The 72,089-nt window shown below is 38.1% G+C and overlaps 1 protein-coding gene across 1 annotated transcript; it reads right to left on the bottom strand.

Annotated features, from left to right (window-relative positions):
* Positions 1-41,692: 41,692 nt before the first annotated feature.
* SLC5A7 (solute carrier family 5 member 7) lies at positions 41,693-66,262 on the bottom strand. Its single transcript, XM_075200255.1, has 9 exons — positions 66,123-66,262; positions 65,378-65,625; positions 64,508-64,621; positions 62,670-62,825; positions 55,693-55,841; positions 50,302-50,445; positions 48,773-48,926; positions 47,816-48,033; positions 41,693-46,685 (listed from the first exon to the last, which is right to left on the bottom strand). The coding sequence occupies exons 2-9, from the start codon at positions 65,553-65,555 to the stop codon at positions 46,056-46,058; spliced, it is 1,743 nt and encodes a 580-aa protein (XP_075056356.1). The 5' UTR covers positions 65,556-65,625; positions 66,123-66,262; the 3' UTR covers positions 41,693-46,055.
* Between the last annotated feature and the right edge of the window lie 5,827 nt (positions 66,263-72,089).

The following is a 72,089-nucleotide window of genomic DNA, read 5'->3' as shown; positions in this document are numbered from 1 at the left end:
AAGGGGAGTCTTACCCAGTACTAGAAAAGTATACCTAATGAAGTTGCCACTGAGCGTATATTCAGCTGAATTATTTTTTATAGTGTGCAGGATTCCATTAAATTTTTATATAGCGTGATAACTATACTCTGTTTTTTGTTGTTGACAAACCCCTGGTAGTACCCATTTAAGTATTTACTCATATTATTTCAATTTCTCTCTGCATGCTTGATGTTTAGCTTGGATGGATATGGCTTTTAAAAGTTATACAATCGACAACTTTCTAAAAGGGTTGATTTTAGAAGCAGAAACTTATTTTACTGAACACACAATGAGGAGAAATGGTGTGGATTGTAGGTTGACTAAAGACACACTGGAACAAATGCATGCAGTGCTTAAACTGACTGGGGGCATAAAAGTGCATGGGACATAGAAATGATCCTGGAGCAAACAGTCCCATTATGCCCATTTTATTATTTTATGCAAAGCAATGAGGTTACTGTTGGACTGTCCCAGGCCCATTCTTCCAGTGTTTTAAGATGACCACTGGGACTCTTTGCGTCATGTTCTTAGAGACACTTTGTAAGTGCAAGTTATTCCCAAATTAATGTATTTTAGAATACAAGTCATCAGGTTTGTTCTTTGCTTTATTTGAAGTATAACACTATATAGCTATAAAATCATAACAATAAGAGCAACAAATAACAGCTATGTCTGCCCCATCATCACACTGTTCTCCCTTCATCATACTGCTATCCCCTGTATCACACTGCTATCCCCTTCATCACACTGCTGCTGTCCCCTTATTACACTGTGCCCCTGTGGCCAGGTCCCTCTCATCTCCCACATGGCCAAGATGACTGCTGCAACATCAAATGGGTTAATACCTGATGTTGCTGTGCCAAATGGGTTAAACGTCAGCACTAAGAGATGAAAGATGTATTAAAGAGTATATTTATTAATTTAAATGTAAATATTTAATGTATGGGCGCTGTGACACCTGTTAGTAATTGGCGCACTGCTCCAGAAAGGGCTAAGTCCCTGTGGTCTGCGCTGGGAATGTAAATGTATTGATTTTGATATTCATGTATTGATTTATGAAGTAATATGCCATGTTGGAGGAATCTTGTTATTTGTAACTTTTCTAAAGTAAGTCCCCCATACTAATTAGGCCTTTTATTTACATCCTTTAGCCTGAATGCACGGCAGGGGGTCATTAGACTTGCTGTTAGGTTTCCTATCTCTTTAAGGCACAGGATACAAGTAAGATAGGAAATGTCTGAATAGCAAGTGATTTGGGAAATCACAGATTTATGTAAATTTTGTTAAGTTTAAATTGCAGTTACATCCAAGATTAAAGAATATATTACATATAAATATTGAAAGTAATTTCTCAGACATTGTGGTGCCAGCTAGGATCAGTGGGCTGGACTACACCCTGCAGACATGTTTGTCACAAAGAGTATATAAAGAGCTATCTTTTACCATGTAAATTATTATTCCATCTGGAATTTTTGGAGCTCACTAGTACCTCAAACTAGTGTGTAACTGACCTTGTATGGATTACTTGAACTAATAAAGCATCACTGCTTCAAGTTCCTGTGTTGATGCCTTCTTACCTGCTGTGATTCCTGTGACCTACAGATTAGATCAATCTAATCCATTATCTGGCTGTTCTGAGGTTGGGACCCAGCGTCTAGTAACAATGCTCTGTCCACTACCCTGCTGCTCTGGCCACTGTGAGAGGCCAGGGGGAACCATCCACAGCAACCCCGTTCTAAAGGAAGAGGTCAAGTGGTACATCGCTTTCTGCTGGGTAAGTCTTGCTGCTAGTTCAGACCCTTTCTGGTCACCTGGGCTGGTACAGCAAATTTTCAGATGTCTCATTCCTTCTAAAATATATTCTTTTCAGACCTGAAGGTATACATTATATGTGGTAGGAAAGTTTATGCTTGGATTCCATTGAATGCTAGATGAGTGTTCTATTTCTGTTTTTTTTTTTTTTAAATCCAATATTTTTATTGAAATTTTTTAAGATATAAACATACTAAACAACAAAAAGAAAAGAAAAACAATCGCATATATATCGGAATTAAATGACGGAATTTACAAGATTACATTAAAGCATAATAATAATAAATGTGCTATATTCATTCAGGATCATACATCGTAAATGCTTACACATGCAGGGTTTATTACATGGACTCAGATACTTATTATAAGAACTGCGGTAGCCATACATTTAAGTAGATAGAGCATCTGTACTAGATGACATAGGATAGAATGGAGCCTCTAACCATCTGCACCATATATTCTCAAATTCCTTCAGAGCCTGTCTGCTAGTATAAACAAATCTCTCGTGCCTTATGGTGCTATTGACCAGTGCCTTCCAATTTTTAACCGTGGGACTCGTCGGGGCCAACCACAGCCTCGCTATACAGACCTTAGCCAACATCAATAACTGTGAAATGTACATTTTTGTCAGTTTATTAACTTTCCCCTTCAATCGGAGCCCAAAGAGACAAGTGGCCGGTGAACTAAGAGACACTTCAATTCCAGTAACCTGAATACATCTCCTGATCCTTCGGCAGAAGATTTGTATACATGAACACTCCCATAAAAGGTGCCAAAAGTTAGCATTGATCGAATTGCATTTCGGACAGTTAGGGGTAGCATCCGGGCGAAATTTTGCCAATCTAATTGGGGTAAAGTAGGCCCTGTGTAAGATAAACACCTGTATTTGTTGAAATTTTAATGATGAAGTATAACCTTTAGTACTGTCTGTAACCATTTCCCACTCCTTGTTTGATAAAGGGCCAATAACTATTTCCCACTGATTCCTCAAACCATCTAAATCATCTGCAGGGGATTCATACAGAAGACATGAATACATTCGAGAGATCAGACCTCTATAACCCAAGGCCTGTAATTGTTTCCTCAGTGGATCCACCCCAAACACCAAAGTCTCCCCTTTAAATTGTGTGTTTAGGTCGTGTCGTAACTGAAAGTAAGAATAAAACATTGTTCTGGGTACAGAGAATTCCCCAACCAACTGTTCGAAGGATTTAAATACATTTGTATCATAAAGCTGACCTACCGACACCACACCCAACCAAGACCACTCCCTGGCCCTCTTCACTGTATTCAACTTCTCAAATTTCTTTGCCCCCAGATAGTAGTATATGGATCAATGTCAGTTTGTTTCATAATTTTATTACAGATTGTCCAAATCTTAACTGCCTGAATCAGGAGCGGAGGAGCCTGCATATCAAGCCGCCCCGCCAGCAGTGACGGTAAGGGAGTGTGATTAGAATTAAATTGGTGTACGAACACCCAATGTAGCTCATGGTAATCGGGGTCCGAAACCCATGCCTTAAGGTGGACCAATTGAGAGGCAAAATAATATAATTTTAAGTTAGGAAGTGCAAATCCACCAGAAGATCTGGATCTATACAGCGAGCTGAGCTTGACCTTAGCCCTTCCCCCTCCCCAAACCAATGAAATCAAATAGCTATCAATGCATCGGAAAATGGAGGGTGGAATATATACAGGTGACTGCTGGAGTATATATAAAAACTTTGGCTGCACCATCATCTTAATTAAATTTATCCTACTGGAGACAGAAAGTGGGAGCTTCTTCCATACATGAGTTTTTTCTTTAATGTGTTTGATCTGGGGCCGCAAATTAAATTCTACATATTCAGCGGGGGTATTAGAGATCCATATTCCCAAGTATTTGAATTTCGTTGCCCATTTTAACTGTAAGCCTTCTAGCATTGTCACGGGACACTCCCATCCCAGAGGGAACACGCTAGATTTATCCCAATTAATTTTTAGGCCGGAAAAAAAACCAAATCCATCAACCACCCGCAGCAAATGTTTTAGGGAAGTGTCGTGATCTGAAAGGAACAACAGCATATCATCTGCATATAATGCCACCTTATCCTCTCTGTGCTCTGATCTAAGTCCCACAATTTCTCTATCATGCCGTATCTTACAGGCCAGCGGCTCTATTGCTAATGCAAACAGGGCCGGAGACAACGGGCATCCCTGTCTAGTACCTCGCTCTAATTGAAATTGTTGAGAAAGATGGCCATTGACACAGACCCGCGCCACTGGATGTGAATACAAAAGTTTAACCCATTTTATAAATTCCGGGCCCACTCCAAATCGGGACAATACCTCCCACAGGTATGGCCACTCCACCGAGTCAAACGCCTTGGCTGCGTCCAAGGACACCACAACTTCGCTCTCAGAAGAGGATGACCGCACCTGCAGGAGAGTATACAACCTTCTAAGATTGATAGACGTGGACTTGCCCGGCATAAATCCCGTCTGAACCGGATGAATTAATTCCAGCACCCCTCTACTTAACCTCAAAGCCAGTAATTTTGCTAGAATCTTAACATCATTTGACAAAAATGAAATCGGGCGGTAGGACTCAGGGTACAACAAATCTTTCCCTGACTTAGGCAGCACCACCACTATTGCCTCTGCCATTGAAGGGGAAAGAGCGCCAGTCTCACCCAGCTCGCTGAATGTATCCAACAACCTAGACACAAAAAAGGGCCGGTGTTTTTTATATAATTCAATTGGGATTCCATCTACTCCAGGGGCTTTACCATTAGGGAATGACATAATAGCTATATCAATCTCTTCAAGAGTAAAGGGTGAGTCCAAAAACTCCCTACTATCATCGGAGAGGACAGGAAGGGAGATACCATTCAAATACCATACCATACCATTGCCATACCATACAATACCATTCAATACCGCTGTAACGTATTATGTCATTTCTGTTTGTTTAGTTCCTGCAACCATAAATGGATTCACGCATAGGAAATAATACATTGATGTGTGGAAGAGAAATGGTGCTGTTTTCCATCTTATAATGTAAATCTGTATTCTTAGAAACCTGCCTTAATTAAAATTTTGGATAAAATAGTTAATGAGGCAAACGTGATCTCTTCTTTAAATAAAGAGATCAGACAGATGAAAGTAGTGTTGCAAAATAGTATAACTCTGCATTTTGACCTAGCAAGTTGTGGTGCTGTGTATGCTTTATTTGGACATCAGTGTTGTTCCTTTACTAGTGATTGACAGAGCAGGAAAAACTGTATAGACTTTCTGATCCTTGATTATTTTCTTGGCTAGGAACTATGAGCAAATATTGCATTGAATTATTATGTTTATAGCTATAGTTGTGTTGCTTTTTTCTATTATGTTTTTATAGTATTGAATAATTAATTGTATTACTAAAAAGGGGGAATCTCCATTTTCTTTTTCACTTTCAATTTTATTCTGTATTTGATTAAGTCAGTAGAACACATGTAAGAAGAAGGTCTCAGAAATGCTTCTTTTGTGTTTTGTGGGATTTAGAGAAGGAGACATGTTTAGTAGTTGTCAAATAAAGGAAATAGTCCATTGAATTGAAATATAGGATAAACTAGGAAATAATAAAATCTTACAAGGTTGACAGACATGTGTGACTCTTATAGATAATTACTTAGGATTAGCAAATATACATTCCATAGATAGTAGTTTAACCAACCATATCATGCCACAATGGCTCATAATGACCCACACAATTACTGTAGAGTTACATAAGTTCAGATTTTTCCATCAACCAACTTGTATGATTGCCTCATGCAGATTTAATTTCCTGTTATACTTTGCTGTTTGCTGTGCCTGTTGAAGAATTAAAGCTTAATGAAAATTCCCATTCAAATTTTGATATAGTTGAAGTTTCCAACAGTAATTTTTTTTAATTATTTATTTTTGCACAGTGCGCTGTACATGGGAGCTGTTTAATTACAGGTGGTATGTATGTCTACAAATGAGTTATTTTGCTGAACAGATCTGGTTTAAAGCATAGACCTTTTAATTATTATAATTTTTAACTTAAATAGTACTAGCCCTGGTGTTGTGGTCAAGGAGAGGATGCGGTCATTTTGCTTTTTGTTTTATTTTAAAACCTGAGTGAAATTCACTTTGGATAACGGATTTTTGGGTCTTCATACAACCCTGGAATTGGGCAGAGAAATGACAGATGAGTTTCAATCTAGTAAAATAATACATTAGGCTGTGGTAATAATTATGCTACGTATGCTACCAATTGTGGGAATCTCAGATGGAGAGATAGGTGTAGTATCAGACAATAAACTTAGTGGCAACACCCTGTGTCAGGCAGCTGCTGCAAGAGTTAATACAATCCTGGGATGCATAACATGAGGCATAGAAGCATGAACAGCAAATTTAATTGTACAATTATATAATTCACTTGTTAAACCACACTTTGAATATTGAATATAGAGTGCAGTTCGGGGCATCTGTGTATAAGAATGACATTCATTTACACTGAGTGTAGATCAAATATGTGATTCAATGCCAAGGAGGGTAGCAATCACAGCATTAAAGTTGGACTGATTGATCCAGGGAATTATCTGTGCTAAATTGATGCTAATTTTTAAAATATTGAACTTGAAGTGTCTTTTTTTAAACCTTACTATCTGTCTATGTCATTTTGGTAAAATAAAAGCCACCACCACAAAAATTGGCTTCACATAATTATGAGCAATTGATTATATTTTAGTTTCCTTGTCCATTATTATTGTTTTTTATTTTTATAAAACACAAATGTTTGAAATATACAAAACACATATATTTGATAGATTTGATATGTTTGATACATTTTAGATCCCTCTCCCTAAAAAAACATGTTTCTTTGCATTTTTAATATTATATTATATATAATATTATTTACGAGGAAAAGAAGATTGAAAGAAGCCTATGTAAGGCTGTAACCTGTAAATTATTAATAACTAGCTGAAGTACCCAGCATTTCCTGGGTTTAAGTTATTAAAGTTATCAATGATTTGGATGTAATTGTCAACCTTTTAAAAATAATTAGCAGCTTAGCCGCTCTTCCAACACACCCATGAGGTGGCTGCTCGTTGTCGTTTTTGTTTTTTTATTAAACGTCATCCAAATCCATTCAGTGGAAGGCCTAGAACAGGCTCCCAGGTCAAAGTTTTGTCCAGCATACACCAACAGGAGGTCCGACCAGGACCTCAACCCCCTAGTATGTTTTCTGGGACCAATGTTACCAGTCTATGAAGTTTTCATCCAAATCCATCCAGTGGACGTTTCAGAAACAGGCTCCCTTAGTCGAACGGGAGGTCCGACAGGACCCTATCCCCTAAAACCTGGCCAGGATCCAACTGGACCACCTCGCATTGATTTCATACCAATTGGTGCAAAGGTGTCCGAATGCATAACTGGACAGACAAACAGACCAATGATTTATATATATAAAATTTATTTACAGAAGCAATACATGACTCAGACATAATGTTAAAGCTGCTTTACCACCTTACATAGTGAACATTTTTGTTCATCGCTTTAATAAAGCTGTAGAATGGTGGCGGAGGAGAAATGAAAAGCTGCCACATCCATGCTGTAGACTCTTATTGGTCCTCCCGCTCACAAACTCCACCAAATCAGCACACAGCCACAGACACTAACCACAGAACCCGGGAGAAAGCAGCTGCATGGTGCAGCTCCCTGAGTTCCGGGGAGGGGTAGAGCTATAATTCTTTGCCCTGTCCTTAGGTGGTAATGCATCTAGTTTCTATATAGGTCTGTGCATTTCTGTACAACAAAGACACTTCTTACAGTTACAGTTAAAGCCTGTTAATCTGTCACAACTGTGGAATCTATTCTATATGTGTAGTTGAAAATTTAGATCGAAAAGCTTCCTGGTGTGTACAGGAGTCCTGTTACAAAATAGACTTGGTAAAAATAATGATATATAGGAATAATAGACTGCTCATCCAAGCTGACCACACCAAACACAGCTACACCTCATCGTTACACTTAGCCATGTATAGTTAAATATGGCAATAGAATTATAATACATGTGTAATGTGAACCTGTGTAAACAGCTGTACAAAATATTCCTATCCTTGTCAACCACTGATGTCACCAAAAATAATATTTTCCACTATTGAGGCCAAGATAGGAAATCTATGACAGAGTGACAAACATAGCTATACCACCAATGTTCTATACTTTATTCCATTTTGATGTAAACTTGTGTATTGTAACAGATATTGCACTTCTAAAGTCAATTATGACCAATATTAGAAGTCAATTCTGAGTTCCATGACTTGAAACCATGAATTCATGCTTTCTTAATGGATATGGAATGTCTTTGTGACTTCTAATGTCCTTATAAATTAGAGTAAAGGGTAAATTAGAGGATGTATAATCTCACCCACCATCACAACTTTGAACTTTCAATCTCTAGTAATGAATGATATCACCTCTCACTCTAGATCTCACTGACATTGCCAGTGGTGCCTTATCTGTGGGGATAGTTTTCTTATTTCTTAGAGTAGTGTACAGTTATAGTCAAAAGTTTTGAAAATGACACAAGTATTGGTTTTCACAAAGTTTGCTGCTTCAGTGTTTTTAGACATTTTTGTCAGATCTTGCTATGTCAAAAGGTTTTATTGACAATCACATTAAGTTTATGCAAAGATTCAATATCTGCAGTGCTGACCCTTCTTTTTGAAGATCTCTGCAATTCGCCCTGACATGCTGTCCATCAACTTCTGGGCCACATACTGACTGATGCCCGCCCATTCTTGCCTAATCAATGCTTGACATTTTTCAGAATTAATAGGTTTTTATTTGTTCACCCACCTCTTGAGGATTGACCACAAGTTCTTAATGGGATTACGGTTTGGAGAATTTCCTGGCCATGGACCCAAAATTTCAATGTTTTGATCCCCAAGTCCCTTATTTATCACTTTTGCCTTATTGCAAGGTGCCTCATCATGCTGGAAATGTCTTTATTCGTCACCAAACTGTTCTTGGATGGTTGGGAGAAGCTGCTCTTGAAGGATGTTTTGGTACCATTCTTTATTCATGGCTGTGTTCTTAGGCAAAGTTGTGAGTAAGCCCACTCCCTTGGCTGAGAAGCAACCCCACATATAAATGGTCTCAGGATGCTTTACTGTTGGCATAACACAATACTGATGGTACCATTCATCTTTCCTTCTCCGGACAAGCGTTTTTCCAGATGCCCCAAACAATCTGAAAGGGGATTCATCAGAGAAAATGACTTAACCCCAGTCTTTAGCAGTCCAATCCCTGTACCTTTTGCAGAATATCAGTCTGTCCCTGATGTTTTTCCTGGAGAGAAGTGGCTTCTTTGCTGGCCTTCTTGACACCAGGCCATCATCCAAAAGTCTTTGCCTCACTGTCCGTGCAGATGCATTCACACCTGCCTGCTGCTATTCCTGAGCAAGCTATGCACTGGTGGTGCCCTGATCCCGCAGGTGAATCAACTTTAGGAGATGGTCCTGGCTCTTGCTGGACGTTCTTGGACGCCCTGAAGCCTTCTCCAAAACGATTGAACCATCTCCTTGAAGTTCTTGATGATTCGACAAATGGATGATATAGGTGTAATTCTACTAGCAGCAATATCCTTGCCTGTGAAGCCCTTTTGTGCAAATGATGACTATGCAATGATGACTGCACGTGTTTCTTTGCAGATAACTATGGTTAACAGAGGAAGAACAATAATTTCAAGCACCACCCTCCTTTTAAAGCTTCCAGTCTGTTATTCTAACTCAATCAGCATGACAGAGTGATCTCCATACTTGTCCTCTCACACACACTCTCACCTGTGTTAACGATTGAATCACTGATCCTTTGTCAGCTGGTCCTTTTGGGCTGAAATGCAGTGGAAATTTTGTTTTTGGGATAATGTTTATTGTCATGGCAAAGAGGGACTTGAAATTAATTGCAATTCTTCTGATCACTCTTTATGACATTCTGGAGTACATGCAAATTGCCATCATAAAAACTGAGGCAGCAGACTTTGTGAAAAATAATATTTGTGTCATTCTCAAAACTTTTGGCCATGACTTAAATGTTAGATGTTATTCAATCTTTACTTCTTAATTCTTTCACAGTGAAGTATATTAAAATTGAATAGATACTTATCTTAAAGCTTAACTATAAATCACTCACACTATGATCACATTTAGTGAAAGTCTATTGCTTACAATTCAATGTTCAACACTATTTGCTGTTAAAGCAGCAATATCACATAGATTTTTTTTCTTTAAAGTTAAGTAACTTTTAAGCATACATCTGACAGTCACCTTTCTTAGCTATCCTCCTGCAACATAATATCTCATTTCATTTTCTTGTGCAGTTCTATATTTCTCTATTAACATATGAAATATATGTCACAAACAGCACTCTACTGAGCCTGCTTGATGTATATGTGACAAAGGGTTAATCACAGCAAACCCACCTGGTCTGCCTAGCAATGATTACAATTCCTTTTGTTTATCACACCCTCACTATTTTTCTCCAAAACTGCCAAGACCAAGCTAGAACTTTTAAAAGTTAGCACTTTGTAGGAGCTCTTAGGATTTCCCTAAAATTAAAATACCATCACAACTTATATCCCACTGCAATTCAATTTTATTTAACTAGAGTTGTCATTAACCAATTAATAGCAGTGGAGTGTTATAAATGACCAAACCTAATTAGCACATAAACTTGTTAATAACACAAGGCAGAATATTATTACATGGAATTTAATATAGTAAAATAGTCACAATGCTTAAGATAGAGAAATAAAAATAACACAACGATGTACAGTAATATTATGGAAACAGTTTCTTTAAAAAAAATAATATATATATCTATATATATATATAGATATATATATATATATATATATATATATATATATATATATATATATGTCCACAAGGGCTTCCTCCTTGTTCACTTTATGATGTGTATTGTGACCAAAGGGAGAGTAAATAGCTCCTATACACCTCCTGTCTATCACTGTGATCCTCACTTAAACTGTAGGGGAAGTGTACAGTGATACATATCATCATCAACATTTATTTATATAGCGTCAGTTAATTCTGTAATTCCGTAGCGCTTTAAAATTGGGGACAACCCACAGTGATAAACAATACTGGGTAAAACAGACAAAGAGGTAAGTGGCCCTGCTCGCAAGATTACAATTTATATGTCAATGGAAGTCGGATACATAGGGTTAAATCTACATACTGCATATTGGTCCATCCAGATTGCAAAGGTACAACGTGATTTGTATGCTATGTGATTCAGTCACACAGCAATGTTGGTCTGGGGTCAGAGGGTTGTTGTCTTGTGTGAATTGTTTAAAGAGTGGTAATAGGGTAACCTGGCAATTTTAAGAGGGTGATTGAAGAATATTATAAGCTTACTGAAGAGGTGGGTTTTCAGGGAACACTTATATATCACATGTGGAGGCAGTGATTGCTGCTGGGCACTGGAGAGGAAAGGGGTAAGGGGAGGTATGCAAGGGTTGGAATGCAACATGAGAAACTCATGTTTGTTTATAAACATAAACATCTTATGTTGCAGATAATCTGTTTTAAACATAATGGACCTGATTAATCAAGGAATGTAAATGCCAATACGTGCTGTATTTTGTATAAAATCGCTCTGCACATGTCCAGGACTGGACTATGCACCAGTGAGCACAGCATCATCCAATTCATCTTCTAGCGCAAAGAACACTTACAACAGCCTATGGTTTCATGGGCGTAACGGGGAGAGGAATGGGTGTATGTACATAATCAATGTACAGTAAGGGTGTTTTTCATGTAGCACACAAATACTTGATAGCTTATTTGTGCACTGAAATTTAAAGTTGATATTTGTGTGCTACATGAAAAAACAGTCAGTATTTCACTTATATGCAAAACAGAATGCTAATTTGCACCCCTTGTATTGTAACATGGTTTTGTCCAGGAGACTGAAATAAGAAGTTTCTTCAGTTAAGATCCTTAAAGAATCAGGCCCTATATTAGTAGCAAGTGACCAAATGTAATACTCTTTTTTCTGTGCGTTCTTTTGGGACTTTAGATTCAACATATGTATTGGATGTATCCTGCAGTGTTTTGTGTCTGTCAAAGCACAGCATTCCTAGACCCAGGGCCGATGCTAGGGTCCTTGTCCCTAGGCCCATTTTCAAAATCGGCGCCCCCCCGCCCCGTGCCCCCCACCCCATTTTCAAAATCGGCGCCCCCCCCCATCTTTTCTTACCTTATCTTGCCTCCTCTCTGCTCCGTCTGCTCCCCTCCACTCACTGACACTGTCGGGCCATGATAATGATGTCACGGCCCGACAGTGAGTGGAGGGGAGGAGACGTAGCAGAGAGGCGGCGGCGGTAATGATCAATAGTCCCTCCCCCCCTCCCTGTGGATGTATCTGAAGCTGTGCGGCGGCCGTGAAAGGTATGGTCAGCGGTCGCCGCACAGTTTTAATTTTTAATCTGTGGCGCCCTCCAGAGCCCGGCGCCCTAGGCAAGTGCCTAAGCTTGCCTAATGGGAGCGCCGGGCCTGCCTAGACCCGTATTCAACAAGTGAGGTTTCTTCAGATACGCTTGTAATTGAATACTGACGTGCATATGTTGGAATTACGCGCACTTTAAAAGATAAAAACGTTCATTTTGTGTGCCTTAATGAATCGAAACCAATCTGTCCAACTACTCCCATCAGATGTGATCATAAAAAACCCACAGAAATTGGTTATTTTCCACAAAAGTAAATGTGTGATGTCACAAGCAGCATTTGTACTGAACTTTTGCATGTTGCTTCTAATATTGCCCATTTCTTCAAACAATGTCATCATCTGAAGGACTGAAGTCAACTTGCTGTGATTTTATGTAAACTACATCTATGTAGATATGTTCTTCAGCTGTTGTTAAGCCTTGGCAGAAACTGGCCCAATATAATGAACTACCTTTGTATTTCTAGTCTGATAAAGTAATTGCTGGCGAAGCCTATGTGTGGTCTATGGTATCTTTGGGTGGAGACATTTTAAATTATAATAATATTATTTTATTTTTTACAGTAGGTGAGTATGAATTCAATATTGTCCTTGTTGTAAATAAGCATGTTTAAAGAGAGGCTCTTATTTGGATAAAGCAAACTCTACAAATAGTTTCTTAAAGGACTCCGTTTGTATGAACCAATAAGATTACAGATTTTAGGTACAATCTTCATCCCTTCTGGAAAATGCTATTCTTATACAGGCAAAGTTGGCTAAGTGCATCATTGCAACTGTCTGTCCAAACAAAGATGAAAACATGTAAAAAGTATAAGAGAAAACCTTTTTTATTCAAGAAAATATGATATTGCTTTACAGAAAGCAGGGATTAAACACCATCTTAAATTACACTCTTCAGGGAAGCACTTTATTTTATATTTGGCCTTGAATTTAAATGAGATGGCTGTTGCACTATTATTTGAAGGACAAAAGAACCCACATTTGTTATATTTGGTAAAGTGACTTCAGCAGCCAATCTCAATTGGATTTTAAAGGCAGCAATGGTATTGACCCTCTGCTCGTCCATCAGAGTGACTGCCAACATCTAAATATAGCACTTCATGTTAGAGCATCATTTTAACTCTTTCACAGACCACAATCACAAACAGAAAAATGTACAATATATAAATGCTTCTTCTTTCAATCTATATACTTATATGGACTATAGGTATAACCCTACTCAAGGAGAAGGCACAGACATTTACCATTTCAATGCTATCATTGTTTAGAATAACTTGGTGGAACCATTGAAAAGGTAACTGAGCAACAGGAACCACTAAGGGGAGCAACCTCTGGCCAGTAGGTCAATAATTAGTAGAAGTGATTACATTTCTAGTGCTAAGAATAAGCCAGTACAATTGTAGCAAACATTTGTTTGCTGTTAATGTTATCTAAATAATATAGACCTCAAAACCCGTGGTAAAGTAGTCCAGTTGTAAAAAGTAGACTAAACATACAACTGCTTTCCATTTATGTTTGGGGAAACTAAAGTATAATGTGTCTGTTTATCTTGTACATATTGACCCAATGTATTTTCATCAGTTATTGCGCAGTTTGCAAATGTGTTTAAGTAAATAAAAAGATGGCTAACACTTTGTTTGTTTAAAAAGACAACATCCACATCCAGTATGTGAGTAAATAAGGAATATATGCCATTATGTATATACCTGTATCACACCTATTCCATATCTCCCAACATTTTAACTGTGTTCCTTAAGACAGCGGACGAGGTCCTACAGGGTAGACACACAGATACATCTAGTATTGAAGAGAAATGAGATATCCTTTTGTAGGACCAGATTATTGAGGTAAAGGGGTGGAGAAGGCAAATTATTAGGTATATTACTTGCAGTGCAAAGGGGTGCAGAGCCCATTCTGCATTTCTCTCATTTTGCACCAGCTATGAGCCGGTTGTCTATGAGTCTTGTCTAATACTATTAATGGGACTCCTTTGTCCCTCCACGTATATACATGATGCACTTTGGCTGAGTGATGCGTTTCTCGATGCACTCCTAGTAATATAAAATTCACACACAAACTTGCCACATATATTAATCAAAATGTTGATGTCCCCTCAGTCTCATGATTAATATAAGTTGTAAATGGCTTAAAAAGTTTTAGAGGCTAGGGTTTTGAGCTTATTTTGCTCAGTGTGTCTCTGGAAATATTTCTGCCTCTCCAAACAGCGGTGTACACTTAAAATTTGGAGACGTGTATTATTTTTCAGGGATGTATTATAAAAAATTAAAGAAAAATGTTTATTGTTCTATTTAATAGAATTTTGCAACACCAGACCAGTAATAGCATGCTTGTGTGTAGGAAAGGAAAGTCACATACAAGTGGTATATGTTTTATGGGTTTAAGGTTAGTGAGCATGCTACAGTTAAAGTATTCAAACCATTATCTTTTATATGATGAAAGGTGAAAAAATTAAATGTATTTATAGTAAATAAAAAAAGATTATTAGTAGACATAAAACTTCCCCTTTATGATCTTGGTATCCAGGTAACCACCATTCCCCAAACTAACAATAGGACAAAGCAATACATTTAGTAAAACAAAATAGTAATAAAACAGTTCTGGAATATGCAAACAAGTTTTATCCACAAATTTTCTTATTGGCTTATGGTCTGCACAAAATTTGTAATATTCCATTATATTCAGCAGTCTAGTAAACACAAAAACACTTTTATTAAGTATGCAAGCTGTATAGTTATCAGGGTACAAAGCCTTCTTAACCAGACACACAGCCTGAGTGCTCTGACTGTCATATTAAATAAACTTTTTCATCCAGTCATAAAAGTTTTTGTGAATTGAATTACTAAAAATAGAATCCCTCTGTGTGCTTGTAAAAGTTAAAATAGGATTTACAAGGCAAATGATAACTGGGAATTCAGATATTATTTTGAGAAAAAGCATATTAGAAAATTGTAAAAGTAAGTGACGGCTGTTTAATTCCATGGTCATTTTACATTGAATTTATATGACATAACTTTGAACTTGGAAATAGGCATGGTCCTTGATCTAGGGATGATGGTATTGAACATGGCCTTATCTGTGTGGAGTTTCTATTTTCTCGTGCTTGTGTGGGTTTCCTCCGGGTGGTCCAGTTTCCTCCCACACTCCAAAAACATACTAGTAGGTTAATTGGCTGTTATTAAAATTGACTTTAGTCTGTGTGTGTGTGTGTACTTGCATTCATATGCTTGTGGGGACAAAAATTGAACTCCCCACATAGCTTCCCAAGGCTAATCAATGCAGGGGACCTTGCTGATATGCTCAGCATAAAAATCTGATTGTGTCCAATGTGGAGAGAAGAGTGTGTGTGCATACCACCGCTAGAGGCCAGTATACCATTCAAATGTATAACAGGAGCAGGAAGAGGAAGTGACTGCAGCCTGCCAATGCTTTATACACCAAGCGGGTCGAATCCGTTTGCTGCTAAAGGTAAAGCAGGGACAGTGAAGCATGACAGAGCCCACCAGTAGCTCCGACTAGAGCCCAAAGAGCAGTGGAGATGAGTATGAGCCTAACACTTTGGAGGAGAACGGTTCAGACACCAGTGGTGATGCCCTGTTGCCCACCAGCACAACAGAGTGCGGGTATCCAGAGATGAGTTTTATGTACGACTATTCTCGACCTTCTGGCTGCTATGTTTTAGACACAGAGGGTCTGAGAGATGATGAGTTGTCTGTCCAAACGCTATCCAGAAACAGTGATGGCTCCAGTGCGTATAACAAAAAGCAGTTCTGCCTGTACTGTGAGAAACACCTCTTAAAAACTGCCCGGCACATGGAGCATGTTCACTGCAATGAGACTGAAGTAGCCTGGGCCCTGAAATTCCCCAAGCACTCGAATGAAAGATGCATGCAATTGGCACATCTTCGCAATAGGGGCAACTTTGCACTCAACGCTGAGGCAATGAGGGCAGGCCATGGCGTTCTGGTCCTGTGCAAACTTCCATACAAAAAGATGAATGCCAAAGGCTTCATGCAGTGTGTAGCCTTCCAGGACTTGTTTGCAAGGAAATACCCGTGGAGACACATGAAGAGATGTAAGATAAACCGAATGGGCAAGAAGCTCACACCTGCCAAGAACAGAGTCCAGACACTTTGCTTAGCTTGACATTAGTGGTGGCTTTTGGAAGCTCTTAAGTGACATGACCTAGGATGAAGTCTTACTCACAGTCAACAATGACCCATGCATCATGCAGATGGGGCAGCATCTCTTCAACCGGGTCGGATCAGATGTTGGCAGGCATGAGTACATGGGTCAGAAGCTTAGAAAAATAGGCAGACTACTGCTACAGGCCAGAAATGCTACCACTTTGGAGATGATGGAAGACATTATCACCCCATCGAGCTTTCTGCAAATAGATGCTGTGAAGCTGGTAACTGGCTATGACAAGGAAACAGGTACATTTAAGATGCCCTCGCTGGCAATCAAGGTTGGGCACAGCTGGCAAAAAATAGCTAGGATTGTGGAATGACAAGCTATGATTGAGGGCTGCAGTGCTACGGTTGAAAACACACGAATATTCAGGAAGATATATGAGGCGAGATGGAACGAGTTGATCGGCTGCCTTGAAAAGTCTTAAGGAGTCCAAGTGGAACATGCCTCAGTTCTTACCTTTCACAGAAGATGTGAAAAGATACACTTATACCTTGATGAGAAGCAGTAAGCCTACCGAAGTGATCTATCCACCGAGCCTATGGTTAACCACTGGGCACTACTTGCAAAAGTCACCCTGGCACAGGTGATCTTGTTCAATCGAAGAAGGGAAGGAGACGTTCAAAAATGTCTCCTCAAGAGATACTTTGGATCTCCAATAAGATGTGTCCCTAGCGCTCTGCCAGGACTTCACTCACATTGAAATCCGAGGAAAACAAGGGAGAAAAAGTTCTCAACCTGCTGACACCGGTCATGCAAGCTGCAATGGAACTCCTCGCAGAAAAGTGTGACAAATGTGGAATGGATAGCCAAAATGTCTGCATGTTCGCCAGACCAGCTGCCTTGACACATGTCACTCACCGGACTGTTAGTGCCTCTAGGTTGGGACATGGGTCTCTCTCGCTCCTGCCGGCACCTCTCCTGAGCCGCGGCTGTCCAGCATCTTGACTAAGATTGCGCATGTGCAGAAACCCTGAACTGTTAATACCTCGCCTCTAGTCTCATTGGTTAATTAATCACCTCTCAGTACTTAAGGCACCTGTTGCCCTATTACCTTTGCCTGTTCTTGGTTCTCATTCCTTGAGACTCTGAGGTGTTTCCTGTTTCTGCTCGTGTTATCCGTTACCTGCCTGCTTCTGGACAAGTCTCCTCTCCACATCGGTAGTAGAACTTACCCGCTGCAGACTACTCACGCTACCTCCGTTACATGCCTGCTTCTGGACAAGTCTCCTCTCCACATCGGTAGTGGAACTTACCCGCTGCAGACTACTCCCGCTACCTCCGTTGCCTGCCTGCTTCTGGACAAGTCTTCTCTCCACATCGGTAGTAGAACTTACCCGCTGCAGACTACTCCCGCTACCTCCGTTACCTGCCTGCTTCTGGACAAGTCTTCTCTCCACATCGGTAGTAGAACTTACCCGCTGCAGACTACTCTCACTACCTCCGTTACCTGCCTGCTTCTGGGCAAGTCTCCTCTCCACATCGGTAGTAGAACTTACCCGCTGCAGACTACTCTCGCTACCTTCGTTACCTGCCTGCTCCTGGACAAGTCTCCTCTATACATCAGTGGTACAACTTGCCTATTGCAGACCACTCACATTTCTCCGTTACATGCCTGCACCTGGACAAGTCTTCCCTTCACATCAGTGGTATAACTTGCCTATTGCAGACCACTCACGTTGCTCCGTTACATGCCTGCACCTGGACAAGTCTTCCCTTCACATCAGTGGTACAACTTGCCTATTGCAGACCACTCACGTTACTCCGTTCCACACCTGCACCTGGACAAGTCTTCCCTTCACATCAGTGGTACAACTTGCCTATTGCAGACCACTCACATTACTCCGTTCCACGCCTGCACCTGGACAAGTCTTCTCTACACATCAGTGGTAAGGCTTGCCTATTGCAGACCACTCACGTTGCTCCGCTCCACGCCTGCACCTGGACAAGTCTTCTCTACACATCAGTGGTAAGGCTTGCCTATTGCAGACCACTCACGTTACTCCGTTCCATGCCTGCGCCTGGACAAGTCTTCCCTTCACATCAGTGGTACAACTTGCCAATTGCAGACCACTCACGCTATTCTGTTACACACCTGCGCTGGACAAGTCTTCTCTACATATCCGTGGTGAAACTTACCAGCTGTAGACCATTCATGTTTCCTTGTGATATAGCTACTACTCTGTATGGTACCCATTAGCTGGACTAAAGTCTACAAGTGCCTCTGTAGTGTAGCTGCAAGTCGCTGACTTTTCTACTATATTGTTGATTGGTCTTTGCCTAATGTTATCCAGTTATCAAGTACTGGCCTGCTATATGCTACCTGCGTGCTAAGGCACTTGGACTCTTTTCTCATTTTATCCTGTTTATTAAACTGCTGTACCATCACAGTTCCACGGTGCCAAGACTCAGCATTTATACTATTGACATTCCTTTCCTTTATTCTACTGTATGGTTCCACTGATTCACCACACTACCCAGAGGTCCGCACTTCTGGTAAGTGTAGCTACACCTGGTGAATTCTGGGTAAAACTCCTACTGCCTGTGATAACACACTTCAGAGGCTCTGATTGCATACGACTGTTTGCCCGAGAGTGAGGGGCCAAACATCCCCACATGCTGTCTTCCACGAAGCTTGGAAAGCATGTTGCTACTCTCTCAAAGGTCCTTAACCGAAATGACATAGAACTGGATCATTTGACAGACTTCCTTGGGCACGACAACATGGTGCTCTGGCAATATTACCGTCTCCCAGAAGGTACCCCCAATTCGTCAAGATCAGTAAATTGTTAATGGCTTTCGAGAGTGGCATACTGGCCGAATTCAAAGGCAAGAATTTGGACAAGATGCACATTGATCCGGACAGTAGAAAATCTGATGTATGCTTCGACTTTTATCTCAGTCATTAACATATCTGTTTCTTTTCAGAACCAGTCCAGCTACAGAGCGACATGTCGAATGATGAGCAATCCCCCATGACAGGTGGTCAAGCGTTTAGTCGACACTTCCATCTCAGAAGAAAGGCAGTGTATGGACCTGGCAACACGGGGACCAGTGCCCAGCCATGGCTTCCACAAGTGTGTGTAGCACACAGTTTTGCTAGGCAGAAGAACTTTGCCTTCTCTTTATTTTTCAGAGCAATAATGGACCACTCCACTTCCTTTCAGGTTGCAAAGAGTGCGGAGGAAATCCTGGGACAGAGAGGAGGTGCAGGCTGTGGAGCACATCTGATGAGGTTTATACAGACATGCCGTGTTGCGTGCCTCATGGCTGAATTATCCACACTGAAAGATTGGAGCTGGTTGGGGGTGAAATTCTACATAAAGAACTGTTACGAGCCGCGGCTCCCCGAAGGGCCACCGCGACTCGCATCCGCTAGCGCCAGGTGTCCCGGCCGTCTCCATGATGACCGGGACCGTAACACTACTGCTGCTGCGCCCGGCCAGCGATCTGGCACCCGGGCGCATGCAAGCAGGAAAAGTTAATGTTGGCTTCATTATTTGTGGGTGTTGACTCTGTGTTAGAGTCTTTTAATAGGGAAGTCTTCTTGGCGCTTCATCCCTCTTATAGGATTGCCATGTGCTAAAACGTTGGCATCTCTATTCATTCAGCACGTTTTCAAGCTCCATGGACTTCCTGTTAACATTGCTCCCAATTTGTAGCCACCTTCTGGAGAGCGTTCTGTGCCCAATTGGGAATCAAACTCTGTCTGTCATCAGGGTATCACCCACAGTCCAACGGACAAACGGAAAGGGTCAATCAATCCCTTGAGCAATTTTTCCGTTTATATGTAACCAAATGCCACAGCGATTGGGCTGCTCTGCTTCCATGGGCAGAGTTTGCCTACAACAACTCGTGCCATTCTTCTACTCTGGTATCGCTATTCTTCTGTAACCTTGGATTCCATCCTCTGTCCAACTCGCTGGAAGTTCCGAATCAATCTAAACCTAGTTCTTCGATTTCTCATCTGTGCCGGATATAGAGAAAGGTTCACGTTGCCCTCAAACAAGTTTCATTCAAGTCTAAGCATTATGCTGATCGGCATCGTGGACCATGTACTTTCAAGGTTGGGGACAAGGTGTGGCTGTCTACCAACAACATTAAACTCAAGCAACCTTGTAGGAAGTTAGGTCCCAGGTTTATTGGACGCTTCTCCATTATTAAACAGATTAATCCTGTGGCTTTTAAGTTAAAACTTCCTCCTTCACTCAAGATTCCTAATACTTTCCATTGTTCCTTGCTAAAAGCAGTCACATGGTCGCATAAATTCAGGCCACATCAATTGCACAGACCTCGTCCTGTCTCAGTCAAAGGGCACCAAGAGTTTATTGTTGAAAAAATCCTAGACTCCAAAAAGGGGCAAAGTCAAATCCACTTTGTGGTCCATTGGAAGGGCTACGGCCCGGCGGAACGGTCTTGGGTGCCGCAGAAGCACCTCCATGCTAACCAACTCATTAAGGACTTCTTCAAAAAGTATCCTGGGAAACATGGAAGTCAGGGTGCCTTGACCCCTCCTCGGGGGGGGTACTGTTACGAGCCGCGGCTCCCCGAAGGGTCGCCGCGACTCGCATCCGCTAGCGCCAGGCGTCCCGGCCGTCTCCATGACGACCAGGACGTCACTTCCGCCTCCTACGTCCCGGTTGCCTGGGCAACAACCAGCGATCTGGCACCCGGGCGCATGAAAGCAGGAAAAGTTAACGTTGGCTTCATTATTTGTGGGTATTGACTCTGTGTTAGAGTAGTTTAATAGGGAAGTCTTCTTGGCGCTGTTTGAAATGATTCTGTTTGTTTTCTTTAGATTATGCAGTAGGGAGGGGTCTCTTTAGCACCCATTTCTATTGGCTCTCCTATTTAAGGCAGTGAGGACAGAGCCTCATTGCCAGTTATAGCTCCCAGTGTAGCTAGGCTCCTGTTCCTTGTTTCCCTGCTCCTGTGCTGTATTCTAGTTTGGATTTCCCTTGTATGACCCCTGGCTTGTTTCTGGACCCTGTTGTATTGCCTGTGACCCCTGACCTCGACTCGTTATCTGGTATCGCTGTCTGCTGTCGGCCCTTGACCTTTGCTTGGATCTCACGCTGCTGTGTACTACCTCACGCTACCCCTGGCTTCTCCCCGGTCAGTGCACATTTCTTGACACTCCGTTCGTCTGCAGCCAAGTCTGTCCCCACCACTAGGGGCTCCAGCGAACCCTAGACTTCGGAGCAGACTCCGGGTTTTGTCGTGCTGACTGGAGGGGTTCCTAACAAAAACCACATAACAGCTTTAAAGAGGGATCAAACTTTTTGAAATGATCCGCAGTGGTTGAACAGGGCTGTAACCTCCATGGCTAGGTGTTGGTGTAAGCGGGTATGCGGATGTCCTCAGATGGAGAGAATACACAATACTTTCCCTATCATTGTTATTATTTATTAATTTATGTATGCAGGAATGTGGATGTTCTCAGACGGTCAAAATACATGACACTTTTCCCATCTTGCAGTCCTGGTCAGTACTTTATGCAAAGTCAAAGTGTAATTCTCATGTGGTAACTCTGGTGACAAACCGTTCCTACACATACCCCTATGATTGTTCTCTCGACGGGGCATTAGGAAAGGTGTCTATACGCCATGCTCCAGACATGGGTCCTCACGTTGCAATAAAAACAAGTGTGTGTATGTGTGTGTGTATGTTAGGGAATTTAGACTGTAAGCTCCAATAGGGCAGGAAATGATGTGAGTGAGTTCTCTGTACAGCGCTGCGGAGTTAGTGACGCTATATACATAGCTGTTGATGAAGATAATAATGTTGCCATTTCATTTAATACCTCTATTTCCATCTCCAAACAAAACTAGGAACATTTTATTATGGTACATTCTATTGGTAAATAGTACCTGCCTTTCCATACAAGAATCAAAGGTTTGTAGCTGCAGTATAAAATCTCCATATGAAAGGTTAATCCGCTACTAGTTTATAAATCTAATTTTCCTCTGTCTTTCTACAGTATATTGATATAAATGGAGTAGAGGAACTCATCCAGACACATATGAGATTGCATTTTTCATTCAAGTTTTTTTTGTATTAAACGAGCTACAATTGCATTACATATGACCATACTAGTGGAAAACATAAATATGCCTATTCCCTGCTGTCTTTTGGTAGCATAAAGATGTAAAAAATTGCCTTGATAAATACAGAAGAAGAAAGTGTACTTTATAAAATATAGTCAGTACTCCTTAAATCAATGTTATAAAAAATTAGGGTTCATTAACAAACATGGGAAAATGTTATTAAACATATATGTAATGTAATGTTATTAAATATATAAATGTGCGGTTCTATAGCTGTTTTTTTCAGCTTTGTAATGTCATGATTTGCATATAAATAACAATATACCTAAATTAGGTGCTAAGTGACACTAGAAAAACAAAATATAGCTGCAGCTACCAATAGAAAGGATCTATACCTGTACTGAATAAAGACTGCCAAAAATAGGAGAGTGCTAACTATAGATAATAAAATAATAATATCCACATTTATTCATAAAACATCAGTACCTATAAACATTGCATACATATATAAAAAAATGCACATAAATGCCAAAATTAGTTATCATTTTGCGAGAAAGACTATTGCTAAGCAATGGCCGCCTACCAGATATGGCCGATGGTAAAGGCTTGTAATATGTTTTTTTTACACAGAGGGCCCACGTGCTGTGTCAATCACAGGATGGAGATAACATAGCCTTCTTATCTCCATTCTGTGATTGACGGCCTGGACCTTGAGAGTTTAGCATTAGAGAATCATATCAATTTTTGTGTTATATGAGAGATATATTTTTTATGCTTGTTTTAATAAAATGTGGTAATGAAGGTAGCACACTATTGTACCATCCTTCTCTTCTTTCCATATGTTTCTTCTATGTGAATATGAGCACCTTCAAGATGGAGGCAACACAGTCACTATAAAGAAAGGACGTTAATCCTTTTTGGAGTGAGTGACAAGGACTTATTTGTATATACGTATCTGTTTTATATATTTGTATTTTCCACCTGCTACGTATGCTGTGCCTTATCTGGTAGCGCCCAGAGATGTTTATCCTTTTGTTACATTTGTATTGAGGGATATGTTTTCAGACCTCTATATATTTCAAACTAATCTTAGACAGTTGGTTAGCTACATTCTCTTGTCTAAATCTGTGAGCCCTTTGAGTGGACTAGATGCATCGGATGTCTGATCACTGATGTATTGATGGCATATATATTCATCCACCAAGTGAAAACTGAAGACTTATATAGTACAGTGGACTTATTTACTGGTTGGTTTTTCCATGTTTGGCTGCTGATTTTTAATCACAATTTCAAGCTTTGATTTATATTGTAGAGATTATAAGAGAGTAAACATTTTGAATATTGACATTCTGATAAATTGATGGCACCATGTGCTAGATGATTAGATACTCCAAGCTTGTCTGCTTCATTTTAAAACATTGTAGTACTTCTCATTTGTCTCTATGCATCTGCTCGCTCGGTAATTTAATTGACATAATTCTGGGTATTTATACCTCTCAAGAGGTAATGTGCACTTATTTAGTTTAATGGATTAGATCAGCTCTGAACCTGGAGTTCAGTCACTAAACGAAACAGAAAAAAACTGCCCTGCTAACGTCACGCTTGATTGCCTTGAATGAAAAGGCAGATTTTTCATTAGCGAATACTAGCACAAATAGGTCAAATGCTGGGTATTTGGCTTAGAGAAGCCAACTGCTACTTAGTCTCAGAACATTTCTATACATCATTAAAGTCTTTATATTAACTGTAAATGCATTTTGTAATTAAAACGTAGGTGAAAACAATGTGTACTGATTTACCATTTAGCAGATTTTAATAGAATGTTTCATTCTTTAGTTAGTCTGAGGTGAAATGACTAATAGCAAATTTTATTTAGCAAAACCAAGTTTTGAAAGAAAGTACATTAGATTTGCCAAACTAATACTTTGTGAAGTATCTACTCATTATGTTATAGTTCACATATAGTTCACACGGTAAATAAATAAATGAATGCATAAATAAATAATTGATTAGGATGTAAAGATCTATGAGTTTGATGGACAGTCTTCTAATAAACCAGACTAATATTTTATTAAAGGTGTGTATATATTGCAGAGCTTATTTACATAAGGGATAATGCATTTTCCCACTGTAAATTATATGGCTATTAGAAGTCACTGAAACGCTCTGTAACAATATAAAGACACTGAACTATAGGCTAAGTGCTGGTGTATAGGTCACAGAAATCAAAGATTCATTCTAATATCAAGAATAATCTACAGTAGGGGGTGCATAATTCCTTATTTTACTCAAGATATATTAATAAACAATAAAGTATGTATATATAATCAAAACTCAAAATTGAGGACATCATAAATCTGTTTATGCAGATATTATTTATAAATAAACAGTATATACATCACTGTGTTTTATTTTATATATATCATGTTTGGTTTTAACTAATTATATTAAACACTTAACAATTACAAACTGTGCAATGTACATGCAATGTCATGCCACAGATGGGTTCTGTATATTGCAGGGGCGCACGCAGGATTGTAAGGGGGGGGGGGTGTTTCCCCCCCCACCGAAAAAATACAATACAGCACCGCCGCGGACACTTCTTTGACAGCGCCATGGCTGCTGTATAGTATAGTGCCGCTATGTGGGGAGGGGTTAGCAGAGGGGAGGGGTTTCTGGAGACCCAAAAAATCCCCCTGCGTGCCCCACTGTATTGAGAACATTTGGACAGATAAACGGAACATGCGTGAACAGTAAGAGCTTCATATATCCAAAGGCAACTCCCATCTTTTTAAGGTACCTCAATATAACATAATTCTATGCTGGATATTATATGAGAAAAATAGCCATGCTATAACCATTTAAGCGGTATTGCTTCTATTGCTGACGGCAATAATGGTTCTTGCTGTAAAACACATTGTCCACATTACATTCTCTAACATGTGCCACCATCATATAAAATCCCTCTATATTTATCAAATGAATTGAAATACAAACAAAATATTTTAGGTGCACTCTGTTCTAACAGACAGCGCACTGCAGGATATGTTCAATTCATACATAGTATATAAAGTCCCAAAAGGACTCACCCCGAAAAAAAAAAGAATTCATCTAATGTCACCTGTTAATAATAATATAGTAATTAATGACAAAACAAAAAAAAATGTCCCCCCATGAAATAAATTTACTAGGATTTTATAAAATGCATTTCTACAGTTGCTCCTGATTGTACACATACATATGCGATTGTCACCACTATCACACCTGCCCTGTAGTTAGAGCAGGTATTATGGCTGAAAATCACGTACGTTTGAGATGCCCAAAGCTTGAATCGGACGTTGCTGCGTACGCTCATGCTGAGCACGCCCTTACTGTACATTAAAAAATGGTGAATTTTTAAACACATTCAATGTAAAAAGTAATTTTGTAAATACTGTAAAATGTTTCACATGTGTCATACAACAGTGTGGGTGGTATAATTATGAGTTACATAACAGAAGCAGGAATAGGGTCTGCTCCTTTAAGGATTTATCAAAAGAAAAAAATCTTTAGAAACATAAATTTTCAGCAAGTAGTCACTTTCTTGTTTAAAAAAAAAAAGCAAAAAAACATTCAAGTAAAATACATTTCTTTTGAGTATGTTGTAATTTGACTAGATTTTAAGACACCACTGCAGGCTATCATTTCCATTACTCACATCACATCGCTGTATCCAGAGCACAATCTTTTGTTCTCTTATTCTAATAGAACCACTTGAACTGTGGTTTTGAAGGGTTTTTACATGAGAAGAGTAGCAGACATATGGTGTCCTTGCCATTTATTCACTGGTCCCTAGGCAGGTATACAGCCTTTAGAAATGATAGGCTTATCAAGGCTCTTGCTCCTTAAAAGCTCCCTAAGGAAACATTTGTCTGGCTGTTTGCCATTGTATATTTAAAGCTTGCAGAGATGGAACTCGGTAATCACTGCTCTAGCTTCAAGCTTATAATCAATAACTTGAGTGCACATTATATATATTTTGCATGGGCCATTACATGTTTTGGTTAATGAAAATCAGTTCATATAAAAAATGCTAGAGAATAGCATTACTACATTGTGTATTTTATTCTGAATGCAAAAAAAAAAAGTACATTAAATAATTATATACAGTATATGACAACATCAAAATAAATCCATAAATTCATAGCATTAAAATTACTTTGGAACAGATATGGTACTGCCTGCGACACAGTGTGGTCGGCTATGTCTGTCTACACTAATTGTGTTGTGTTGTCATATGTTGGAACCTGGAACATTATTCTTTAATTTATCATTTGGTTTGTAGGCTTTAGTCTCTACAGAATGAATGATACAGTAGTCACCGTTGTTAATGGTTAGTGGTAGTATAAATGGCTATTAATGGCTGCACATGGCTCCAGCTTAGGACAGGATAGAGAAATATTCCAGAGGTAACTTTTTTCCCACTGATACAGTTTTAAAGCATTAAGATATTTACTGAAACAGTTGTGGTTAGGAGCAAAGTAGCATGAGAATTTTGAGATATATTGAGGCCCATACAAACACTGATCATCAGATATTTTGTATAGGTACATTAGAGTTCCATTCCTAAGTGTTGAAGCCTTTATAGTTCTTCAAACTGCAAAGTTAAAAATTATATCCGGGTCCAGTGTCCATACATTTTCAAGCCCTCACATGTTAGTCTACAGGATACACTTATATATACATCCGTTATGTTGTTGTGATTTGGGTTAAAAATAAATATAGCCCTAAGCCAAAGCTACAGGACACTACTAGGTGCTGAATAACAGAACCAAACCATAAAACATGACATGTAATTTACAGTCTAGGTACTTTAAAGGAATGAGCAACACAACAGCACCTGCACACATAAATTATGTGGCATAACAGTATAACAAAATGATGGATGAACTTTAATCAACCAAAAATATTGATCTACACTGTAGCAATTTGTTAATGCTAATGTGATAGTCAAATATATTGATTGTTTATACTGATTTATGGGACATGTTTATACTATATGTACTGGTTTGCAAGAGAAAAGACTGACTTGCAACAGATGAATTGTAAACTTGTTTTAACTGTTTTCTAAACACTAAGGAAATTGGCAAAATAACCAGGTCAGAAAACATTTTATTATTCTCAAATGAAACAGAAACAGTTAATGTGAAGGGTGGTAGAGTACTTGGTTTTCACAGAGCTCTAATACACTATGTTATGTTAATTATAGCCTACTGAAATCACTTAAGTGTTAATGCTGTATTATTCTTGTCATTTTTTATATCTTGTTTTATTTGCGCTCTCCTAATATGAGGCCTATTTTAGATTAATCACGCTCTTAAAGTCAGTGGATTAGTGGATTAGTGGAGTGCCAAACTATTGTTCTGGGCATGCTCAGATAACTCATCTCTTGGAAAAAAGGGCCTCACTTAGAATTAGGAGCAAATTCAGCTAAAGAGTGCAAATTTGCACTTGGACAAACCATGTTCTACAGAGTAGTTTTTACCCAGCAGTTTAGATTAGTTAGGACGTGAGCCCCTCCCAATTCTAAATATATCCACACATTTACCATCCCCCCCGCTGCAAAATGGTTTTACCAAGGTGCAAAATTGCATTTCCAAGCTTAATTTACTCCTATCTCTAAACGAGGCCTAATTTGTGCATTTTCTGACCAATTACATAGGGCCTGATTCATTTTCGGATGAAACCTGCACACAAGAGCATGGAACCTGAGCATAGTTCAGAGATTATTCAAATCCAAGCGTATCACAAGGTACTTTTCAATTTGAATCTGGGTGTAGGTATGGTCTGCCTAAACGTTCATTGCCGTATTCAATAAAAGGTCACATCAGAACACATGGATAAAAAAAAATACAATAAATTAACAACTCTTAACAATATAATCATTAATAAAATTATAGATTTTAATTGTTTTTTTACATTAAATACATAACCAAGAGGCTTTTAATGTTTACTGTACATACAATGCATTTTTAAAATCTATCTTCCTTTCATACACATAATCTGTGCTAGCTACGTGCCCTCGGCAAGTAGGTAGTTGTAAGTGCTGGACTGGCCCCTGGACTGGCCCCTGTGGTACCGGGGAAATTTCCGTTGGGCCCTGAAGCTTGATAGCACCGCGCTTTCTACTGGAAAGCTTGTGCTCTACAAATCTAATATACCCACAAACAGTGTGTGAGAGCCCGCCAGCTATTTGCACCTTGAGTGTTGCGGCCATCAATGATATTGCAATGCTGCTGATGGGAGGAGAAGCTGCCATTCATAGGAGGTGAAGAAGTATGGATGCAGGAGCCAGAAATCAGGTAAGTTATTTTCTATAGTGCCGCTCTCATAGAATCCGGGGGGGTCAGGGTGCGTGGGTGGAGTACTAACACTACACACACCATACACCAGTGGTTCCCAAACTTTTTCAGGTCACGGCACCCTTAGAGTCTCCATAATTTTTTTAAGGCACCCCTCCAAAATAATTACAGAGCAGTCCCATTTTTAAGTATTTGGATCAAAATAACGTAATAAGTATTTAGGTCAGGACAGAAATACTTAGTAAGTTGTTTGCAAAAATAATATACATAAGTCCAAGGCAAAAGAATATTTTTATATATTTTTTTAATTATATTTCTGTCAAAGAATAATTTACAGCTAATATTAAGAGGAATAAGATCAAACATAATAAAACAACAACATGTACAAAAATCATCACACTGTTGCCCTTCACCCACCCACTCTGTGCCTCTTCATCCACACACTGTCTGCCCCACTTCATCCTTACTGTCTGCCCCTCTTCATCCACACACTGTCTGCCCCTCTTCATCCTCACTATCTGCCCCTCTTCATCCACACACTGTCTGCCCCTCTTCATCCACACACTGTTTGCCCCTCTTCATCCACACACTGTCTGCCCCTCTTCATCCACACACTGTCTGACCCTCTTCATCCACACTTTGTCTGCCCCTCTTCATCCACACACTGTCTGCCCCTCTTCATCCACACACTGTCTGCCCCTCTTCATCCACACACTGTCTGCCCCTCTTCATCCACACACTGTCTGTCTCTCTTCATCCTCACTGTCTGCCCCTCTTCATCCTCACTGTCTGCCTCTCTTCATCCACACACTGTCTGACCCTCTTCATCCACACTTTGTCTGCCCCTCTTCATCCACACACTGTCTGTCCCACTTCATCCTCACTGTCTGCCCCTCTTAATCCACACACTGTCTGCCCCTCTTCATCCTCACTATCTGCCCCTCTTCATCCACACACTGTCTGCCCCTCTTCATCCACACACTGTCTGCCCCTCTTCATCCACACACTGTCTGCCCCTCTTCATCCACACACTGTCTGCCTCTCTTCATCCACACACTGTCTGTCTCTCTTCATCCTCACTGTCTGCCCCTCTTCATCCTCACTGTCTGCCCCTCTTCATCCTCACACTGCCTCCTCCTGCATTCTTTTGCCCCTCCATTGCTGTTTCCTCTCACCTTCCCCTCCGTTTCTTTGCTTACCATACTTGGCATTCTTCCTTCTATTTCTTCTGTCTTCTCTTCTATCTTCTTACCAATCCGGAGGTGCCCGAGACCCAGCATCCTCCTCTCTCCTGCCGCTTCTCACTGAATATGTTGGCCGTGATGACGTCACGTCCGACATTCAGTGAGAAGCGAGGGGGGAGGAGGATGCGGGGTCCCGGGCGCCACCGGATTGGTAACTTGTTTTTTGTTTTTCTTGTCCCCTGGCCACAGCACACCTGGGTGCCGCGGCGCACACTTTGGGAACCGCTGCTATACACTATTATTTTGGGGAGAGTGCTAGCACTGCACTACACTATATACTATTATTGGGGGGGGGGGGTACCAGCAGTACACTACACACTATTATCGGGGGGAACGGGGAGTGTTAACGCTAACACTACACATCACATTATTATTTGGGGGAGGAGTGGTAACACTACACTACACACTATTATTTTGGGTGGGGGGAGTGCTAACACTACACTACACTATACTCTATTATTTGGGGGGAGTACTATCACTACACACTATTATTGGGGGACTACTAACACCACAGTACACACTATTATTTTGTGGGGGTGCTAACACTACACTATACCATATCATTTGGGGGATTACTGATGCTACACTACACTATTATTTAGGGGGGAGTGTTAACACTACACTACACTATACAGTACACATTTATTTGGTGGGGAGTACTAACACTACACTACACACTATTATTGGGGGAAGAACTAACACTACACTACACCCTATTATTAGGGTGGGGGAGTGCTAACACTACACTACACACTATCATTGAGGGGAATACTAATGCTACACTACACTCTATTATTTGGGGGGGGGGTGCTAACACTACACTACATTATACACTATTATTTGGGGGTGGTACCAATGCTACACGCTATTATTGGGAGGAGTACCAACACTAGACACATTATTTTTTTTCGGGGGGGGGGTGCTAACACTACACTACACACTTTTTTTTGAGAGCGAAAGTGCTAACACTACACTATACACTATTATTTAGGGGTGGGAGTACTAAAGCTACATACTATTAATGGGAGGACCACTTAGACTACACTACACACTATTATTTGGGGGAGGTGCTAACACTACACTACACACTATTTTTTTGAGTGGGGGAGTGCCACCACTATGCTACACTATACTCTATTATTTGTGGGTGGTATTAACGCTACACACTATTATTGAGTGACTACTAAACCTACACTGCACTATTATTTTGGGGGGGTGTTAACACTACACTATACTCAATCATTGGGGGGTACTAATGCTACATTACACTATTATTTGGGGGGAGTACTAACGATACACACTATTATTGGGAGGACCACTAAGACTACACTACACACTATTATTTGGGGGTGGAGTGCCAACATTACACTATACACTATCATTTATGGGGCGGAGTACTAATGCTACATTGCACACTATTATTTGGGGGGGAGTGCTAACACTACACTACACTATACTCTATTATTTGGGTAGAGTACTAACACTACACACTATTATTGTGGGACTACTAACACTACACTACACACTATTATTGGGGGCAGTACTAACATTACACACTATTATTTGGGGGAGGAGTGCTAACACTACACTACACACTATTATTTTGAGTGGGAGGAGCACTAACACTACACTACACTATACTCTATTATTTGGGGGGGTGTTAACACTGCACTATACACTATCATTGGGGGTACTAATGTTACACTACACTATACACTATTATTTGGGGGAAGTACTAACACTACACTGAACACTATGATTAGGGTGGAGGGGGGTACCACTCTCTACCCTAATGCCAATTAACCTATCTGTATGTTCTCCCAAGATCCAAAAACATCCCAAATCTAGACAGATAGAGCCCTAGAGCTGTGAGACAGTAATGTTAACCACTGTGCCACATGTCAGTGGTAAATTTCCATTGCATGAATTCCAATATTTCATAATGAGAAGCATTGCCCCATTATTTATGTTGAAAGTAATTCCCGCCGCACAGCTTTAGCCCTTTTTTGACGTGTGTTGCGTCTGCGCCTCACTGCGTCTACGATTTATTTACATGGTCACGCCTTAACGGGTCCGTGTTCCTCCCATTTTCTTGATGCAGGCGGATGTGGTGCTTGCTGCACATGCATGGTAGTGTTTTTTGTTCGATGCGCCTAAAACGGACTTTGCGTCCGACTCTAAATGAGGTTCTGTATGTCCCCCAACCAGCTCCAACATTAAATCAATGACAACCAAGATTAATAATTAGGCCTCCGTACCAGCAACTAGCGACGTCATTAAATTAATTGTGTTCACCTTTATTAAATAAACCTATTTCCCCCAGTCAGCCCCAACATTAAATAATTAGTATTCACATTTAATGAATAAACCTATTTCTCCTTAACTGCCCTAACATAAAAACATTGGTATTCACATTTAATAAATAGACTTACTCCTTCCCAAACTCACCCTCGCATTCAGTTCAATTAAACCCAAAGCACCCCAGCATAAAAGATTTAAATTTAAATTAATGGGCACTACCATGACCCAATATTAAGTTAAATAATCTGCACCATCAAATAAATTGTCCCAACTATCACCTTAAATCAATAGCCCAGCCTCCACCCCCATTCAGTAAGAGCCCTACCTTCTACACTTGACTTCTTTCACCTGACACTTGGTGTTGTAGGGGCAGACTCTTCTGTAAGCCTCTCTTGTTTCCAGCACATGTGGAATGGTGTGTATGTGTGTGTGTGTGTGTGTGTGTGTGTGTTTGTGTGTGTTAGGTAATTTAGACTGTAAGCCCCAATGGGGCAGGGACTGATGTGAATGAGTTCTCTGTACAGCGCTGTGGAATCAGTGGCGCTATATAAATAGATGATGATGATGAATGTATAGTGGGCTATTATTATTTAACCATATTTTATTTCATAGTAAACAACATTTTTTTTTGTAACTTTTAATTTTTTTCCATTTTATTTTGGTTTTGCCTTCCTGCTGGGCTTATGGGGCTTTCTCGTGAAGGTGACCCTACCTTCAGTGGATGTTGAAGTGGATTTAGCCTAGGGTCACCCTCATCTGTGTCAGATTTGTACTGCAGATTTTTGCCATTTTGCTATTTCACGCCACTATAAATTCATTCAATGGAATTCCTGCAACACCCAGCCCATCACCAGGGTACAGAACATCTAGTTGTGTTCTTTTTGTCAAGTGCTGAGGATCTGGGTGAATTTGATGTGTTAAAATTTCAATTCTTCTTGAAGCATCCAAGAACATGTGGATCAGTAGTGTTAGTCTTAGATTCTTCAGTGCTATAGGCCCTGATGGACAGAGTCACATTTCGCAATATAACAAGTTCAATTTGTACATTTACAAATAAACATATTACTTAACAAAGGTGAAAGTTTGAACATAAATACATATGATGTAAAGATAAAAATATACATAGAACAAATTACAAATGAAATAATACAGAGACACTTTGAAATAGTGCTGGAAGAACTCTATATTTATGACACATTATATTAAGAAAAGGACAAGAAATATTACATGATGTATATTATTACAGTAAATACTTCACTTATTTTCATACACAGGTGCTTGGTAAGTAAGGGAACCACAGCTACACACATGGGATTAGGCTCTTACACACATGCAAAGAGTCTGTCTCATATGCATGCTAAGGCAATTAGACCTGACATATGCTCTTGGCATAACAATTGATCACATAGAAAGTGCTAGTCACTGCTATTTAATTTTTAGCGCTGCTCACTTTAAAAAAAGCGATATTATTACTGTATGTTTATTGTTGGTTGTTATTTATTGTTTAAAAATTTTACAGGTTTTTGCAAAGTCTAAGAGCAGGTAGGCACCTTCAGATGCACTACATGAATTTGAATAACCAGTATTTTTATATTTCCTCTCATAAACAATGGGACATGTATTTATAGTTTCCATTGTATTGCTATTTACACCTGATTATGATGCTAGGCTTATATCCCAAAATCGCTCAGTATGAGTTCTAGTTCATGGATTGTCTATGTTGTCCTCACACTTCAGGTGGACTCTATACACTCTGCCCAGGGCCGTAACTAGGGCTGTGCGACCGGGGCAACCGTCCAGGGTGCAACGCTGAAGGGGGGCGCAATTTAGGAATATTTTAGGTTAATTTGGTTAAAATTGAGGGCTAGGGGGGCGGCATTTGTCTTTCTCGCCCAGGGCGCTAGAATTCTAAGTTACGGCTCTGACTCTGCCTCTTGATCCATTAGAGCACCAGATAGAGCTCTACACCTGTATAAGATGAATGTATATACAAACATGCTAGTTGTCCAAAGAGCTTAAATTCCAAATAGTATATTCTAAATAATGCAGCCACTTTAGAAATAGTTAGGAGTGCACTTTTCGAGACAAATGTACATTCAATGCCTCATACTTAATGTGGAACTACTTCAGGATGTGAGTCTTTAGTGAAGGCTTGAATAAAATGACTGGCTTTGATTTGAAACTCTTTAGTTGTGGCATTCCGGAGACAAGGAGCAATACATAAAAAGGCTTCAGGGGCGATTGAGCAATGTTAGTGAAAGGCATAGAGAGGCATCCCTGAAAAAGTGTACATTAATTGAGGCTTATGATTAGAAATAAGTGCATACATTTATGGAGGAGCAGATAAATGGAAGGTCGTGTATATGTCAATGAATTTTGTAGCTTATCCTAAGATTGTTCAAGGCCAAGAAAGAATTTTCAAAAGAAGAAGACAAAAAGTGAGAAAATAAACGTTGCAACATTTTGGATAGATTATATAAAGTCAAGATGAAGATGAGACCCAATTTGAGTTTGGGTGTATGAAGGAATGATCGAGAAAACTCATACATGACACCTTCATAGAGGTATTAATTGTAACTTGTTTATTATACATGTGATGTGAACTACAAAGATTGTCAGTTTTGTTTTACCCATATTAAAATATCACCAGGGTTCAACTAAATATTTTAATAATTAATCTTCCCTCCCTATACTTAATAGAGTCGTAATGCATGATATAACTAATTCTTGATTTTTAGAAGAAATGCACCTCTTTGGTGACCCTTCTCAATATATTCTCCATGTAGAATTTTGAATATGATAGGGGCTTGAGGCAGGTTGATAAGATAATTTTATGAGCTGCATGGTTGAACTGTCTACATCTGGATTCAAGTGGTATTCCAGCTTCAGATGTTTCTGTGTACAGTTTTGCATATTAGGAAAGGACAAATCAGATAGGGATTTACTTGGCAAACATTTGTAGGAATAAGAGGGTAGTTGGTAAACATTGAAAGGAATAAGAGGTTACATGGAATAGGGGATGTATGTACTATGGGTTTACTTGTAAGTATTCTTATTAATAATAATAATAATAATAGTGATACTTGATAACATTTTGCTTGAGTAAACATCTTTGTTCATTCTCCAATGGATTTTGCTTATATGGTTTTCTATACCAATTGCACCTTGTGGTCTGTACCTGTATTGCAAAGGTCAAGTCCATTGAAAACAATGTGCAGGTTTGGGCCATCCCCTTGTTAAATACAACTTAAATTAACCTACTTCTCATTTAACCATCATTCAGGCATCAAGTAACTTGTGAAGAAAGCAAATGTTGAGGCTGGGTTTTGTATATTAGAGCCTTACTGTACACTATGTGCATCATCTCATCCTAGATTGAGGAACTGGAATTACACTAACTGATAATGCTGGAGCAGCATATTAATTTTATGTAAAACTTGGAAAGATCAAGAAAACTCTATCACTGTACTTTTGTTCACTTGACACCTGATCATATATACAACATAGACCTCAATAGACAAGTGGTTAAATTGTCATAAAAAATAATAAAATGGCTACTTGGCTTTATTTCAATAACATCTCCCCGAAAATATTGAATACTGTTGTCTCACACAATATATAGGGCCTAATTCAAGACCAAACGCAATTTATGGTCCAAAAAAAAGAGTACGAACCATGAGACTATTTCTGCCCATATTCATATCTGAGCGAATCTTGGGATGCATTTCAATTTGAATCTGGGTGTAAGTACGTTATTAGTTGTATTTTAGCAGACAGAACAGAGTGCAGAATACACACATGCAAGTATGTGATATAAAGTCACATAAGAACAGATGTGGAAAAAAAATATATTCGCAAATAAATGATCAAATAGTAATGCTATAAATTAATAAAAATATATGCTTTAAAAATATATGCCTGTAAATGTGGCCCAGCGGTTGTGGCAAGGGGGCAGCGCTGTTAATGAAAAAAATATCCTGCAAAAAAAAAAAAAAGAAAATACTTACCTTGTGGTCACGTCAGCTGGCGCTCCGGCTCCCTCCCTGGTTTCCTCCTCTGTGCGGTGCTCGCAGTGAATGTCGGGGGTGACGTCATCACACCCGACATCCATTGCGTAGCGCAGCACAGAGGAGTCACCCGCGCAAACTATCAGCAGCAGTGAAAAATTATCCAGTATCTTATTGTTGTTACTCTGAATTTGGACTTTCTGCACCATGCAATTATGAACTAGCTGTGTTCTCTGTATGTATCTAATATACATATTAAGAGATGATTGTATTTTTAATATTTTAAACCATTTTAAATGTGCAGTGCTGAGTAGGGTAAAATTATCACCCACTGTTACCCTCATCGGAGTCTGCTCCATGAGCTATTTTTCCCGCCACCCTATCTTTAAATCTCTGTAGATTTCTATTAGTCCTCCTGATGCTACCTATATCGGTGACCATTTCAAACTGGTTAATAAAAAAAATGATTCATGGGTGCAGAAAGGGAAAAAAAGTTTTTGGCATTTGAATCCCCGAGCCCCACGAAGGGGCAGATGCAGGTAAGTTAAATTGCAGCTGGTAATGGGACTACTGCTTTAATCATGATTCTGCAACAGGTTTCCTAACTCTTACTAACTTCATTTCCAAGTAAGTTTAATATGTTAACTATGTTTTCTATGTTTTTTTGGATGATCAGCTATCGTTAGTGTTAGTGTATTTTATGTGCGGTCCAAACCAACTCGTCGTCTTCCAATGTGGTCCAGGGAAGCTAAAAGGTTGGACACCCCTGATCTAGATGCTCTTAATCTGTACTGTACATACCATGCACATTTATAATCTATCTTATTTAAATACACATGCTCTTTGCTATCTGGTGGCACGCATACATGTAGTTTTTAATACAAAGACAAGTCATCATTATCAATTAGCACTTACACCAGTCCTGTAGCCGTGCTTGTGATACAGCTAAAAGAAGCATACTTACGAGAAACCCAGAGCTTGAATAGGCCAGAAACATCTTAACAACATTATGGGCCACCTGGGCAAAGCAGTGCACCAGGGTCCCATATATATATATATATATATATATATATCTAAGTTGTTTTTTTGCTTTTTCTACATATTTTCCTGCACCTACATCTTTTATTTTTTCAGACAATGGATGTTGGATTTTCATCCTAAACCACAGGAATTGTAATTAAACAAGCCAACATCCAGTACAGAATGTGCAAGTGAGCTTGCCATGCCATCCAAATATTAGTTACAAGTTGCGCCATCAAACTTTGACTATAATATGGCTTAATAGCACAATCTATCTTCAAGAGCCATTTTTCGAATTGGTCTACTTAATTTCATTATATTTATGCATCTATCAAATGATTTAAAAAATGTTTCCTAACATTGCTAAATAGGACAACCATGGAAAGACAAACATAAGGCAGCTGATTTACATATATATAGCTTGACCTTTTCAACTTTGCTTCGATTTCAAAATTAAATTAGAAACATACTAGAGTACTGGCAGTTCTAACATTACTTTATTCTGTGTACCTACTAGATTGAAAATGAAACTGAGATGAGATACCCAATGGGCTGCTAGACATATATTATTAAGTTTAATAATTAATTTTTATTAATTTTTAAGAAATGTGATTTTGAGTACATCCATTAGATAAATATTTTATTTTTTAATTGACCTTTTCAGCAGTTGTCCAACTAATCATCCTTTATAATACTATTAGAATATTTAGTATAGTTGACCTAAAATGTTGCATTTGTATACTTAATTTTTGTGTACCCCCAATGTACTGCTCCAATTTGTATCCCGCCAACTGGAATTGACTTTGTTTGGACCAATTTGCAAGTTTTATAAAAAGTCAGTGTTATGTTGGTTGGAAAAGATTGAAGCATGCTATTTCAGAATCAATGCAGAATTCTTAGAAGCACTTTTTACACTGTACATATTTTATTTGAATATATAATTGTTAATAATTTAAGGGCAGACAGACTTATTTCTGAAACATTTTTTTATTGCAGCATTTTTGCACATTTAAAAAAATATCTGCACTATAAATATTCTAAAAATTTAGCTGTGTAATCTTTTCAAGCATAATGATCTGTTCGGCCATTCTGTGATAAAAACGATGACCGATAGTGATAAATGATAAAATATTTGTACATATATATATTAGATGAAAATAATATATTAAATTAAATAATATAAAACAACTTACTAATAATGTTCAATTTTTTTTAATAAAGTTGTAAAAGTGTTGGTGGCTGATAAAGGTTCGGTGATGTTCGGCACATAACATTGATTCACTGATTGCTTCATATTCCATGAAACCAAAGGGCATAATTTTCATAGGCAGCATTTTGGCCAATTTACTCTTCTTTAAACTTCTTTTCCTATCGAATACCAAAGTGGATGGTGGATTTGTGGAAAGGATGTTAATGACAATAAATTCTGCAGGATGTAGAGATTGACAAGTTGGAGTGGCTGCCATTGGAAAAATCGCCAACCTCTTTCCTCATCAGCGACATAATTTCACGGCTGAAGTCAGATGTGGAAGATGGGCAGAAGGGTGCCCTGACGACTAACTACAGGTGTTCCTCTTTGGACTCTGTGTCAAGAAGATGGTTTTGCCAAAGTAATTAAGTAATCATGGAGCTTTAAATGTCCATTGACAGCAGTATACTTTGTGCCACTGACCACAGAAGAGGACATCTTTAAAACAAAATGGAGCTGAATGGGGGTGAGATTTTCGCTTGTGAGTAGCAGGGAGTGACCAATAGAGCTTGTAATCTGCAAGCCAAGGGCTGCCAAAATCCAGGGTATAATGGACACTCCACAAGCAAATGTAAGGAATTGTGTTTAGTGGTACCTCTGAGTCTATATGTGTTAAATACTGACACATGGGCAAGTATGGCTGGAGGGACAAGCTGGCATTTGTACAACTGGAAAGACAAGGGTTGGCACCCTATGATATAGAGCAACAACTTTGTACATTCATGGTATCTAACACAGAGAAATTGAATGGCTTGCTCAGTGTCATCAGATATGACTTTTAATAACCTTTTATATATACTATCACTAATTTCAAATGTCTATTAATTCCTGAACTAAGCACAAATACTTTTTATGTTTACATTTGGCCCATTTGAGACATACTCTTTGGTTGTCAACACTTTTGAAATGTAATTAGTAAATCCTCTGGACATTTATTTTACTTAACTAAATAAGACAGTATAGTTACAAGATTAAGTTTACACAGATTCTTAATTAAATGCCAGAAATATGAATTTAATTAGGTAAAATTGGGGTTGATATAAGTTAATAGTTTGTGAAGGTTTGTAGATGTCTGTGGAGCCATTATTAAAGCTAGTGGATTAACTGGAATAGTGGTTACATTTATTATTAATTTACTTCCAATACTTTCAAGGGTTTGTTACAATTTAGATTCCAATTTAGGGAATATTTTTATATTCTTCTTTTTTTTCTGTGGAAGATATTTGTTTCTTGACTACATATACACACATTCATTTATTGTCTCTATTGTTTAATACACACAAATTAATTTTAGTGTATTTCTGGCCTTTAGTACATCTTAACAATGTCATGTATCTACATACCCAGCGACAGTTCTGCAAATTGGATTGAGCCGCCTTGGACAAATTGGAACATAGTCATGGTGAATTGTAAATAAACTGCTTAAAGTAATTTGAAATATTATATAAAGTTATAGACTAGGCATGGAATATATGTTATAAATATCAGTGCAGAGATATCTAAAAGTTTTGGCTTAATAAATCCTGAAAAAAAAGAAAACAGTTGGCTTGAGCCAGGCCCGTAGTGGATGAGTAATATTGACAATGCTAGAATGTTTACTTGGCATTGTTATGTAGTAACATTTCAACAAAATATTGACATAAGGATACTTTTGTTTTATTCCTCAAGAGCTCTATCTTATGTTCCTTTAATGGGATCTGTACACACAGAGCAGCTCTTAATGAACTTACCTTAGTCTTAGCACATGCAGTTGTACTTGCATTCAGATTTCTTCCAAGACTTATTTCAGATATCTTTACCTACTTTATTACAAAAACTCTCTAAAAGAGAAATTATCTGCATATAGTGTTCCTAGAAATGAGGTTGATTGCACTGTCTCTTTGACACAGCTAACAATGCCTGTCCCATAGGTATTTTGATCTTTCTTCCACATACTTCTGACATGTATGTAGAAGGTATGGAAGTGTGTACTAGTCAATTAGAGGTGGAACTATGTTTTATGCCATTGATAATCTAGATCATACTGGTATGGGATCAAGATAGGTTAAATGTATTGTCTAAGCCAGTGGTTCCCAAACAGTGTGCCGCGGTTCCCTGGGGTGCCGCGAACATCTCACAGGGGTGCCGGTGCCAGGGCTATTGGTAAGCAAGGTGGAGGACTACATGGTAACTATTTTTGCTTAGGGGTGCCTTGAAAAAATTATAGAGACCCTAAGGGTGTCTCGAACTGACAAAATTTGGAATCCACTGGTCTAAGCCGTATGAAAGCAGCTATACTGTGTTTGTTAACTGTAGTTGTGCTTAACATTGTATATTTACATGTATGTCCTGCCTTGAATGACACAAGTGGCATAGGTAATTCACTTATCCATATATCAATATACAGTATAATGTGTGTATACATGTGTGTATACATGCCAGAACCCAGCAAATAGACACTTTACCTAATTATTCAGTTTGAAAACTCAGTAGCAATTATACAATGTCCATTCACACTATTGTAGCCCACAGTCATTTATGGTTCAGCCAATGGCCGACAGTAACAAGAGCTGACACTCATCTAATGCTGGCTATCACAGAATTACCACAAGGAAAGAGAAGAAATCTCTGCTACAAGGAATGCTACCAGTGATAAACAATGATGATCACCCACCAATCTTGATTGCATTATGCATCAAGGTGTTACTTTAGAGTTTCCTTTCACATCCATTTTAATGTGTAAAGTTTACACATTACAAAGTTTACACTGTAAACTGATCTGGTAAATGCACATTCTGTTATCTGTTTAACCATAATGTCAATGTACTGTTCTCCAAGATGTATGACTTTCATGAGGAGTCCAACTGGCTTCTTATTAAAGTACATTAATAGGCTGTATAGATTTTTGTTCAATACAAATAAGCACTTCAGTTGCACATTTAGTAAAAAAAAAGTTTATTGGAGCAAATCTACTTTGCTATATTACACACAGAATATTCTGATTACTAATAAAATAAATTAAAAAAATAAATATATTGGCTACGTACATTAATATAAAGTATATATTACCCAATTATTTTCCTGAACCCCCATTTGGCACTGCTTAATACAGTACTGGAACATAGAGATACATTGTATATTATTCACTAAGATTGTTGCAATATGTCATTTGAAACAAACAAAAAATATATTTTATAACATCTCAATGCCCATGAATTAGGTGTTCTTTATCAACAGCAAAAACAGTATACAACATACAATAGAACAAGGAAACAATACACTTTATTTGTACAGCACATACTTTGCTCAAAAACAGACAGTTACACTTAAATGCAAAATATTATACTGATGCCTATGAAGAATGTGGAATGATACATTTTCTATATTGTAATTGAAAGTGATAATGATTGCAAATATACCAGTATGACAGCCCACACATTTATTATAAGCGAATTGGCACATTTATGTTGAAATGTCAATGGGACGTTTGATATGGTCCATTCAATATGCATTGCAGTAACATTTTCATCTCATATTACTACAGATGGGAGGATTCTGCTTAACTTGCTTGTATTCAGAATTTTGACACAAGTGGATGGATGAAGAATTGCAGTGCTAGTATAATTGTAGAACTGTATTTTATTCTGTCACCCAAATATGACTGTTAAGGGGGATTCAATTAGTTGTGAGGTATCTCCAGAACATCCACGGGACACATTGTGGTGGAGATTTGACAAACATCTCTGCTCATTTTTCCTCTCAACCCATAGAGGTGCAAGGAAAAAGTGAACCGAGGTCTCTACCGTAATTGCCAGAAATGTGCAGAGCGCAATGTCCGCTTTCCACATTGCCGTCAATTAAATCTACCCCTTATGACTGAAGCAAATCTGCTGCTACATACATCTACCTTCCAGTATGTATATATGCATATATATATATATATATATATATATAAATATACATATATACACATATATATACATATATACATATATGACTGTAGCAGCAATAGCGTTATCAACATCTAATTCTTAGTTTGAACAAATACTAGATGCACAATAAACTTGTAAGTGGTTGTGTATGGAATTAATTAATGGATAAACAAGGAACATCCCTGCAACAGTGTTAACAAAAATGCTCACATTTTAAAACATAAGCATGCGGCAGCAAAATATGTGTTTACACATATGAGTGCTTATGGAACTATAATTCACATTGATTTTACAGTCATAAATACAGTAAGGCACTAGTTGATATTGAGGGTTATTATTTAGACTCTTTATGACACTGTTTCAGAACAATTTCTGTTCAGTGTCAGAGTGCTTAGCAACTCAGCTTAGTAGCTTTGCAGCTGGTTCCCTGGTATTCATTTATCCAGTGCCACAATGATTTATTCAAAGGCTTCAACAAACAGATAACTAGATAAAATCAATAGTAATACACACTAAATGTGAGCAAAATGTCATAACAGTTCATCTGATTCTTTATAAATAAATCACTAATGGATATTGCTTTGCCTGTTTTCATTATAATTAATTTCTCATTTCTGTATTGCTTTGTAGTGAAGGTGGCTACCAGTGTTTAAGGTTATATGAAATCCCTAGTTATTACATTGTCAGGAGCATTTTGCAATAACCTATAACCATACCAAGTGTTGCGTGTATGCAGCAACATACTGTACGTTACCTCTTCTCAAGTGTAAAAAGGATGACTCCATGCAGATAGAAGTGCGCCTCAAAATTCTTTCCTCCCAACCCGTAAAACCATAGAATGTTGCAACTCATTCAGCAGTGCCAGTGAAAGCTCATCTATTTTTGAACTTCTCTTGACAGATCTGTCTTTGACTTGATTTTACTAGCTGGGAATATATACTTTAACAGATCGTGTTTTGTTAAGTTCCTTGTATAATAAGTAATGGACAAGTCAATTAGATATTCTGAAAATATAACATGTTGGTGGTTTTTGAAGAGAGGGTTGAAACACTCTGCCCTAGACCTTACTCAGGAACTTTGCAACTCTGTGTCTCAACATAGAGTTATCATCTCAATTGTGCAGTTAAAGTGGGGTTGAAAATTATGTAAAGTAAAATTACATATGGCTTCATACAGCTTCCAAGATTAAATAATAAAGACAATAAAGACAAAGATTAAATAATAAAGACAATAAAGATAATGGGGATAATTTATCAACTCTAAAAAAGAAAAGTAGGGGTGTAGCTAGCAACCAGATTCTAGCTATCCTTTTCTACAACGTACTAGATAAACTTTTATTTGCAGTTTTTAGAAGGTTCAATAAATATACCCCAATGTGTTAAATCTATTTATACATGGCATTTAATCTTGTTTTTTTTTTGTTTTTTTACATTTACATCCCTACTTACTGTAAGTTTTACAAAGTATTGCTTGCATGGTCAAATTACATTGGGCAATGATCCTGTCACCCAGCACTGGGGTCAAGGGGCAGTATTCAATAATATGTGTTTAACTTAAAAGTGTATGTACAACTTACCTATAGCCATCACATTGATAGGGGTAACATTACTGTACCTCTCCCCTATTCTGTAGATCAAGCACATTTTGCATTCTCCAAGTATTCTAGAGGATGTTGCACATAAAGGGCCTCATTTAGAGTTGGTTGAATTGTACAGCAACAACATACGTATAAACACTGTCGCAAAAAATGTGCATTTACTAGATAAGATTGTCATAGAGATGTGGCTTGACAGTGTCAGTAGTCAATGCGGAAATTGTAGTACCCTATTTGTACACAATATAATGCAATGAAGTGTCATATATACAGGGCCGGATTAACCATAGGGCTAACTGGGCTACAGCCCAGGGGCCTCGGGCATCCAGGGGGCCCTTGAAAGTGCTCAACAGCATTATTGATCGGTCAGGGGCGGGGGCGCCCCCGGCCTGATCAATGCTGCCGAGCACTTTCACTGCGGTGCTTCCCCGGTGCGCTGTAGTCTCCTTACTGAGGAGATCTCGCGAGTCTCACTCTCACGAGATCTCCTCAGTAAAGAGCGTACAGCGCGCCGGGAAAGACTGCAATGCCAGGACAAAGAGGCAAGTGCCTAGGGGGTGGCTCGGATCATGAGGGGGGCCCTCACGGGGGAATGGAGGCCCCCTTAGCCCAATCCGGCCCTGCATATACACAAGAAAGAATAGGGTCTTGCCAGTTTTATTAATAAATGGGAAAGTCAGATTTTCCTTATAAAATATAATTAAATCTTTTGTGTGCCACTTTGTAAATCCAATGGCAACATACTTTTCTGCAGTTGCCCAAATGGAAAAAACTACATAATCTAAATAGTTGCTGTAACTTTATATAATACAGCTGCAATGCTAAAAATTAAGTATTAGCAGCAAAAGGGGCCAATATTCGTACAACCAATCAGAAAACTCTAGACAGAATTATTTCAATTTGATATTGCAAACCTGATGCTCAATCCTGCCAGGTGCCAATATTTAATGCTCAGCCACTTGAAATACCATAAATACAGGTTCCACCAGGCATAGAGTATTGTCATTTGTACATTAGTAGTTCATACATGGAGTTTAACACATAGAGCCCTAGATTACCTAAACTTTGTATACAAAACTCAATATTCCACTAAAGATCCAAAAGCAATTACCTATTTGGTTCCTATTTATATTCTACTAGACACTGTTCAATTTGTTCCCTTTGTCTTGTTTACAATTTGCATAAAGCCAGACAAATATATTGTCAATAAAATGAGAATTTAAACCAAGTATTCTGTCATATGTTCCTAAACATATAAATAAAAACAATGCAAAACTGCTGGTGTTATGAAACAATACCGTAAAAAATAGAGATAGCAAAGGTAAGTAGTCAACCAGATATCCATGTTATATGACATTTTCTGCAAGGAACTCTCATTTGAAGTGGTTGGTGTATGTAAGGGTAAAATACCAGAAAGTCCTATGATCTGTAAGGTTATATGCAGAGTAAATGCTGTTAGTGAACTGATTTGGGATTTTTGGAGTTTCCTATAGATATACATATAAGTCTTTACCAATGTAAGCATGTTACTTATTGCTACATCCTGCATAAATAAACCAAGCTTGCAAAATACTAATACATCACAACAGCATGTAAAGGATTTGCTGAACATCCATTAATGTTTGCGGAACAAGTGATGCTTGTGTTGAATTGTGCAATGACATTGATATAAGACAAACATATAATTTTACTAAAATGCTGCTTACCCTTTCTTTATTTCAGTATTGTATTTTCATTACTTACTATGTAAGAGCAGCAGTCTTGCTATGGCTATGTCACAGGTCCTTATTTTCAAGATCTGGAGACTCTGGGCTAGAGTCCAAGTCACTGATGGCCTCCTTATTCAAGAAAGTGGAAGTCAGTGTTATGCTATGTCTTGGCTTCACTGGAGCTAACTCGGACAAAGTGATATTGTCACTCTTCACTAGAGTTGTCTTGTCCATATTCTCTTCACTGTGTTTAGCCACCACAGCATTAAAGAAATCTAACTTTGGTGACAATGTTCCCTTTTCAAATAGATACTTGGCCAAGTAGGAGACGGCTATGTTTGATAAAAATGAAACCAGCATGGAAAGAGTTTTGAAAGGGAATCTTTGCAAATATATATTATTCCTATCTAGATAGCAGTCTCCATAGCAGATAAGAGCCTGCAGGTGTAGATATGGTTCTCCTCCACTTATTCTGAGAAAAAGCCCAAACACATATCCTGCGACAGAACCATAAGTGTTGGTCCCTTTGATAAACAGGACACAGAGCAGTTGCGGGAAGATGATGATGTAGACCAGATCAGAGCTCAGATACCAAAGTCCATACACTGACTTTGCCAGCAATGCCATGGCTGTTGCAGCTGCTCCGAATATAAAGACAGTCATCCTCATAACCCAGACAATTTCTCTCTCTGATGCCTGTTAAAAAAATGGAACTTGAGTTAAAAAATTTTTTTGAATTTGAGACATATTTGCAAGATATTGCATTATTGTCACTGGTAATCACGCCCATGTTTGTATACACATCAAAAAATGTAGATTGTGGAACTGTTTCCATTCATTAAACATACATAGCCTTCTTGGCTGATCTTCGCTAGAACATCGTTCTTATCTCTGAGTCTAGCTATTGCTCAATTTCTCTAATAATACCTACAAATTGAGCTTGCCAAAACCCTTGTCGCTATTTGTTCCTAAATAAGCTTTCTTCATTGAAGCATTCTACAGAGATTAATTTTGTAAGATGGGTGTAACTCGAAAAAGCTGAACCTCATAGCAACATTTTGAAGAACTCTCTACTCTTCAATTCTGATCTATCTAAAATCACACCCACTCCCAATGAATGCTTTGTGCTTAAGCAATGCCCAACATAAAGCAAAGCTCAGTGGGTGGTGATTTTAGCTGTAGAGTAGGTCTGGGAAGTTGTTTGCAAGGTGTGGACACCTTTACCACAATTAGCAGATCTATAAATATATACATTTACTTTATCTATAGACTCTGTTGAACCTGACTACTGACTAAATAAATCAATATGCAGCTGCACTGAATAGCCTTCTTTTCTGCTAAGCACTGGTTTTCAAATGGCTCTCTCTGGATATAGTAGTTTTATGCTTAAAACACCTGTAGGCTGAAAAAGCCAATTTCAAGATCAGCCAGGAGACACTTGAGTAGTGGATGTTCCTGCCCAAAGAGACTGGCACATGATTGGATGCGGGCAACCCTGTAAAGGCCTCTTTGCTAGGACTGTCACTGCTTTAGTCTTCCTTGACGGTGTTACCCCTTTAAATGGAATTATTCACTTTTAAGTTTTTGTCTATCTTATTTCTGCATTATATTCTTTATGTAGCAAAAGGTATCATCTCTACATGTAAAATACTAAAGCACTGTCAATTAGTTCAAGTTCCCTTCAGCCTTTTCTGATTTATCAATTAATACCATAATTGTTTCATTATGCTAATTATAGTATTTTTTTTTATTATTATTTTTTTTTAAAAAAAAGGTTTGTAACAACTCTGGTTTAACAGATAAGGTTTTTATGGGACGACACTTACATTTTGCCTAAATGAAAGTTGATAGATATTCCTGGCAAACATGGAGCTGGCTGACAAGATGGATGAGTCAGCTGATGACATCACAGCAGCAGATACAGCACCAAGTCCAAAAAAGGAAATATAAGGAGGACACAGATACTGAAGTACAATTGGTAGAATCATATCCGTTTCATTTCTGGTCTGTGGATCAGGTAGGCCATATGATGTATGATTCCATTCTGAAAGATTAAAATTTAGTTTGTCACTCCTGCCTTACAATGTGCAGGGAAAACGGCATTCATTGGATGCACACAACTATTTGTAGAAGACCACTACAACTATAATACAAGTTTTCTTAAATAAGAGGCTTCTAATATATTCACAGGCTGAAATTCTCCACCTTTGTAGACTTTTTAAGGAGTTAAATGTGCAAAATAGACCATGATATCTAATTTTTCTACTAGAAAGAAACTTTTGGATCCAATTCTAAATCTTTGGGGAAATGACTTTGTGTAGTCCTCTGTCCATGCTAAACCCCAAATAATGCATCATAAACCTGAAGTTAATGGGTTGTTGTAACTGATGTTGGCCAGATGATGGTGGGGGCTGGGCATAGATAGAGGAAAGCATATAGCCTCCCACACCCCAAAAAGATGGACCATCAGTTCCAAAAGGTATTCTTTGGGGTTTATATTTGCACATTTACCTCAATAGACTTTTCATTTAAGTTTTTCATTTGGTTCACCCGATTTAATAACTTTATGTAGAGTACAGATGTGTGCAAGTGAATACTGGATACAAGATAGCTATACAGCATAACTTAATGTTACCGAATTTACCATAAGAAATATGTTCCTGCTTACATGCATTCTGTCACTCTTGTATTTGTCAATTGTCAGAAATGGTTTATTAACAGTATTTTAACTATAAAGAGATCAGTCTATAAATGTAATTTTTTCTAAAGATGGTTTCACATACCTGTGGAGGCTCCAATAGCTCCAATAAGAATTGAGGGGACAGCCATGAGTAAGCAACCAAAGGCAGCTAAGAAGGAAAGTACTTGAGCATAGGTTGCGGAGGAGGCTGATAAGACCCTCTGGAAATAAGCCTGCCAGGGGATTCCTCCCAGGATCTGCAAGAAAAATGTTCAGAACATATAGCACTAAATCTATTCCAAAGAAACAAAGATAATGTTCTGGTAAGTAAAAAATTAGCTCTTGAAAAGATAAGTGTTTGAAGGGTGATACTATTAAACATGAATCAGTCTAAGAATATGTATCTAATGATGTTAAATATGCATACGGAACTATCTACTTTAATTGCTTATTTCCATCTACAAAAATAAATAATTTATTGCTATTATGTTATTTCCTTTATCACCCCCATATGTAGACACAAAGGGCCTGATTCAGTAAGGAGAGCTAAGCATAAAAAAGGAGTAACTTTGCACCTTGGCAAAACCATTTTGAATTGGAGGGGGAGGTAAATTTAAAATGTCATGGCAGATTTATAGTTGGGGTAGGGCATGTACTAGATCAACTTTAAATTTCAGTGTAAAAATAAAGCTATCAAGTATTTGTGTGCTACATGAAAAAACAGCCAGTATTTGACTTATGTGCAAAATAATAAACTAATTTGCACCCCTTACATTGGTACATGGTTTGTCCAGGAGAAAACGTACTCCTTTTTTTGCCTTGCTTTCCTTAATGGCTCAGGCCCAAGGACCTTATATTAAAAATATTCTGCTAAAATCACATAATTCACAGTTTTGCTGCCAGCTAGAGGTTACCGAGCAAGATAAACTGCTGTGCAACTATGGCTAGAGAAGCAAGTGCATTCTGTGCAATGAGAACGGTTTGTCCAGTGCTAAACACACGTACTATAATATATGACAAAAGCTTTAAACAAAGCTAATACTCTGTTATGTCCTAATCCAGTTCTCTGATTACCTAACAAACTGTACTTTTTAAATGATTGAACTACAGATGTAAGACTAACGGTCTGTACTCATGAGTGTTTATACATCCTACACTTGCACGTTGTTTGAAACTGACTGTCATGTTCATTGCTGAAAAGGCAAAGAAATAATAGCGGTTCCTGTCAGCTGGCAGACACAGGAGGAATCTGCTTTAGGAGCAAACCCAAATTATAGAAACTATGGAACATTTGTAGAAATGACCCACAGGGACTCAGATCATTTATAATCAATATGCACAGGTTTAGTCTATGCCACTTTTCATAAATGTTCCTCAATTTGTGGCGAGGCATTAATTTCCCAATCCACAAAAATCAACACAGACATTAATGTAATTTAGACATTTTTTAGACTACAAATGTCAATATAGGCAGATCAAAGTGCAAAAAGTGTGATTAGACATTAAGGTGTTTTAGATAAAGCAATCATACAGAATTTTATTGAGATGTTATTTAGGCTTTCTATTTTCATACACTGCAGTATCAGGTCTCACTATTAAAAGACAGGTTTATAGAATGGATGCATTGTTTACCAGAAGCAAGAAACTGTCAATCCAAGACCAGACATCTTCCTTCTTTATGCTGCCCAGCCAAGGCTCCTGGTACACTTCTTCTACCGCTGTCACTCTGATGTCTGTAACTGCGGGATGAGTCATTGCAAAAGGTACACTGATCCACTGCAACACAAACAGCCAGCTCATCTGATATTGCATAGGTCTTAAAACATTATCATAATCCCACATTAAAAAGAAGAGGTAATATGAAGCATGGGTTGTCACATAAGATGGTCAGAGACACAGCTCTTCGGCCTATAGGCAATCCTTGAATTTGGGCTCATACAAATAAAATAATTGGAATACTTAAACCAGCCATTGTGCAGGAAAAGATACATTCTCATACAATAAACAGTATAGACAGCATAAAACACATTAATTCGGAAATACATTCATAGGCATCCTGATTATAAAATAAACATTCACCCATCCCTCAGTTCATTTTTAATACCAAATTATTATCCACTTAACTTCAACAAGAGAAAATCCCTTTAAAAATTTAATACATAGCAGTATAATATGCTGCTGGTCATTTAGAAAGTGCAAAACCTGAACTGCCAAAGCTACTTTGTATCTGCCATGTGCCTTGATTTAAGGCTCAGATTATGGGGCAAAAATCTTCATACAGATCACCAGGAAAATATTAGTAAACAATATTTGCTGAAAAGCATGGAAGTTATGCAGAGAGGAATAGATTTCCTCTGCAAGGCATTACTATATACTGTTGTCTTTTTTGCTAGAACTAACTATGGCTTCAACCATGGTAGCTAGGAGAGCTCTATGGCTGTGTCCATGGGCAGCAGATGCTCAATGTAAAATAGTCTAGCAATATTCCTAAATGAAGGTTCTTTTCTTTGCTCTTTGGTGATAAACTAGACACTATGATTCCCAAGTTTTCTGGGAATAAATATATCTGCCTTATACAGAATAGAAAAGTGCAGTATTTTCCTTCCTCATCTCCCTAATATTTCAAAGATGCAAGAAGTTATGTGCCTGGCAGACAATACACCCGACAAGGTGGATCCACTGCATCCAAACAACCCTTTGAGCATTCAGTTTCAAAGAAGGATGATCAGGTCAAAAGACCTCACATAATCTTTGGACTGGTCCAGTCCCTACTAACACTTATGGGTAGCAAGATAACAAAAAATGTAGAGAAATGGACAAATACTATTCAAGAGCAATGAGTTCTAGACAGAAAGGGAAACAAGGTAGAATTTAATCATGTTCCCAGGGGACACTCAGCTGACAACAGGAAGCTTGTGCGATCTCTTCTGCTCATCCAGCCCAGAGGGGCACAAGCTTTTATTCCACACTCTTTATGGTCAGAATCCTTGCGGTCCTTTTGTACAATTCTATATTTAAGGATACTCAATCACTTTGTACATGCAAAACTTTTCCATATGGAGTCTGCAAATTAAATTCTCATTGCTATATGCAATATCCTCTAGCCATAGATCTTGAGATAGTGAAATTACAGAAACAGGGGGTCACTCTCTGGTCCTATCTGGAAGACATCCTATTGACAGGGAAGTCAGAGCAAAAGATCCAATATAGGATAGGTCAAGTAATGACTTTTTGCAGGAAATAGGTTTGATCACAAACAAGGCAAAGAGCCACCTTGTGCTATTACAACAGATAAAATAATTGGAGATTAAATAGACACTGTACAAAATAAAGCGTCTCTATCAAATAGAGGCATCAAGATCCATTTGTTAGCTTGTCAATTACAAGTCAAACAGATTACAATATGAGGGGGTATTTGCCTTCTAGGAATGCTTTCCTCAACCATATTAAGTCTCCCTTGGTGGCACATTCAAAATCTCCAGTTATTGTTACACACTCAGTGGGATCACAAAAAAAAAACATGTCTAGATCATGTTATTCATGGATCACTAGTGACTCTCACAACTGGTGGCAGAATCCAAATGGGAGTGTCTTCGTCAGAACTAGACTGGATAATACTCATGACAGACTGCAGTACAAGAGTCTGGGGGACTCGTCTTGTGTCAAAAGTATTACAGGGAGCATGGTCACAGAATGAGAAGAAATTACACATATATGTGCTGGAAATACAAGCAGCCTGGAATCAGTGTTCCCTCTAAGCTGAGCAATCTGGAAAGGATAGAGTTAAACCTGTATCTTACTAGGAAACATCCTGCAGATTGTGAACGCAAACCTTTCAGGTGGAGCCCTCAGTAGAGTGACCTTTTAACTCTTTCCTTTCCAGATTGCTCAGCTTAGAGGGAACACTGCCTGGAATGTAATTCATTTCATCCTCTTTTACAGGGAAGGTGTCTCAAGGTATTCACAGAAAACAGGACTGTAGTCTTCATAAATATTAAGCCACCCTTAAGTAGACATAATGGCGATGTCAGGCAAATGTGCATCGTGATTTTTAGGAAGTTTATAAATCCAAATCAAATGCTACAATGTGATTTGGTGCAATGCAATATGATCGTAGGAGATTACACACTATTGCAATATCTGACCAAACAGTTGTTTATTGCACGATAATTGCATGAAATTGGAATATACGGCAACGGGACTAATTGGTCCAGTAAAGGCTTGAATTTTATGAGTATACAGGAAGATTTACTTGCCATCTAGTAAAATGTTTGATTCAATTCAAAACGAGAATGTAAGGCTTTTATAAAGGTCATATCCTGGTTTGAAAAAGGATTCATTAATTTTGTTTTTTAATATTGAATTATACTGGTCAACAGCCAAAATGTTTCAGCAATGAAATCATTGAATTTTGACTAATTTTCATTTGCTAAACAAGAATATGACAGTTAGATGGATTTTTAGCTCTTGTTTCCACGATAAACTACATATCACTTAGAGTCTTATGTTTTGCTTAGTCTCTGGGATATTTGTCACTGAGGCATAGTTTGTGTGGCAACAGTGCAGCCATTTACTGCCATTATATTAAATATATTACATTTTCTGGCATTACATTAAATATATTACATTTTCTGGCATTACATTAAAATGTCCATTCCAGTCTACTAGTCAAGAAAAGCAACATCCTGTTATCACCACTGCACATTATATTGGAACTTATGAACTTTTTTTGACAGAGGCCATAGATCAAGATGCACCAGCCTTCAGCTAGCTCAAGGACAAATTTCTAAGGCTGGGTACACACTACAGTGTTTTCAGCCAATTATCAGGCCAATCACCAGATAAACGACCCTTCAGCCCAATATTGCATTAGTGTGTACACTTAGATAATGAACGATAGTCCTTCCAACGCACAGACCATTGTTTGATTTGATTGTTCAGCAGAACTATAAATCTCATTCAGCTATGGAATGACATCCTTCCAATCCTGCAGTGTGTCTGCACTCATGATCAGGAGCTCCATAGAGTTTACAAAGTCATGATCTTTCCAGCTGATGGTTATGACAGTTGAACAGTACAGATCTGAGGGTAAATCTTTTAAAACATGTATAGTGTTTATGGATGCAGATCTGGACTTTTTTTTTCAGTCATTAGTAAAATCGTTATAGATAACACATTGGTCGGAAAATTCTGTTGTGTATACCCAGCCAAAGACTTTGTGAGGCCAAAATAAAACTAAACAAATGCAACTGTACAATACTAGCAGACTATTAATCGACTGTCACAATAGATGCTCCAGATGTTGAATATAAATGGCAGGAGAAGAAGAAGCGTAAAATGTGAGTCAAATGGTACCGTGTGACATTTCTTGAAATATGTGAGCCAAATATTAGTATTTTATAATTATTGTTATAATATACAATTTTCCACTTTTTTTCACAATTTAACTTCAGTTCAATAAAAATATTATTACTAAAAGAATGTTTGGATACTCTTTATTTGCCCCTTTTTTAGGTTCATGTATCTTAAAATATACAATATAAGTTAGAGTGGGACTTTTTAGTACTTTAGCAAATCAATTTTTTTAATGGTTATTCATGGTAATTCATCAAGAGACATAGCATTTTTTTTGTTGACTAGCGTTATTATAATTTATCCAGATGTTTGTAGCTGATACTATAATGTTGCTAGTTTATTTTTTATTTTTATTAAAGTGTTTATATTTATTAACAAGCCAATCCTTTTCTCTTACCTCTCTGTCTGTATGTATTACCCAGTATTGTTTTATGAATGTTTGTTCCCAATTGTAAAGCCTTATGGAATTTGCTGACGCTATATAAATAAATATTGATGATGATGATAATCCTTTGGGTTATGAAATCAACTATACTTCGTTTGTAGCGCTGATCCTGCATTTTTTAGGTTTGTGTGTTTCTAAAACAAACTGGATTGACAAATTTCCCTTCAAAGACCATCTGCTTGAATAAGGATCATTTTCTAGTAGAAGTTAAATGAAAGTAATTCCTCCATTTCTCCTCTCCTCTATACAGTGGCGCACGCAGGGGGGGTTTCTGAGTCTCTAGAAAGCCCCCCCTGCGCTAACTAAGTGACCACTGTCCTATACAGCAGCCACGGTACTGTCAAAGAAGCGTCCGCGGCGGTGCTGTATTGTATACAGCACCGCCGCAGATGCTTCTTAGACAGCGCCGCAGCTGCTGTATAGGACAGCGCGGGCGAAATGGAGCTGCTGCTTTTTTTTGGGGGGTCGGCGGGGAGAAACCCCCCCCGACAATCCTCCGTGCGCCCCTGCTATATATTACATGTTATAGAACTTTTATACACCGTAGCACCTTATCTAGTTTGCTTTATGTGACTGTGGTTGCCATGGTAGTCCATGATTCTGAGCAGAATTTTAAATCATTAATAGGAGTTTAAAGAAACATTTTTCATGGGATTGCTGCTTTAAGATACACCTCCTAGGAAGCATATATTTGCCCATCCCAAAGCACTGGTGTAATTCTCTGAGTTGATGATGATCACAGCCACATTTATGCACCAGACATATCTATACACTAGACTCGAGTTAGGTGCTACTCAATACATAGTAGTAGAAATGCAAATTTTGCATGTGTGCAAAAGTCACATTTTCATATTTAACTCTACTGTTAAAAGTACAATCAGGAAACAGTAATTAAAGTTAAAAAAATATTGCTTGAAACAGGGTACAACTTGAGATGTATTTTATATATCATATGCATAAATATGTGAATTTACTTATAGTTTAAACAGGGAAATAACAGAATAATTGCCTCCAAAAACAAATCATTCATCAACTACATGTAATACTTCCACAAAGATTCTAACATATGTAAAGAGCAAAAAAGTGCAGAAAAGTGAAAATATTGCAGTGGCATTAGACATTAGACATTGATTTAAGCCCTTGCTACACAAATATTAGATCTATACATCATAAAATAAAGTTTACTTATTTTTTGTTCCATAACAATAAGTATTTTTACTTACCAATCCCACAAAGATGCAGAAAAGCTGAACAACATCAGTGTAGGCAACAGAGTAGAGTCCACCAACAAGGGTGTAAAAGATGGCAATCAGTGCAGACACTACTACTGATAGGTTGATGTCAATATCCACTATAACACTTATGGTGGCACCTTATGAAAACATATAATGAAAATCAATTAATATCTGATTTTTGAACACTATATATCATCCAAAGTACATAGGGTCATTATCAGTCAGTTGCTTTAAGACCCCTTTTAAAGTTGTAACATACTTGCCACTTGACTTATTTTTTTGTAACATGAGAATCTTAAGATACTATATTATTAATAAGGTAATGTAGACATTTTAATGTAAAAGTCTAAGCTAATACAAATTACTAATGTTTTGATTAATTTCACAAAAGATGATTGTGCATTTTAACTGGTTGCGCATCTTAAGTTCCTGTAACAAACCTATATTATAGATAGTTGTGATGTATGAGTGCATCTGATCCCACATATACACAGTAAGTTATGCAAGGGACGAGAAACAATGATGTAAATATTATCGGGACAATGAATTACATGACATGTTGGTCCATACAGCAAACAACAACAAAGCTAAGACAGCCCTGTGCAGGAGAGTTATTGCTGAAACATCAGTATCCCGGCTCATGGGGAATCTCCTGTAGCCTTCACTCCAAGTCATTCACCATATTTTTATATAATTTACTGACATTTTAAATAATCTTTGTTATCAAATGAGCATTTTATCTAGGGATGATCGAAAAATGACCTGAACTTCAGTGATTCAACTCTGAAAAAATATTCAGAGCATTGTCTTTTAAAATTGTTGAACATTGAACAAATAAATAAAAAATTTGCAATAATTAAAAAAGTAACAAACTATATTACAAACAAGTTACCCTTAAAAATTATTTTTCTTTAACAATACTAGAACTATTCTGTAACTACTACTACTAATGATATTGACATCTCGAACTACAATCATTATCCATGTAAATAATGTTAAAGAGATATTAGCACTAAACAAGTGCACTTTGTCACCAAATTACTTAATAATAGTTCATATTACACATAGTACTCTTCTACGCAAGATACACCACAACTTAACCATTGTTTTAATAATTTAATAATTGACTGTTTCTCCTCTTCTTTGTAATTAAATCCAGACAGGTCCCAGAGAATTAATTATAACACTCTCAACTGTGCTTATACTCAACATTCAGAAAACCTTAAAGCTCATGCACTAAAATTGTTATAGCCAAAATATAAATATAATAAAATATAACATTAGGTTACAATGTCCCATACCATAATAATAATTAGGGACTCACACTATTAATATGCTATTGTAATATTATATTATTACGCTCCTAAAATTGAGTTGACATACAATGAATACACTGCAGAAATACACTACATACAAAATATTACTGTGTTTTACCACTGAGCACATTGCTGAAAAATTAAGATTTTTACTAGCACCACTACTGATATACACAGAAACATAGCATTTGGAAATACAATTTGAAAACACTATTTAGTGTAATTCATTTTGAGAATAAAAAAAAAAAAAATAGAAAAAAAAATTGTTATTGTGATAAAAAATGAATTGAGCAATTTTGGAAATAAGTGAATGGTCACATTTAATGTTAGCAGCTGTTATGTGCCAATCTTGAAACATTCAGCTCTTGTGTGGAAGGTGTTATAATCGCCAAAAACCCAGTGTCCCCAGTACTACAAAGAAAGGATATTCTACATTGCAAATTCCTATTTGAATTATGCAAATACAAATAGTACTATAAACATTTGAAATAACTTTCTTGATGAAACAATGAAGAGACGTTACTTCTGCAAAATGCTATTTACATGGCAGTCATTGGTGTCACTGCTTTATCCACTGCATACTGAGAGCAGTAGACAAATCAGCCCATTGCAGACAAAGAAAACCATAAAGTACACATTTTGCATATTGTCACTAGGGAGTAGATACAATCCCCACCTTTAACTTTTTATTGTTTCTATATACTTCAGGTACTGAGCAGAACCTGAATAAGAGTAAAGTAATCAGTATACAGGGCAGGCTGGGTTGGGGAGCAGAGGAGCATCTTCCCCCTGGGCTGGTCCCATAGTGGGCTACCTTGGGCTGGATCACTAGGCCATTTGCATTTTATCCTCTTTAAAATTTTCCTTATAAGCTGCTGAGGCGAGTCTTGCCCCCTGGGCTAAAATTTGCCAGCCCTCCCCTGTCAGTATGTAGGTGAGATTTTCTCACAATAAAGTGGTTAAAACTTGACTCAAACGGCAAACAAAACGGTATTTCCCAGAAGTAATTAATAAAGTATATGGAAAACGTGGAGTTTCAAACTAAAATATGACACATTTGTATGATTAAAACATTTACTTAGTTTATTCATTTGTTACTCTAGACATGGTAAATAAAAGCTTTCAAAACCTCTAAAGAAAATGATAAAACCAGCACACACATATTGCTGGAATTTCCACGATAAACAGATAGGATGTAAACAAGAACCTTACTGTTTCTCATCTAATCAGGACACAGTTGGAAATTTGAGTAAATGATGTTTATTAGAACAAATTAAGCTAGGTCTCGAGCAGGAGATATAGACCAGGCAACCTAAGGCAAGATCACTTGAATCAAATCTAAGTGGCTGCAACAGAGTTAAATTAGTACCAATTTGTGTATTTTATATTGATGATTCACACTGGAGTCAGATTGTCGCAGGTTTTCAGAAAACAAATAATGTTTATTTAAAATGTTAATCAGCACTGTTTGCTTTACAGTCCATTGCTGCAAGATAAAAGCCCAATCTTGAGACCCCCACTTACATAGTAGTTAATCCATTTCCCCTTTCCCCAGCATGATGTAAAGGCTGCAGTCTGCTTCCACTACTTTAGTTTTTCAAAGCAACATTCTTAATTCATAGCTACATAAAAGAGATTTCATGCAATTATTATTCATGATTTCTACCCATAATATCATATATGATTGAAACTGACATGATCAGTTGTATTAAACACACTGACAGAAAGGAGGCTAATTATTTGTGCTATAATATTGTTTTAACTTTTCATGTAAAAATATAGGTATCCAGAGCAATGTGGGGCAGAAATCCAGTTGGTTGGTTTTGAAAGCAATAAGAAAAATTAAACGTCTATTATTGATACAAAGTGAAGTCAAAAGTTATTTAAACTGGGAGATTTTTGAAACATCTTATTTGAAATGTTTGCATCCCAATAAGTCTTGTGTTAAAATAGGTTGTGTTTTTATTTACCCTTTATCAAAATAAAAACAATCAAAACAACAACACCAAACTGCCAGGTTGCAATTAAAACTTATAAGAATATCAGAGGAGTTTGTAAATCTAGACCTTGGTGACTAGATACATTACATGTTGATGGCATTAAACATTAACCAAATATTCTAATATTTCCAACTGGAAAATTTGGACTGCTTAGGCAATGGTCTAATTCACCCATGCCACATCCACCCATAACACACATATCTCTGGCAATGTTACGCCTACTTCCCAACAGCAATCAACTTTAGGGCTGTCGGAAATTGTGAATATCCCACAAAAATAGGATCTGTTGGAAGGTATTCACAAACAAGTTAACCTTTAGCACTTGATATCAACTGTGCTGCCTGGGCAGACTGACATAAATGTCAAATCTGTTTGGTGTGTGGTCAACACTTTGGATTATCTTAGTGTGCCATTACAAAATTATCTGTAAACATTTACATAGATATACACTAATGTCAACTCCTTTATTCACAATTTCTCACAGTTGAAATGACACAAAATGGTAAATCAAATAAATGAAGTTATAATAGCATATAATTAAGAGTGTAGAAGTCAACGTCAAGTTGCTTGACCAAAGTGAACCTCATCATTTGAGCTTCATTTTTTGCCGGGCTTAGATTTCTGGAAAGGTAACGTAGATCGAGAACTAAATATTGAAAAAAAGGGAAAATGTTTAAGTTGTACATATTGTGGCTCATATAGTGTTGGGCGAATATTTACTTTCCTCCGTAAATTCAGCTTTTCTGTACTGTGAATATGCACAAAAAGGTACATTTATGTCTGTATGGCGACATCTTGCACTTACTACTCTTTACACTTAGAGAGAAAAGAAGGGACGGCCAATCATTGGTTGAGTACAAGATGTGTTCATGTACAATCAGAGGTGGAAGTACCAGCACATATGTCTTGCCGGAGGTGTTCTTACTGCGGGTACTCAACCCCTGGAGTATAGTCTGTGCTGCTGCTGCTGATCATTAGCACAAACCTTTGCAGTATATAAAACAATAAAATAAATACATTTTCTAAAATATGGCGTTCCCCCCAAACGTGATGCAAGCATCAGTGCTCTTAGCCTGGCCTGACTGTGGCAATTGTGTGGGGACAAACAGCATGTTGCTGCTTTTTCCATAGAGGAGCCTGCATTTTATTGTGCAGGCCTGGTCCTCCTAGGGAAAGTAACTCTATGCAGAACTGGGGTGTGTCACAATTTGACAGGGGAACTCACTCTGCTGGTTTCCCTGTTATAGTGTGATCAGCACGGCCTGTCGTATCCTTTTATTTTTTTACGGAAGACCCACAATTGCTGCAACCACCACAGGCTATGAGTGCTGGTTCCTACATCACACTAAAATACCAGTCAACATCATCATCAAGTATCTTCATATGTATTTTACATATACTTAAGATACGAGCAGCTGAACATATGCAGACGTATTTGAGCAATACACGTGTAATTCACTCATTTGTGGACTTTATTTTTTCTTTTCAGGTGCAAATATGTCCAATTGTACATAACAAGGGCGCACCCAGAGGGGAGTTCCTAGTCCCCAGAAACCCCTGTCCTACCTGGGGTGTTGTATGCTTACAGTGGCTGGCCCCTCTCCCAGGACCAGCAACTACTGCTTGTAATCATCTCCCAGTCAGTCCCCTGCTGTGTGAGCACAGCTCTCTGCTGGCAGTGTGGCCCCGCCCCTTCCTCCCACACAGCCAGCATGGGTGTTATGCAGGAGGCAGCAGCAGCAGAGGTAAGAATGTGTTTGAGTCTGTGTGTGTCAGTGTATGTGGCAGCTTACATATCTGTGTGTTTAATCCTGTATGTTTATGTATGTATGTGTATGTGACAGCTTACATATCTGTGTGTTTATGTATCTGTGCGTTTATGTATCTGTGTTTATGTATCTGTGTGTTTATGTATGTGTGTGTATGTGACAGCTTATATGTTTGTGTGTTTGATCCTGTGTGTTTGTGTGTGTCTGTGCTTGTCTGTGTATGGGACAGTTTACATATTTGTGTGTTTGACACGGTGTGTGTTTGTAGCCCCGCCCCTACACATACTGGACACGCCTACTTGTATCATGGAGTGGAAACCCCCCTCCTCGAATTCTGCATTTGCCCCTGCATGAGGCCCATTGTCTTTATCATCAATTGCATGTGGACTGCACACAGGAAGGAATAGTCAGGGCTACACCACACCCTGGGACCCCCACATGATTTGAAGGTTTATTTTATTACTAGTTTTTACTGTATAAATATAATAGAAACATTACTCTCTTAACCGCCTGTTCAAGTTACTCTACCTTAGTCTTAACATGTGACACATTGTTTGGTGCTGTGTCATGTGATCACCAAGTGAGCGGATCTAATCACACAAATGGTGCAGAGTTATGCAGTTTGAGGTATTCCCTGCTAAATGCAAGCTAGGGGTAGCTATGTGCTTCGCATTGTGTGAACATTCAAAAAAATGTTTTGTGTTGAGGGACAATATATTTAAATGAGCTTCAGAAAAGGAGATTGGACATTTTTAACCAGTTTTTAGATTAGAGTGGTGAAGGCTCATTGCCACTTTCCTCCTGAACAACTCCCTGATACTTCTCATTGGAAGTGCTAGTAATTGTGCATTGTTATATGTCCAATTCGACAATATGCGCTAAATGTACAGTACATCTGCATATTTTGCAGTTAGCAAATGACCTTTTATAACTACTAAAAAAATCCAACATAATCAGTATGAATCCAAGGTGCATGTTTACTTATATATAGATTGCACACACAATATTGCCATTAATTAACATTATTTTTGCCATTAATTTTCTGATTCAATTAGATGTATTAAAATATATAAAACTCAAAACATTACAACACTTGTATTTTAAAGCAATATACAAGAATAATGCATTTACGTATATGATTCTGATCAAAACAATGTTTAATTGACTTATGTCAGATATACAGCTAGGTGTTTTATTAGTTGCTGGCTGTGGACTACAATGATATATCCCTAAATATAGACAGTAATGTGCTTGTATGCTGGGAAAAAAACAAAATCATATAATAACTGATTATTTTTTTTTACTATTATTGTCTATTTTTAAAAATTATACAATATAAATGGGTGATTTTAAAAATAAATGCAGTATGCTGTAACACACATTGCTGCTTAATGTAGTTTAATTATTGGCTAAACACTATAACCAGTGTAGGCTTGTTGGACTTTCACAGAAAGATGACAGTGTGCAATGAACAACTTCTGAATGACTTTCCAAGGAACCGGAGCTGTTCTGACATTCAATACAAATCAAGAAAGTATAATTCACCCTCAGCAATAAATCAACAACTTTTCTTTGGTTTAGTTCCTACTTAATTTGTCCCTTCCCAGTCCTGCTGCCAAGAGTCATATTCTGGGACATTTTTGCAATGTAAAAAGAAATGCGTCCTCTGTCAAAGCACTTTGGGATTAATATAAAAAAAAGATAGTTACACAAAATAATTTATGTTATTAATACACTGCCATCATTATTTAATGTTGTAAAGACACCAGCGTTGTTTTATATGCAGATGACAAGTCCACTTTCATTTGTTGAATATAAGCAATACACAAAGCATAGGCAAAAGACATGTGACATCAGGGATGATAATGTAAGAGCCTTACCCAAAGCAGAAAGGATTGCAGCAGCCCAGAACATCTCTCCCATTAATGCAGGTATGAAGAGCAACCCTCCCATTCTTTTACCATAAATCTGTTGGAAAGGGTCCAGCATGGTTACATATCCCTTGGATCGCATGGGTTTAGCAAAGAACAGACCACCTAAAGAAATATGTATATTAAATGTTTATGAATGATGAGTATAAAAACATTTATTGAATTGGGTACAATATGTATAGGTTAATGGCTTGCTATAGCTAAGTGGCAGTGGCAACTCATGTATTTATACTGCCAGACCTGAATGTAAAAATCTCTGCACCACTATGCACTACTCAGATATCAATATAGGTTTTACAATTAAATGTATTTATGTTAGGGCCTCTTAAGACAAACATTGCAAAACAAGAATGTGCATAACTATTTCCATTTACCAAAGTAGATAATTACATGCAAACCTAGAACATGCAGAAATTCACTAGACGATCAGCGCTCCGTATGTTGGTTATATACAACTGCTCTTAAGTGACTGTACATTATAGGATTCCTAGTTCAGCAACAGCTGGAACGGTGAACTCATGCCTGGCCTTATGTGCACATGTGCACAGGAATAACCAGGACGTGAAACTGCTTATTGGTTGTTATTTCCCTGTGTGATCGTAACATACTGGCCAGATGACCCAGCAATATGTTGCCAAGCTTTATGAAGAGTTAATCATGCTTCAATATTTTAATAATCTGACCATTTCTCTCCATGCTATGCCGCATTACTTTTCAGTCCCATTGAGCAGGAGTTGATAAAACATGCTGCCTGTTGTAGTTCATAGAAGCACAGGTTTCTTAAGCCTCAATATCTAATATATTTAAAAAGGTATAGGTATACCAAAATATTCAATTTGCGTGTTATGTTTTTATTCACATATAACCTTTCCAAGAATTTTCTACTTGTTGGCTGTAAGAAACGTTTAGGGATGTCTTAAATGGTTAAATCTGTTTTAAAACTTAAAAGCATTACATACAATAACACTGGGAGTGGTGGGAGTATCTCATACTTAATATTAAAAGGGTTAACTGCGATTAAGTCAATTATTTATTTCTCAAACATTGAATGTATCGTAAAATTGAAATGCAGAATTGCTTAAATGATATGTACCGTCATGTACTGTTATGGACACAGAAAACATATTCTCTATGGTGGCATTAAATTTTTGCCTCATTTAGCCCAACAGTATAGAATCTTTGTGAATTTGATTTTAACTGTATTATTCTTGAAGGCAAGAGTAAATGATGGGTTAAATATCAATTGACAGGTGGCAAAGTCATTGTGGTGAACCTTAATGCAAATGAAAACAAAATTATATGTGCTGATCAGTGATCATTATGATTTGAATAACATTGTCATGTATGATAAAGAGGGGTGTGTCCAGTTATACATGCTTCATAGTAATGTGGTGTATCTAGATTTGTGCTGAATAATCATTAATAATGTATAAAAATGAATGGTCATTGTTTATTCCTGTCACAGCCTTTTATAAGAAAGATAAGCCAATTGTCTGAATCCATGTAAAACAATTTTCTTTAGAATGCCATGCTAACAAGACTACCATTGCATTATCTTTTATATGACCTATCAAGGCTGAAATAAAACAGGACACGGCCTGAAGGCTTGAAAAGATTATTTAAGTGCAGCATCATAGATTAGATAGGTCTGCTTATTAAATTAGTCGTGCATTAACCTTCCCATCTCCCTCATATTTGTATTCCTCAACTCTTATTTGATTTGAGGATAACCACAGTCAGTTTTGACTGAGACAAATATCAATACATGTAATTCAATTATGACTTACCTACAATAAGACTGAGGGAGTAGCCAATTGGGGCTTGAGCCCACGCGAGCCCATAACCTGACACAAATACTGCTTCTGCTGTCCCATTGATATATCCTCCACCAACCCATGTTGCTAATGAATGAGAATGGGAATATAAAATTAACCATCATAAGCAAAGTATATTACAATGATCTACATACTTATAATATAGATTTTTTTCTTGTGGTGTTCATACTATTCAATTTATGATGATGATCAATCTTTAATCTACATATGTTTATTGAACATGTGAAAACATATTTTAAACTGAAAAGCCATCTTATATGCGTGGCTTAAAAAACAGCAATTATTTTAGAATAATGGTTAATTGGTTACTTGCAAAGTAACTGCATAACCAGCTATTTAACATTAAAAACAACTATCTGGGCATTGGTAGAGAAAATACTGACACAGTTATTCCTTCCATCATTAACATAAATGATGCTGCTATGAACACTTTGTATTCAGGAAGAAAGAAACAAATTAGGTACTAACAACTGAGAACATATAAGATATAAACCTATGTGTTAAAATAGCTATAATGCATCCACTAATAATAGTAAACCATATATCATAACAATTAACTATATAATAATTAGTAAAGGCTGCATTATGTGATTTAATGCCAAACAAACACACTCTCCTAAAAGAAAATGATGAGTTTTCATGTTTATTTCAAATTTGGTCAAATTATTTTCCTTCACATACAGACCTCCTCCTTATGATGCTATTAAATACTCACTGAAACAGACATACTAATGCATTCAGGAATTAAGTCATTGTGTAATACGTAGTGCAGTCAAACTAAGCATTTAATAAGTTTAAGCAGGGACATAATTTGATTCTTACCAGTCATAGTAAATGCACCAACAAGCAGTCCTATATCTCTGCCACCCACGATAATCCCTTCTCGGGGATCTCCATCACCACGCAAGTTTTTATTTCTCCAGGCAGCCCAGATACCCACGAAGAGAATAGCTAAATAGAAGATGATTATTGCCACCAGCCCTTCCACGTGGAAAGCCATCTTCTTGTAAAGCGGCGTCTGGTTATTGCATTAGTATCTCTGTGTACACTCGTCCACTGTACATGTATAACTAGGAAGCAGAAATGACACATGCTGAAAAACATTCCTCTTCAGAGACTACCTTTTTGCAGAATAATAACAACCTAGTACGAGAGCTTGTAACCAAAAGTCACAGCTAGATATCAACAAGTCAGTCACCTGTAAGCAGCCGTGTCTGTTCTTCCTTACTGTAATCAGGCACACCCGTCTACCTCACACTGCTATGAATATCCCTGTGTCATTCCACCATATGGGAAATCCTATCCTACTTCAACCGTATGTAGCTTCCTTCTTTCTTTGTCAAGGTCAGTCACTATTTGCTTGGACCCCTCACTGCATTATAGTTAGTACAATATAAATGTGCATAGTGAAACATAATTAATAAATCGCTACTCCGTAGGATTTATTTTCTGGATCCCATTTTACAATAAAAGTTTGAAGTCCCTTTAGAATTAAGAAAAATAAACAAGCATAAAACATATAAAATCGTTAGACAGTGCCTAGTTAGTGCCAATGCCAAATACTCACATCACACAGAGGTGATCACCCTCTTATACAAAGGGCTCTTGAAATTAAACATAGTCCACCAGCGATTTCCAAGTCACAGTCTGTGCACAAGTCCCTTCTCTGCCTCTCACTGCACACACCCTGCTTCACAAGCAGGCGCATTATCCCCCCGCTGCTTCTCTGCTCCACAATCCACTTCTCATTGAAGTAAAAAGAAAATCCACCCCCTGCGAGCTGCAGTCTGCTTGCCTCTGTCAACCCTGCTGTCAAAAACCCATAGGAACTATATTCTTTAATGAAAAAGAAGGTGCACTTCTTTAAATGAATGAAATGTGAACAAGTGAATAAAATTATTTGAGAAAAGTGCAGCCAAAACAATAAACAGTGAGAACAAAAGAAAATAAAGTCTGGCGCTCTAAAGCAACACATATATAAATCATATAAATAGGAGAATTTTGTGCACAGTAAAGCTATATTGGGATAAGCTCACCTGCCAATGTCCAGGCATCTCCTGTAGATGAGTCTCTAACCTGTGTATCAACAAGTGTACAAGTGTCACAATTAAAACCTTTCCTGAGCCTCCATTTTCAATGCTTGCAGCACCTAAAGGGAGTGGCCTGACTCCGAAAAAACAAAATAGAAATTAGTAAAAAACAAGAACGTGCGCTTCTTTAAATTAATGAAATGTGTACAAGTGAATAAAATCATTTGAAAAAGTGCAGCCAGGACAATTAAGACAAGTGTGCATGTGAGAACAAAAGAAAATATAGTCAGGTGCTGTAAAGCAAACATGATATAAATCATTATATGCCAACATATACACAAATAGGACAATTTTGTGCACAATATAGCTATATTGGGATAAGCTCACCTGCCAATGTTCAGACATCTCCTGAAGGTGGGTCCCTAGCCTGTGTAGCAACAAGTGTACTTAGGGTGTTATAATTAAAACCTTCCCCAAGTCTCCATTTTCAGAGCATGCTACACAGGCTAGGGACTCACCTTCAGGAGATGAACTGTATTCTTTTGTTTTCCCATTTTTTTTTTAACAATTAAGAGGTGCTGCAATTTAGGATTTAGTGTGCACCATGGTTGAACTGGATACATTTCTACATTGGAACTGTCCTAGGTTCTGTTCATGATTACGCAGCTGGCAGTCACTTGATTGAAGCATATGGTTACTCAGGAGGGGTTGGAGCTAGTGTGGTAATAGTCTTTCCTTCTGACATTATAAACAGACATGGGTGTTAATTTATATGGCTAAATTTCTAGATAGGGGTGTATATCATGGAAAATTGTACCTGCTACTTGACCCTTTTCTTACCTGTGAAGTGCTTCATGCACACGTTCCCTCCTGTACAAGGAATCCTGGAGCTGGGCAGCTTGTCCTCCTCTTCCAAAGTTTTAGGTTCACCTTGTACCATGGAGTATGTTTATTATCGGTAGTGATTGTTAATAACCTGTTATGTAGTTAATTGAACATGGAGATGATAACCGTCTAAGGTCCTGATTTTAATGAAAGACATGTCTTATAAAGCAGGGTGGTGGTCCGTCACAGCTCAGATGATGTATGTCAGAAAGAACTATATGGATTTGGAAAGGAATAAATGAATAATTACAGGGAAGAGCGTAATGGGGAAGGAAGTGCATAAAGGAATAGGACAGTAACAAAAAATGTGGTAATAAAAATAGGGATTTGCATCATCAGAAGCTTAAAATAACTCTGGCAAGCCACAAGAAATGTACGTCCACCTCCCCATGACTTCTAATGAATCTTCTGTATATGACGCACTGCCGAATACTTTCCTACCTCTCCTGCCATCTGACTGATTGATGGACAGAGGGTTTTTTCTCAATGGTTCTTCTCTGACTGCACTTTTCAGACTCAGCTGCTAAATACAACTAACTAATTGATTGTATGCAATGGTGAAACAGATTGAGGAAAGAGGTCACCACAGTTTGAAGGTACATTGTCCTTAACACTTAAAGAAATTTAACATATTAATTCTCTAACGAGATAGAGCAAGAAAATGCAAGCCATTAGCAAATTGCCTGTTTGAGAAAAAAATTGCTACAATCGGGGAATAACATGTATATATAGTTCATATCGATACAGTTTAAAAGAAGGAAGTAACATTAGATGGTGCTCAGGTAGGTAGAAAAACATACATTTTCATATAATCTCCCCATTCATATAGTAATCCATAAATGTTCCCATTCACTGGATCAATATTTTGCTATATTTACATTAGAAGTGAATATTTCGAAATCGTATACTATTGTAAATTTTTTACCTTTGATCTTCAAAGGCCACTGGGAATCACAGTTGCCCACAAAGGGGAATTCCATATATTATTATTATTATTATTGTCATAGATTTGTAAGGTGCCACAGTGCTGCGCAGCGCCGTACAGTAAGGATAGCTGGACATATATAAAACAAGGACATAGAAGGCAGACAAAATAAATGCAGACATGAAAACAAAGGGTATGGAGGACCCTGCTCATTGAGAGCTTACATTATAAGTGGAAGAGGACACAGCTGAAACAAAAGGAGCGAATGTGGCTTACTGTGGAGATTGGGGCAACTGTGAGGGTGTTTTAGTGTGAATAGTATCATCAGGAATAAGGTAAGCTTTAAAAAAAGAGATGGGTTTTTAGAGAACGTCTAAAGATTTGAAGACTGTGGGAAAGACTGATTGGGTGTGTTAGGGAATTCCATAAGTGGGGAGCAGCATGGGAGAAGTCTTGTAGGCGCAAGTGAGAGGTGGTTACCAGAGACGAGACAAGGTGCAGGTCAGAGGTATCTCTAAGAGGGCGAGAGGGAGAGTACACAGCAGATGTGGAGTGGTGAGAGCGGAAGATCAGTCTTGCAGCAGTATTTAGGATGGTTAGGACGGATTGAAGTGTGGATATATGGGTGACGGGAATGCCAGATAGCAGGAGGTTGCAGTAGTCAAGACGGGAGATGATGAGAGAATAGATAAGTGTTTTGGTAGCATGTTGAGTAAGAAAAGGGCGTATTCTTGCAATGTTTTGAAAGTGAAATCGACAGGACTGGGAGAGAGAGATTCTGGATGTGAGGAATAAAGCAGAGGGCGGAGTCAAGTGTGACACCAAAGCAGTGGGGTTGGGAGACTGAGGAAATTATGGTGTTATTAATAGTGAGGGAAATTTAAGGGCATGTGGTGATTCTGGCAGGAGGGAAGATAATAAGCTCTCTTTTGGATATGTTGAGCTTTAGGTTGTGTTGGGACATCCATATGGAGATATCTGAAAGACAGTTGGTTACATGAGATAGTACAGAAGGGGAGAGGTCAGGGGAAGATTTATAGATTTCGGTGTCATCAGCGTAGAGGTGGAATTGGAGACCGAGTGAGTGAATTAGTGCCACAAGAGAGGAGGTGTACAATAAGAAAAGGGCCAAGAACAGAGCCTTGTGTGACCCCAACAGATAGTGGGAATGGAGGGGAGGATAGGCCCGAGGTAGAAACACTAAAGAAGCAGTTTGATAGGTAGGAAATGAACCAGGAAAGAACTGTGTCATGAAGGCCAATGGAGTGAAGGATGTGAGAGGTCCAAGAGAATGAGTATGGAGAAATGACCCTTAGACTTTGCAGTAAGTAGATTATTGGTCACGTTTGAGTTGAGAATGGAATGAGAGGAGAAAAAGTGAGACAGACATTTGTACACTAATTGCTAAATAAGTTTGGAGGCAAAGGGGAGGAGAAAAATAGGGTGGTAATTGGAGAGCGAAGCTGGATCAAGAGATGGTTTCTTTAGAATTGGTTAGATGAGAGCATCTTTAAAGGATGATGGAAATGTGCCAGTGGAGAGAGATAGGTTGAAGAGGTGAGTTTGAGGTGGGAATGCAGTGGAGGAGAGGGAGTGAAGAAGTTGGGAGGGAATAGGGTCGACTGGGCAGGTTGTAGGGTGACATGATGTGTAGAGACTTTGGGCTAGATTTACTAAGCTGCGGGTTTGAAAAAGTGGGGATGTTGCCTATAGCAACCAATCAGATTCTAGCTTTCATTTATTTAGTACCTTCTACAAAATGACAGCTAGAATCTGATTGGTTGCTATAGGCAACATCCCCACTTTTTCAAACCCGCAGCTTAGTAAATCTAGCCCTTTGTGTTCAGTTACTGGAGAGAATGAATTAAGGGTGGATTGGGGAGTTTAGGTGAAGGTGGATAGAGTTAGTGGAGTGTGTGGCATTTGGCATGAGGAAATATCTTGCCGAATGATGCTGATTTTTTCTTTGAAGTAGGTGGCAAAATCATGGGCTGTGAGGTAGGAAATGGGGAAAGGAGGTACAGGCGGGCAAAGATCTGAGTTGAAGGTATATTGTCATTACAACCTTCTACCCATTTTTAGAATTTATTCAAAAGATACAAGCTATTAAAATAAGCAATTCAACAATATTATGATTTTTACAAACTGAATTGTTGATTCAAAATGATTACAATTAAGATTCATATAAATTACAAGTTAACCCGTGCATGATACTCATGCATTCTAGTCAAATCAAGCTACTTAAGGTGTTAAAAAGGTTCTTGTCATCTTCATAGCCACACACACGTTGCTAGGCTTTTATATATTAGATAATGCTAAGAATTTAGTAGGTCAGTGTAGTATATAACTCTGCCCAGCAGGTGGCGCTGCAGCTTGAGCACTCTGTCACCCGGTAGTTTTTTCCACACACACACACACACACACACACACACACACACACACACACACACTAACACAGCATGTGTGTTCATGAGGTAAAATTACCTCACGAAAATGAGTTTGAGCCCTCAACTCGTAAATTTAGCCTTTACTACCCCTCCCACGGGGGGAAGGGGGGATGATGGAAGTTAACTGACTTCACTATTATAATTTTTTTGTCAAATAATGTCAGTATACCAAATTTCAGGTCAATTGGATGAACCCTTTCTGAGAAAATAGTTTTTTCCACACACACACACACTAACACACGCCGCTAGGCTTTTATATTATAGATAATGTTAAGAATTTAGTAGGTCAGTGTAGTATATAACTCCGCCCAGCAGGTGGCACTGCAGCTTGAGCACTCTGTCACCCGGTAGGTTTTTTCCACACACACACACACACACACTAACACACGCCGCTAGGCTTTTATATACTAGATCATTTCTGATTTATACTAGTGAAACACTAATTTCCATGATCACATTAATAATAATTAATTTTATTTCACTTTGTACAGTATATATAATGATAGTGTATCACCACAGGGCCCTATTTACCATTTATGACCCCTCCCTTTGCTATGTTACCTTTGGTGATGGGGCTCTGTGAACAGCATGATAATAGATTAAAATATGTACAGAGTACATCTGTTCTGCACTCCTACATTCTTCAAGGATCAGAGAACAGATTTTCTATATATCACTGATTAATGCTGTGTAGTGCTGTAAAGTGAATGTGTGATTGATTGATTGACACATAGTGACCAATTTTGTCCCAAGGCTAAAATCTAAGGAGTTATGTTGCAATCTTTAAGCATGCTACAGTGAAATATGATTTATGGTGATATGCTAGTGTGCTGCTAGGAAAGTTCTGATAAAGGATCTTGCCACTGGGAGAAGAGTTACCATGATCTTGATTTTCACAGCACAATTCTTGTTTTAAACTATGGAAATCTTTTTTTATTCAATAATGATTTTATTAAAGTTTTTCTTTTTAGTTACACAGTACATACAAAAGACAACAAAAACAAAAAAACAAAACATACATTGTAAATTACAAGGGAGAAAAAGGGAAGGGGATCAAGGGAGGGGTAGAGGGGGGCAATACACATCAATACGAAGCAAGAGCATGAAACAGAACCACTCTGAGCGTTTTACATATTATACAATTTGTTCCAGAAACAACATAGGTAATATCCCTTTGGTTTTACTGAGGGGAGTTACATGGGGTTCCCCCAGAGACGGGCAGGACTGAGGATTTGGCTACATATCGA

Source organism: Mixophyes fleayi, chromosome 2 (assembly GCF_038048845.1).
Source record: "Mixophyes fleayi isolate aMixFle1 chromosome 2, aMixFle1.hap1, whole genome shotgun sequence".
Lineage (NCBI taxonomy): Eukaryota > Metazoa > Chordata > Amphibia > Anura > Limnodynastidae > Mixophyes > Mixophyes fleayi.
The sequence above is the reverse complement of the archived record's forward strand: the minus strand, read 5'-3'. Positions and strand labels throughout refer to the sequence as shown.

Coding starts and splice junctions, on each gene's coding strand:
- SLC5A7 (XM_075200255.1), bottom strand. CDS start 65,555: ATGGCTTTCCACGTGGAAGGGCTGGTGGCAATAATCATCTTCTATTTA. Junction 64,622..65,377: donor TGGTGCATTTACTATGACTG/GTAAGAATCAAA, acceptor CTCATTCATTAG/CAACATGGGTTGGTGGAGGA. Junction 46,686..47,815: donor AACTTTCATTTAGGCAAAAT/GTAAGTGTCGTC, acceptor TTTTTTTAACAG/GCATCAGAGAGAGAAATTGT.